Here is a 70,921-nt window from a genome sequence, read left to right on the forward strand (position 1 = left end):
GTGTCCGGCTGCGGTTTGCTACATACCTGAGCTAAATATGTAGCGGTCGGCAGGAGTTGATGAGGAACACCCTACAGTTTAATCGTTTGTTCCTTGTATGATTTCCACCTGATAAATAATGGGCAATTTGTAGGAGGATAGCAATCATGTGATCGTCAGCAGGTAGCAGACACAGTGTTCACGTCATGGTTCCAGCGACGCAGTGCAGGCTGCTGTGTCTGGCAATGGGAAATCTTTAACAAAGCTTTGAATCCACATTATAAGCCGCACCACTGCCAAAATTTAATCACTTGGTCCTTGTGTCCTTTCTGACCTTCCCTGAAAATTTCATCCAAATCCGATGGTCTGTTTTTCCGTAATGTTTCACACAGACAGATTCACGTACTGGCCCTCACATAACTCCGCCATTTCCTTGGCAGAGTAATTATTTCTGTCCTGAAGCTAAGAATGAAATGAGTTTAGCACTGAACCTGTGAGCACAGTGCTGCTCTCTAGTCTGTCCTGAAGAAGCGTGTGATCAACTGTGTGAAAAGCACCAAAATCTAATAAGATCTGAACTAAACTTGGCTTGAATCAGTTTTCTTAAGACTACTAACCAGAACCTAAATGGAAGCTATCCCAGTGTTGTGGTTGGAACAAAACCCAGATTGTATATCATTAATGTTGCAATTTAAGATTTAAAAGCGATTTATTTTGATTCTTTTACTTACAAAAAGAATGTCTGGTTTTGGTCCGTGGTTGCTAATAGTGGGCTGCTCCTTTTCTGTTAGACTTTATGACTGCAGTCTTCAAATGTTCAGCAACAAAACATGATGGCAGAGAGATGATTGAACAGCTTTGTGACCCAAAAACTGCATTCCTGTGTTACTAAACTGCATTTTTTATTATGCTCTCATGATTCTCCTGGTCTGGTAACAAAGTGGGTTTCATGTCCAATTAGACTTTAGGTTTAAGTTTATGTTCACTCACTGTTTGGCTCAGTAACATATTATAGTTTGGATTTAAATACAGCCTTCTCACATCATGTCTGAAACCTCCATTTTCTAAATGAGTCCGGCCTCCTGAAACTGGTTGGCTGAAAGTCACAGACCTATGATAAATGACAAAGACACGTTGATTAGAAATTTGTGATACGTCACAAACAAACTTCATCTAAAAGAAAATGAATTTCCCTCAAAATGTGCCTTTTTGGGATGCATGGCTGGACAAAGAGACTATCTGCTGTAAATCTATTGACATAAAGCTAAAAACAGTGGTCGAGTGTTCTCCATCAATATATCGTGGATGTGAAGAAGGTGTGTTTGTGCAGGCTGCTTCGTTGAGATGGTTTTGTGGATAATTTTCCATAGCTGATTGGTTCATGTTTTCTTCTCACATCCAGATGGAGAAATTATCAGTCAGATCAAAATGACCAACCTCGCCTTGGCTGAGATTAAAGAGCTTCTGAAACAACAGGTAGGCCTCCTTCAATTAAGAAAAAAAACTTGTTGAATTCTTTCTTTCTGACAGAAGAAAATTCTTGCTTTCGAATGACATTTACTGTAATTTCCTAATGACCAAACATAGCTTTTGACAAACAGTAAATCAGGACGGGAATGTAAAAAAAATTAAACCTTCATCTATGAATCTATTCCAGATTAAAGAGATGGTCTTCCTGAAGAACACAGTGATGGAGTGTGAAGCTTGTGGTGAGTTGATTTGCCACCTTCTCAAGAATTTACACACGTTTATGTTTAAAAATAGAGTTTCTATAGTTTAATTTAAAGCCTATAGCTTTGTCCAAATGTGTTTAATGCAGCCAATTTTCAAACTTTTTCACATGGGTTTAATTGAACCTGAATTCTCTGAACCCTGGACCTGAAAAAAAAAAAAAAATCTGAAGACCTGCAAGAAAAACATTTGTTAATATAATTAGGACAGAATATATAACACTGATGTATTTTGATAGGATTATCATATCAGCAGATAAAGTTAACATACTGCAGAATCCATCAGAACTAATTGTATGAGATGACAGATCATGAGAACAAACCAAAATCAGTAACATGTAAAGAGAAGTTTCAGTGCTTTGAGTCAGAAGACGGCTGATCTCTCTCCTCAGGGATGGGAGGGATGCAGCCTCGTCCCTCCTGTGTGCCAAATCCCTGCCACCCCGGGGTGAAGTGTATGGAAACACCTGCAGGCATCAAGTGTGGAGCCTGTCCTGATGGTATGGAGGGTAATGGGACCCACTGCACCGATGTGGACGAGGTATGCAGAGGTTTAATGTACAAGACAAATACAGGATATGATGCTGTATTGTATGATATTGTATTGATAAACAGACACTCTGAAAGTAAAGAAAAATGCTGCAGAAATGATGTGAATGAGAAAATATGATATGATGCATTAAGATTCTACACACAGGGGCAATAACAAATTATAAAAAATAAATAAAAGAGCAGGTAGCATTTTGGTGACTATCTAGTTCATACAGGTAATATGTTATATTGCAATATGAATAAATCTGAAAAACATGTCTGTGATACAACATATGTAACTGCATTGTAAAACATGCTGCCATACATTACATAATTTGCATAGGAATTTCAAGAATGTCCGACGGCTGCAAACCCGATTATACAAACACTATACGCCGATGGAAAGCTTAGATTCTCATGAATCCGCCGGTATAAACCACTTTCAGATGCGATTACCACAGCGGGTGAGAAAAACACATTTGTCCGACAAAAACAAATATTCATCCATCCGTTCTCTATACACGGCTTCAACGCACACAGCGCGACTCACATTTCCGGGTTCATTATTACACACAGAAAAAAAGATTCCACAAAAAACGGCCATAATCCAACCTTTTACATCCAGACCACACAAGCCAGTAAACTATTTTGTCCAAAACATGTCCTGAAGTCGGTATAAAATCCACGAATCGGTCGTTTTCAAGGAAATGCACCTCGCGATGTGCGTCCAATATTCCCTGTATTTTTTGTCATTTTTTTTATTTAAAAATAGAATATTAGCGATTTTTTTGTACTGAAAACGGCTGGAATTGACTGAAGCTTAAAGGGTTAAAGATGAATATCCGAATATTCGTTCCGCCCCGTAACGTCCGACGGGGGGTGGGGTGGGGGTGGCGGAGATGGCCACACTTATTAGAGCTCTTCTGTAGATTGAGTGGGTAACAGCACTGTAAAACCTTGTAAAACCGGTGTTTTGGCGCAAGCTATCGTGCGATTTCAGAACGAGATTTTCTTTCTAGCGTTCTGAGATTTGGATACAGACCACAACAAAGAGCGATCGCCAGGTAATGTGGAGGTTTTCGTTCACTTCTCATCTCTAGTATATTGTGGGACACTCGTTGAGACTATCCGAGCCGGTCAGTGTGGGGAAAAAAGCACGTTAGGGCGGACTTTGACGCGGGGGGGGCCAGTTGCCCCATACTTGTCGCGAGCTGAGCTGCTAGCTGAGCTGCGAAGCTGCCTGCCTGGCTAAATACTGGAGCTATGTCGAAAATTCATTTCTCAATCACTCACATGTATGAAATTACATATGAAAACAGACCTCAGGTTGAAAAAAAAACGAAGTTCCCCTTTAAGTCAGCTGATAGACTCCACCCCCACCCCCCCGCCACCCTAATGAGGATTAAATGTTGTTTAGATGATGGATGGACCTCAGTAAACATGTGAAAATACTCTAACATGCATGGAGGACCAGTCTCCAACAACAAACACATCAAATACCAGAGAGGAACATTATGTCAGTTTGTTTGTTTGTTGTTTTTGGTAGACTTTCGACATGAATGCGATGGAACAATGAGTGTTGGACACAGCAGACAAACAGGCTTTCCCACGGTGGACAAGTGTCGCAGTGAAGCCGTAAACTTTTATTTGTTGGTGTAAACCAAACTCAAAGAAACTGATAAATATCTGGCATTACTGTAGTGTCAGATACATTCATTCCTCTAAACAACAATGAATATGTGCAGACTTAAGTGTGACAGAGTTTCATACTTAAGATGGAGTTTAACTAGAATCGCTCTTTGCATGTGGATGAGAACCTCACATGTAGAAGAAAATGTCTGTTTTGTAAAATACTCATTGTTGACAAGGTGTACGTGTCACATTAAGATATTCCAGTCCTGCTGGAGGGCCTCACTTAAATGGAATGCAGCCATAGTTGATGCTATCAGTCACTGTAATCTCCCTGCTATGACCTACAGTGAATGGGCACCATTAAAACCCTATTCTGACATCTGTCTGACCTCATGCCAAAACAAGCAGTAACTCTAGCCAGCTTGTACCAGAGCACAGTTCTAATGATAACAGACAGCAGAGCCAGATCCACATCCTTCGATAACATCCTCATGTGTGTCTGTCCTCTGTTGTCCTCAGTGCACTGTGATGCCCTGCCACATGGGTGTTCGCTGCATCAACACCTCCCCAGGTTTCCGCTGCGGATCCTGTCCTGCTGGGTACCACGGACCTCAGGTTCAGGGCGCCGGCCTCACGTACGCCAGAGCCAACAAACAGGTCAGTCAGTAAGCAGCATTTAACTCCTTTCAAACCGTTACTCTGTGATCTTTAACCCTCGTGTTGTCCTGCGGGTCAAAATTGACCCATTTTAAAATCTGAAAATGTGGAGAAAAAAATTTCACAGTGAAACTTCTGATGTCGGGCTGCACAGTGACGTAGTGGTTAGCACTTTCTCCTTGCAGCAGGAAGATCTTCGGTTCAAGTCTCGGCCTGGACCTGGGATCTTTCTGCATGGAGTTTGCATGCTCTCCCTGTGCATGCGTGGGTTTTCTCCGGGTACTCCGGCTTCCTCCCACAGTCCAAAAATATGCTGAGGTTAATTGACTACTCTAAATTGCCCGTAGGTGTGAATGTGAGTATGACTGTCTGTCTGTATATGTAGCCCTGCGACAGACTGGTGACCTGTCCAGGGTGTCCCCTGCCTTCGCCCGAGTCAGCTGGGATAGGCTCCAGCACCCCCCGCCACCCTAGTGAGGATAAAGCGGTGTATAGAGAATGGATGGATGGAACTTCTGATGTCCACATTTTCAACATTTTTGGGGAATTTTTTTTAACTTTTTTTGGTGGGAAAAAAAGAAATGCTAAAAATGCTTCTGAAGAACATTCACAAAAAATAACCAAAATCTATTGATTTTTTTAATGTTCTTGAAGAAAATATTAGAAATATTAGTGATATGTATGTAATCACTTTAGATATTTTGGGGATTTTTTTGGAAGATTTTTACAAATTTTTTGAAAATACTTACAAGAATTTTCTTGCCAAATTTGGGGGATTTTTTAAAAAATAGAACTTTTAAGGAATTATTGGAATTTTCTTTCTGAAGGTTTTGCAAATTTTCAAAAATTTGGGGATTTTTTTTGCAGATTTTTGGAATTTTTTTTCAGACAAGGAAACAACATTTTTGGGTGCCTGTAAATGAGGACAACAGCAGGGTAAGCAGTGATAATCGCAGTAGTGGTGGAAATAGATTGTCTTTTAGTACATACTTACCTAGATAACAAAATCCAAAGGATCATATCAGTGTGAGAAGACTTGTGTATATACACATAAAAAAAGTTAATCTAAAGAAAACTGCAAAAATATCAATTAATCATTTACAATATCTTCTCACTTTGAAGAGGTTGTTGATATTTTTGATGATGAATAAATTCCCCTTCTCAACAGTTCCTTCCTGCATCCAGTGTCTTTCCACAGACAGTTTGTCAAACAGACTGCTTCAGCACCACATTAATCCTCTGTACAGACCCGACTTCACTCCGCTGCACCTCATTCCTTTCTGTCTCTGATTTCACTCTTAAAGTGGAAAACCACTCAAGTTCGAGCTTGTGCTTTCTGTCTTCCTGTTTGCCCTTTCAAGGTGTGCAAAGACATCAACGAGTGTGACGGTTCCAACAATGGAGGCTGTGTGGAGAACTCTGTGTGTATGAACACCCCTGTGAGTATAATCACTACAAATCTACAATAAATCACTGACTGTCGTGCTTAACCGGAATATAATGCTCACAAGAATATTACCTGTACAATATTCTTTGGAAGGATTTCATGCCATGTTTTGTAATGTCTGTCAGGATAAACACTTTTCTTTGATAAATTTTCCAGTAAAATGCCTGAGTAACTTTTCAAAAGCAAAAGTTATTTTCTGAAACCGAGTGAATGGAACTGAGCAGTAAACCATGTTTTTTTCATTTAAATAGTCAAATCTACCCCAAATTCTTCATAAAATCCTTCAAGATAGAACATCCAGCAGATGCAATAGACAACTTTAGACATTTATGTGAAGTTTGCCAGAGTCACAGTCCCTTTTAAACACACTTTTCATGATCTGACAGCAACTGAGCATGTCTATTTTGGACCTAGAAACGTTTCTGTGTCACTTTCAGCATTACATAAGTCTGGATTGCATGCTATCACATTCATGGATAAGCATCCAGAAGCAACGGTACTTTGAGTTGTGTGAAGAGATTAAGGGAAGGCTTTTTCCAAATTTCAACACCAATATTTGACCAATAACACCGCAGAGAAAGTTTCTCCTTTGAGTTTATTAAATATCTGCTGCATTAAACTACAGCAGAATCCACACGAGTGTCTGTAAAGCAAGAGAGCTGCCTCGTTCTTTGTGAAACTAACCCCTGCGGCTTCTGTTGAGAAGGCTTTCGATACATATTTCTGTGTAAAGGACATAACTGAACAATACTTTCTCTTCTTCTTGACACTAAAACTTAGCATCAGCCTTTATTTACCTTGTGACCACAGTGGTGTCTGAGAACAACCATGTTTTAGTTGGATTGCATGTAGCAGTGTCCAAGATGGGTGGAAATAAAACCCCTGGCTACGCTCTGTTTCAGACCTAAGGATTTCCAACTATTCCCAAATGATTTTACTTGAATGGATAGTTTTACCAGTGAAGTATCATTATATAACACCAGCCTGTGGGGTTTTCACCACATCTTAAATCATCAATTCACTCAACAACCAAAAACTTTCTACAACTGTCTATTTTCTTTTGCTACAGCCTGAACATTCTAGCTTGGAAAATCCAAACTGAATCTCCATGTAATCTCCTATCTCCATGTTAGGAGATACAGGAGAGTCAGTTTGGTATTGTGTGAATTGAATCGCGTTTCCCTCCCGGTACAATTTGGTACGACCAATCATAGCACGGGAGGCGGGAGTTAATGCTGCGTCATCTTCAGCGCTTGGATTACCCATAAAGATGATGCCGGAGGAGGAGGGGGGCTAAAGCGAATCTTTTTGTGGTCTCTTGGCATTTTGGATGGCGTTAGTTGTTGCCTCTTTTCACTTGACGTTTCCGACGATGAGGAGGCAGTGGATGGCTCGTTACTTTCGCCTTCTTGCCATTGTTTGTACAGAGGAAAATCCCGTTCCAAACGTGTAAGTAAATTTAAGCAACTTTTACACATACGCACCGACTTGGTTTGGCTCCGATTTAAAGTTATTCCTAACACCGCTAATCGTTCGGAAGGAGTCTTTTGTTGCGTAGCCTTTTGAAAAATAAGTGTTGTACTTGAGAGTACCCCATGTATTCGCAGATTTTTGTGACAAAAACGGCAGTAATCATTCACCGTGACGCTTTCTCAGCTGCATGCCATTGTTGTTTGGACTACATGGACTTCAAGGTCGATTTGTTTGTGCGTCACATCCGTGTTATGCTGATTGGTTCTTTCTCGTTCAAGCTGCATTCGTTAGCCCCTCCTTTTTGAAATCGTCTCCTATCATCACAATGCCAGACTGCCTTTATTTGTATTTATATTAATACATAAATAAAGTCAGTCTGGATTTTCCAGGCAATGAACATTCCTCAATAGAGACCAATGAAGTCAACATTTCTATTCAAATCAATAGAAGCCATACACCATCCAGGACAGTGGATCCTTGTTGACTGTCTGGAGAGCTGCTTTTGGAGCTTGATTATGATACTAATGTAGGACCCCAGCTTCACCCTGACACCCCTGTGATGTTTTTATTGCCTCTGTATGATCAGGGCTCCTTCAGATGTGGTCCCTGTAAGCCAGGATATGTTGGGGATCAGCGACGTGGTTGTAAACCTGAGAGAGCCTGTGGGAACGGCCAGCCCAACCCCTGCCACGCGAGTGCAGAGTGCATCGTCCATCGAGAGGGAGCCATTGAGTGTCGGGTGAATGATGAAACTTTAGATTAGAAAACCGAAAAGGTGTCACAATTATATTTCAGTGCAAAAACGGCCATGAAAAAGTCTCTCATCTTGTGTCTCTTGTGTCAGATGTTGTGAAATCACAGGTCTGTTTGACACTGTATGCAGAACACAGCAAGGCCGCTGAAAACAGGGAGTGCAGCTCTTAATACTGTCCGTCTTCACAGTGTGGAGTTGGATGGGCCGGTAACGGCTACCTCTGTGGTGCCGACACTGACATCGATGGTTTCCCCGATGACAAACTGGAATGTCCGGAGAGGAACTGTAACAAGGTGAGTCTCCTTCATGTGTGTAAGAAGTGTGAAATTAAAGAACAGAATCATCAGCGTAAATGATCACAGTTTATTCAGCCACAAACAAATAAAGGTTTTGCATAAATGTGACCGTATGTAGTACCATGCAGAAGGTTTAGGCATTAAATGTAAAGTGAAGGTGCCGAAAGTATAAATATAAAGACATTTGATAATTATCATCACATAAAGTGCAATTTTTAAACATTTCTCGAAATGTCTTGGAGAACTTGCCACAGTTGTTTTGTAGATTTATTGTCTCAATATGTTCCGACTTTTCATGTGACTGATTCAGTGATGGTGATATCAGGACTTTGTGTAGTGAGCATCATCTGTTTTAGGACTCCTTGTTCTTTTTGAGGCGCAAGGCTCTTATCTTCTCCTTGATTCTGGCTCCGTAGTCTCTGTTATGCTGTAGAATGAACTTGGGACCAATCAGAATCTTCACTGATGGTATCCCTTAATCAATAAAAATACAAACTGCCAATGTGCCCCAAGCCTGAAATTCTAGATCACCGTATATCAAACACATTGCAGTTAATTATTACAAACTTCATTATCTTGATAGTGCCTGTCTGCTTATTTTCCTTTCTTGTTGTCTGCTTTTCTTTTCAGGATAACTGCCTCACTGTGCCCAACTCTGGTCAGGAAGATGCCGACAGTGATGGAATTGGAGACGCCTGTGATGAAGATGCAGATGGGGATGGGATCCTGAACACACAGGTTGGTGTTTAAAAGACATTAATGAAAAAAAAAAACTAAACGTGTGTACATATGTTTTTCATGTCTTTGCTGGCAGAGACTAAAACCTCTCCTTCACAGGATAACTGTGTGCTGGTGCCCAACGTGGACCAACGCAACGTTGATGAGGACGACTTCGGCGATGCTTGCGACAACTGCCGTGCAGTGAAAAACAACGACCAAAAGGACACAGATGAGGACAAATTTGGTGACGAATGTGATGAAGATATCGATGGGGATGGTGAGTACTTAAGTTATTATTAGCTTTATTAAAATAGACTCAAAATTCAGTGGTTTGAAAGCAGATTATCCCTCTGTTATCCTGGAGATGAAATTAGGACCATGTATTCGCTACTTAAAGTTACATTCAATATTCACTGATATTCCTTTTAATTTCAGGAATCCTGAATCACCTGGATAACTGCAAAAGGGTTCCGAATGCTGACCAGAAAGATCGAGATGGAGACAATGTGGGAGACGCCTGTGACAGCTGTCCATATGTTCCTAACCCTGACCAGGTGAGAACTCTGTTGGTTACTGTATATAGTAAACAAAGGCCTAATGCTACCCCATGTGTCTGCTTCCTTTTCAAACAGTGTTTGCTGCGGTGCTGCTCTCTGGGGTTGAACTTAGGGCTGTAGTTGGGTTGACACTAATGAATTTAGTTTAGCTTAAAGCTTGGATGGGCAAGCTTTTGCTGTTATTGGCATTATTGGGCCATTGTAACATAGACTTCTGTATGCTCTCTTAGTGCCATTTTCAGGCTTTATAAAGTGTAGCTTATCACAAGAGATATCAACCAATCAGGGCTTTTTACCCACATCAGGTGACAGCCTTTTAGGCTTCTTTAAGACAGTCTCATCTAACACCCTGTTCACTTCTTCGTAAAAATTGCAACAGCACTCTCACTCCATACATGCCATTAATAACACTTCTGTATCACTGTCAACATGGCACAAGATCGAACAGCAAGTCGTCACATTAACAGATAGGCACACGAGTGTTGTAGCTCACTTCAACTTGTTTGAAGGGATTTTTATTAAGCTTGAAAACAGACTCTAACTCTGTACAGCAAATAGCTCAGATAAATGATATTCTCCAAGAATAATTATAATCCAGGATTTTTTTTTAAAAATCCTAAGAGTAAGAGTATTTTCTCCAAGTTTATTAGATACCTGCAGCATTAGACAGCGACGGAATCCATAAAAATGTCTCCAGAGCAAGAGTGTTTTCATAATTAGCATTGTATATATGAAGCTGAGAGGTTTTTAGTGAGTTCATTCCACATTTTCTTGTTAGCTGCAGTGATCATTGTCATCGTTGGGTTTGTTGCCTTGATGCTTCCTATTGTGTTGTGTCAAAATTAACACTAGCCTTTAAGAATTTAATGTTGACAACATCTAACCATGTGTTCCAAAGATGGATGCGGACAATGACTTGATTGGAGACCCCTGTGACACCAACAAGGACAGGTATTGTGGCGTCTCATCAATCACATCACATACATGTATACGTCAAAGTCAGATTTATTCATAAAACGGCTTTAAAAACAACAACAATTGAACCGAAGTAGAACACAACTATTAATGCAAACCACAGAAAGCGCTAAAACGCAATGAGAAGGAAGACAGATCCATAAATAATGCCACTAAAAGCCACCAAAAAAGAATATAAAGTACTACGGTAAGAGATGGAGCCTGGGTGTCAAGCCCTACCTGAATACGAAGGCATGATTCTTGTGCCTACATCTTGGCTCTAACCAGGCTATGAAGATGTAAGATTCTGCTAAGTAAAAAGGCCCAACCCATTTAAAGCCTTAAAAACAAACGATAAAATCCTAAAACCAATCCTAACACAGACCAGAAGGGAGTGAGGCAAAGTCAGTACTGGTGGTGGATTATCTTTACTTTTCCTGTTAGAAGACAAGCAGATGCTTTTTGAACCATCTGCAGAAGATTTTTGTACACTCAAAGTCAATATCCGCACATGCCATAAAATCTAGCTGTCTCTTGTCCAGTGATGGTGATGGTCACCAGGACTCTCGGGATAACTGCCCAGCCGTCATCAACAGCTCTCAGCTGGACACTGACAAAGACGGAAAAGGAGATGAGTGTGATGATGATGATGACAACGACGGTATTCCAGACCTGCTGCCACCTGGTCCTGACAACTGCCGTCTGATCCCCAACCCTCTGCAGGAGGACTCTGATGGTGGGTATAATCCCTCGCATCATTTCATTGGGTGTTAATTAGGTAATTAAGGAACTATCTGTCCTCCCAGGTGATGGTGTAGGAAATGTTTGCGAGACGGATTTTGACAATGACACCATCGTCGACACCATTGATGTTTGTCCAGAAAACGCTGAGGTCACCCTCACTGACTTCAGAGAGTACCAGACCGTCGTTTTAGACCCAGAGGGAGACGCACAGATCGACCCCAACTGGGTGGTGCTGAATCAGGTCAACTGGTTGATTTTGCTGTTGTGTTTTTACACCTGAAAATACTTTGCAACAAATTAAGTTTCTTGAGTTTCCCACTGTTCTGCTTGTGCAGGGAAGGGAAATTGTGCAGACTATGAACAGTGATCCTGGCTTGGCTGTTGGTAAGAACATCTGTTTAATTTTTTAAAAAAGGAGTTTTTTTTTTTTTTACATTTTGGGAAACCTGATTAGCTTAGTTTCTTGCCAGGTGCCACGACACTGATACCACATTTATGTCTGTGTGATACTTATTTCGCCTCCACCAGCAGCATTAAAGCTTAGCTTAGCACAAAGAGGAGGGAAACAGCTAGCCTGGACTTGTCTAAATGTTGAAGGATCCACTTATCAACACATGCAAAGCCAACTAATTGCTATGTTTGCTAGCTCTTTCCTTTCGTCTTCAGTCTTCATGCTAAGCTAAGCTAACTAGCTGTGGGCTGTAGCTTCATATTTACTGCACAAACATTGGAGTGGTATTGGTGTTCTCATCTAACACTTGAAAGAAAATCAGTGCAGTCTTCTCTTAGCCTTAAATTCCTGACAGCATCCTGGGTTATCCTCAAGAAAGTCGTAGGATATGTAAATTACATAAATAGATAATGTAGGATAAATTACTATGTAAGCGTTTTATGTTGGAAACTACTGATGTATCGGACTTTTCAGTTAGAACAGCGACCACAAATGATCAATATTTGTGTTAAATTAGCAGCAAGCTACACTTGACCTGAGTTTTGATTATGGCAAACATCGATTTCACAGTGATAATGGGTTTAACTTCACTTTCTTTACATTGTTGCTCAGTCTAGTCTGCACGCCAGACAAAAACAGAAAATATCTAAAATTTGTCTGGTCCTCAGAGGTTACACAAGTTCTGCACCAGACTCTGATATCTGTGTGGAACTGTCTGTGCCACAGGTTACACTGCTTTCAGCGGTGTGGATTTTGAAGGGACGTTTCATGTTAATACGGTAACGGACGACGACTATGCTGGTTTTATCTTCGGCTACCAGGACAGCTCCAGTTTCTACGTGGTGATGTGGAAGCAGGTGGAGCAGATCTACTGGCAGGCAAACCCGTTCAGAGCTGTGGCAGAACCAGGCATCCAACTGAAGGTTGTACAAGAGAAGGAAATACCACATTTTAGATGTACAATTTACAGAAAATACATGTACAGCAGAGCAGTTTAGCTATGAGGAACAGCAGTTCCATATCTGGATAAAGGACCATTTATAAAAGGGTTATAATCCATTATTACTGGCTTTATTATTAGTTGATAAATCATTTTAACACTTTATAGAGCAGTTATCCAGATGTCTGGCATTTTTCCTGAAGGTAAGTGGTCCAACAGTGTATTGGAGTCTGTTTAACCCTCGTGTTGTTCTGCGCGTCAAATTGACCCGTTTTAAAGTTTGAAAATGTGGAAAAAAATATATTTTCCAGTGAAACTTCTGATGTCCATATTTTTTAACATATTTGAGAAATCTTTTAACAGTTTTTGGTGTAAATAAAGTAATGTTAAAAAAAAAGCTTCTTAAGAACATTCATAAAAAAATCAACCAAAATCAACGAAATTCGCTGGATTTTGGCTGATTTTGTTGTGAATGTTCTTTAAGAAAATATTAGAACTTTTAATCATTTTAGATATTTTTAGGATTTTTTGGAAAATTTTGAATCATTTTTTGAAAATATGTACAAGAATTTTCTTGTCACATTTGGGGGATTTTTTTCAAAAAATAAATCTTTGAAGGGAAACTTTTAAGAAATTACTGGAATTTTCTTCCTGAAGGTTTTGCAAATTGTCAGAAATTTGGGGAATTTTTTAGCTGAATTTTTAATTTTTTTCAGACAAGGAAAAATATTTTTTGGTGCCCGTAAATGAGGACAACAGGAGGGTTAAAGAGTCAATGAGAAAAGCAGCGTTTTATAGAGGAAATTTCTTTCACAACCCAGAAAATGTTCCTATTAATCACTTTTATCTGATCTACAAAGCATAATATGCTGTTCGGTTACAGTTTATAAATTCAAGAAAGATACTGACATATTTCTCAGACAAAGAGCTATTCTGGAGCAAGACATGATCGAGTCAATTTTTTGGAATAAACCTCAGTGACCAGCTTTTACTGATGGATTTTGGTAATCTAAGTTTATAGTTGAAAGTGTTCTGCTCTTCCAAAAGCAGAACAGAAACATCTGAGATACGAGAACTGTTGTGACTTGCTGACCGATTGCAACATGATATTACTGAGTCCAGAAAATTCAGTCTTGTTGTCGTTTGGTGTCTTTGAAAAGGCAGTAAAGTCAGACACAGGTCCAGGTGAGAATCTAAGGAACGCCCTGTGGCACACCGGCGACACCAGCGACCAGGTGAAACTCCTGTGGAAAGACGCTCGCAATGTTGGCTGGAAAGATAAAACTTCTTACCGCTGGTTCCTCCAGCACCGGCCTGCTGACGGCTACATCAGGTACCCTCTGAATTACAGGGTCAACTTATTTTGAAAAATGTGTTGTCTAATAGTTTGCTGTGAGTTGGATGCATAAACTGTAAAGAAAATAGGGATGTAGTGACCATGAGTCATCCACTGGTTTGTGGGTTACTGTTTTGAAGTCTCAAGTTTGGCATTGTTCTGTTTTTATGTTGGTGTTTTCAGGCCAGACATAAGTGAACCGTGGATTTGACTGAGAACGTGAGGACACGACACGTTAACTGTCAATCACTAAATATCCCGCTTCACGGCTTTATCATTGATCTTACCCTAAATGGGACCATAGCATTAAGAGTAAACACCATTCTGTATTGAAAGAGACTTGAAACTAGCGATTGTGGCCATAATGTGTTTCATATACAGTCTGTGGTTAGAGGAGAAGGTCATTAACAGTTTTACATAGATCACTCACAACATTACGACGACGAACAGCTGAATTGAATTCTATTGATCATCATAATCCACCCACCTAGAAGTGTGGTAGACCAAAGACATCTAGTGTCAGGCAACAAAGGACACCCACAGAAGTCCTGTGTCTGTGACTTTATAGGTGAGTGATGTGCTTGGTGACACTAAAGGGATCTACACATTATTAGGCAGGTGGTTTTAATGTTGAAGCTGACAAAACGGGATCATCTTTTGTCATGTTTCTTTCACTCACTCTTGATTCTTTGAGAAATAAGTCTGATGAACTTTGCTGACTGCAGCGAACGTGCTGTTAATTTATAATTTGTTTGTAGTCATGCCTTCAAGATCAAAAATCTGAAGCAGCGGCAGCAGCTCTGAGGTTCTGTACTTCTGCACAGTGAGCTAAATGCTAATATCAACACACTAAAATGCCCACAGGACACTGCTAACATGCTGATGCTAAGCAGGATAGTCATTTTCACCGTTTTGGTTTAGAGCACTGTCATTTAATAATTAACACTAAACACAAAGTACAGCTGAAGCTAAGCTTTGGTCATACACCAGTTTAAACTAATGATGGCGCTGCATGAAAAGTTTGTGGGTCACCAAACTCTGAACAGTTTATCCTCTGACATCCATGAATGTGACTAGCCAATAGGTGTTCCTGAATGCCAATAAAAGTCCAAAATGTGAACCTTTTGGTGGAATCAGGTTAGGGGTTTAGCCCCAAAATAACGGTACCAGAAACTTATGACAACCAGTGCTGAGGTTGAAGCGCACAAACGTTGCATGCATGAACAGACCTATTCAAATACAAGCATAACGACAATATAAAAGAACACCCATGATGCTATTTATGGTACAACTGGCCACTCGTAGAATACGTCGGACATCGTAACTTCCATGTGCTGAGTAAACATACTTTATGTAGGAGAAGCACATATCTGTAACAATAATGATTGTTATTTCTAATTGTTTATATCAATTTATTTAGAATTTTGAAATCATAACACTACCTCACTGGGTGGTAGGGTGGATAGAATCGAACCTCTGGTGACCATGAATATCTGTAGAAACAGTCATGAAGATCTATGAAATAGTTGTTGGGGTATTTCAGTCTGGACTAAAGATGTGGACTGACAGATACAACTAAAGCAACAAACTAAACTGAAGATGTAACTGTTACAATTTAGTCCAGTTTGCAAAGAAGGAGAAACACTGAATCTACTATTCCGATGTTTCTGGCATTTGTTCGCAGAGTTCGTTTCTATGAGGGTACCCAGATGGTGGCAGACACAGGCGTCATCATAGATGCCACGATGAGAGGAGGTAGACTTGGAGTCTTCTGCTTCTCCCAGGAGAACATCATTTGGGCCAACCTGCGTTATCGCTGTAACGGTCAGTGAAGATGTTTAAAGGGTTGATGGGATGGATGATGGCTGGAACCTACTCTGAACACTTGTTAGTGCAGTCACGTTATTTCAGTTAACTGGGCATTTACTGGTATATATACTGTATATATGTTTTTTTTTTCTGCATTTTTCAGGAGCTTAACAATTGTCAGTGGATATAACCTTCAGTTACTACAAAGCTAAATGGTTGTAAATAGTCTAATATGTTTGATTTTAGAATATAAAGGTTAAAGAAGGAGCGCTAACACATTTGCACATTTTACATCAATGCATTTGATGGACATGGAAAGAGCATTTTGAGCAGGTGTGAACTAACCGTGACGTCACCCGTTGGTTTCAACGCCGAGGAAATGAAGCCCGGATTTTGCTACTTCCTGGTCGCCGTTTTGGATTTTTTGGAGCCAGTGACGTAAAAAGCGTCATCAAACAGGCTGGACCGGAGAGCAACTAGGGGCAGGATTGGCTGAAGACTCTCTTATCCCGCCCACATTTTACCACAGAGGCTTCTGTTGCTGTCTATCAAGTATAGCCACGCCCCCTGGCTCCGCCAACTTTAACGATTTATTTAAAATTCAGTATTGATTTATTTTAAGATCGGCCACCTGATCTCTCATCTTGACCATGAAAACTAACGGGGAAAAAATCCTGAGCTGTAGAACATCAGTCTATCAAATTTTATTTTTTCCAAAAATGAATTGGAGTCTATGGAGAAAAAGCTTTTTGGAGCCAACCCTAGCGGACGGCGTGATATTGCAAGTTTTTGACACTTCCGGGTGGGCTTCAAATTTGGAGCCAGATGCTACGTCCATCTTTATATACAGTCTATGGTTTTGACAGACTTTATTCATTTCGGTGACTAGACTAATTTTTAAAAGCCTCCTACTGTAAATGCAAAGTAGAGATATAAATGCAGCTATAAAAGACAAAAGAGACTTTGCTCACTAATAAGTGGACTGACCTTCTGCTGTATCTGCTTTTAGACACTCTTCCTGAGGACTTTGACACCTACAGAGCCCAGCAGGTCCAGCTGGTTGCCTGATGACAACAAACAAGCCCAAACGAAACACTTTTCCAACGCACAACTGGGTCTCAGAGAGAAAATCATCATGACGTAGATGTTTAAAGGTCCACCAGACAAGTTTGAAATTTCTCAAGTGAAAACTGATCAACTGTGCTCTGAGTTTCTGACAGAGGAAACGGCTGTAAAACTCTTCAGAGAGGAGTGATAATATCATACAAAATGTTTGATTGGTTTAGCTTTTGCCAAACAGACATTTCTGTCCTATGCCATGTTCCTACAAAATATTGTCCATTGTATATTTACATTTCAATTTTTACTTTTGAAAGTAGAACTCTTGCAAAGATTTAATTGTCATTGATAAATAAATGTGGATTTTAGTAAACTTTGGGTGTGAATTAATTTGCTGTAGCTGCAAAGGTGATCGCGAATATTTAATATTACCAATTTATTTGCATGAAAGCACTAGTGAAAAAGCTAATTTTGCAGGTAGCTTTAAGTTTCATTAATGTCAAATTTAATCGAAAATACAATTATCTAATCCTATAAATTCATATTGTTAATGCAAATTATTTTGAAAAAACAATACCTGGAATATAATGTTTTTGAGTTTTTTAAGAGAACCTTTGAGGTTGTAGGTGACTGAACACTAAAAGAACACTAAAAACTTTATTAAAACCATTGCTAGAGCTCAATCAGATAACGCCGGAAGCATACAGCCACCTTATTCCCACCGCTAACGTTACCCCCCGGATATATGGAACACCAAAAATACATAAAAAAGACACACCACTACGCCCCATAGTTGACAGCATCAGATCAGTCACCTACAACCTCTCAAAAGCATTAGTTGAAATCATTAAACCCCTCCTTGGTACGTCAAAACATCATAACGGAACCAATACAACGCATTATGAGAAAATATAACATCAACACAGCCACATACAAAACTCCGGCAGCTTTTTAGTCCATCCCAAAGACAGAATAGACCCGGACAATAAATGCAACATGATCTATGAAATACCGTGCAAATCATGTAACAAAACGTACATTGGTGAAACAGGCAGGTCATTCAAAACAAGAAGAAAGGAACACCAAACAGAATGTCAAAAGGAAACAACTGGACGCTTCACAAGAGCACAAAAAGAGCAAGCCGAACAAGAAAATAAAAAATCAGCCATCACAGTTCACTGCAGAAGACAAAACCACGTTATGAACTGGGACGGGGGGAGGATTATAGCCTCAGAGACTAATAAACAGAGACGATGGATCAAGGAAGCCATTGAGATCAGGAAGCGGGCAGGCTGCACCATGAACTGGGACGAGGGGGCCTTCTCGCACACCTGGGACACCATCCTCTGGAGACCACCGGACGGCGGGAGGCATCTGTCAAGCCGACCACGTGATAAAAAGGACACGTCACCAAACGTCAGATGATGCTCTGAGGAAGACAGCAGAAGCTGTCGAAACATGTCAGCAAGGTAACCATCTTTTCTGAATGTCGGTTTAAATAAGTAACAGTTTCGTATAGTATATAACGACAAAATGAACCTAATCCAACAGTCATTATGAGGAGTCTGGACTGAGGTTTCTCACTTGATAATGATCAAAACATGAAATTTAGGTTGGTTTAAAGGAATATTCCACCTTAAATCTTTGAATGTTAACCTAAAAGGTTGGTTTCAGGAAGTATTCCACCTACTACAAGGTCCTCACACATCCACCTTAAAGGAACATTCCACCAAAAATCTCTGGACATGCACCTAAAATGTTGGTTTAACTGAGTATTCCATCCAAAATCCTCAAAGAGACCTGAGGGGCTGGTTAAAAGGAATATTCCACCTAAAAGCTCAACTAGGGCAGTATGTGTAGCAGCGACAGCAGAAAGAGGTCCTCTCTGGGTGGAAGAACCGTGTCCAAGTGGCAGCTCCCTTTCTGCTCTTACCTTACTCACTAAACTCAAGTGCCACAGAGGACTCGAGTAGTTGACGTTTCCTGCTGCAACCTTCTCTTTTTCAGCTTTCTTCCACGTCTGATCACTCCAGACCCGGTTTTTGTTGACGTTTTTGACCCTTTTTCCGAGCTTTGACCAATCCGAGAACATGAAGTACATCATCGGCATCGGCAGCGGAACCGATGGAGGGAAAACCACCCTCACCAACCGCCTGATCAAGAACCTGCCCAACTGCTGCGTGGTTCATCAGGATGACTTCTTCAAGCCCCAAGATCAGATTGAAGTTGGTGAAGATGGCTTTAAGCAGTACGATGTCATCACTGCTCTGGACATGGACGCCATGATAAGTACGATCTACACATGGCTGGAGAACCCGGTGAAGTTTGAGAAGTCTCATGACGTTAATAATACCCTGGACACAGAGATCGTCCCAAAGTCTGACCACAAAGAGGAGGAGGAGACTCACATCCTCATTGTGGAGGGCTTCCTGCTTTACACCTACAGGCCTTTGATGGACGTGCTAAACCAACGTTACTTTATTTCCATCCCATCCCATATGAAGAATGCAAAAAGAGGAGGTGCTCTAGGAAGTAGACGGTGCCAGACCCCCCCGGCCTGTTCGATGGCCACGTCTGGACCATGGACCTGCAATACAATAACATCTGCTCACTGTGAAAGATAATTGAGAGCAGCTTTTTGTGATTTCTGTGCAGAACACTATGATGTTTGCTGAGCTGTGCACTATTAAATGATTTAAGAATATGGAATATTGTTACTGTTCAGCATTGTTCTCAGATTTATTGTTAAATGTATAGTATTGTTTATTGTATTTTATTGGATTTGATTTAAGAATACGGAGTATTGTTACTGTTTATTATTGTTCTCAGGTTTACTATTAAATGTATAGAGTGCTACTTACTGTATTTTATTGTATTTCAAAATTTACATTATTGCACAGAACATTTAAGATTATTTTACCACAGATCAAGGGTACAGATTGTTGTTGTTCACTGTGTATTGGGTAGTATTCATTTTGATTTAGACTGATTAGCATACAGAACCCTATGATGTTTCTGGTTTACAGCTGAGAACTAGTTGCTAAAAGTACAGAATATTATTTCTTATTTTAGGTGTGATAATTGTCAGTAAACATTCTAAGAAGTGGAAATTGACAGGGTTGTATATAGTGCTGTTCTTGCACAATATTTGTCACTTAACTCCCCTTAGGGTACTGTCGTTGAGCTTACTGGTTTTACATAACAGGCAGATGCTGCAGCTGATGATGCTGTAGTTCACATAAACAAGGAAACAAGTCCATCATGATTTGAATGTCAACAGTCCAAAATGATAGGTCATAGACAGCTTTCCTGTTGGGTTTCAGAGTTTTGGACCTAAGGGCTGTTTCTATCGGCATGTCTGCATCGTGGCTTCGTATGGAGAAGCAGAGAAACTCAAAAATCTGTGTGACTTTACAAAAGTGAGAAAGGGCACAAGATCTGAGACCAACTAAAAATCTGTTAAAACACAGTCGTAGCCATAATCAGGAGTATAAAAAGAGCCACAGCGCCACTAATCAGAACCACAATGGTCAGCCTCCTAAAGAGACGCTGTGGACGAGGCACTGCGGTCATGATCTTAGCAGCATCTCCAAAAAAGATGGTTACAGCAATTATCAGTGGAAATTAAGACAGTGTGAGGGACAGTTAATAATGTCAGTCTGTATGGATGGCATTCAAGAAATAAAACCTTGCTACAATTCTACAATTTCATTTAGCAGATGCTTTTATCCAAAGCAACATACACTACCGTTCAGAAGTTTGGGATCACATAGAAATGTCCTTATTTTTGAAAGAAAATCAGTTTTTTTTCCCAATGAAGATGACATTGAATGATTTAGAAATCCAGTCTAGACATTGTTAATGTGGTAAATGACAATTCTAACTGGAAACAGCAGGTTTTTAATGGAATATCTCCATAGGGGTACAGAGGAACATTTCCAGCAACCATCACTCCTGTGTTCTAATGCTACATTGTGTTAGCTAACGGTGTTGAAAGGCTAACTGCTGATAGCTGTTAGCGCATGAATAAAAGTGTGAATTTTCATGGAAAACATGAAATTGCCTGGGTGACTCCAAACTTTTAAACAATAGCGTACGTCTGAGAGTACATACAACACAACACTTGTCTGCTCTATGGCACAAGACTGCAAGATTAAACTTTGTTAAAGGATAAAAAGTAGCCTAATGAATGTCCGGACCACATTCTTTGGTCAGATTGGACCAAGATTCATTTGTCTGGCTCAGCTGGGCTCTCTTGTGGTCGGCGCAAACCTGGTGGTAACAGCCACAGTGAACGCATAATCCTAACAGGGAAACATGAAGTTGGGAGTGGGATGATTTGAGGCTACATGACATGAATCAAGTTTCTACTGTGGAGGACTGTTTGATTAAAATAGTAGACCTAAATTGTTGGTTTTTGATTTTACAAGAGAGCAAATACTGCTACTATTTAGCTTAGAAGTAATGCAATTACTGTGAGATGACTGATGCTGCACAGGGCTGCACTGACTTGTGCTGAATACTGTCAGCTACACAAAAGGCCAAACATTTGATTTTAAGTAACAGACGTGACTTTTTTTTTTTCAAACTCAACAGCTTTTAGTGGAAATCAACATTCTTAACATTTCACAAGCATGCACATATCCAAAATAATCTTTTAAATTTGCATTTGGAAATACAGAATACAAAATAGAAACGATAGCAAAGACAATATACAACAGGATTGAAACATCATGCATGTCCACAGCAACACGCTGCGATGTTGTAAAATGACACTGGACAGTTGTTGTTTTTTTAATCAGCTTATTCTGCAAATCAAGACTGTGCAGAGAAAAATCTGTCTTCCACATTCAATTTAATTGACATTTTTCTTTCATCTTATAAACAAATGGTCACATAAGGAGAATCACATGGCAACAAATAAATAACTACAGATCTTTTACTACGACTTACAGGACAACAGTGATATAATGCTATTTTCACTATAAGCTTTAAGTGGAACTTAAACTGTTTTTTCCAGAGCCTTTTACATGTTTCAATGGAGTGTAGAGTCATTTAGAAAACCCTGTGTTATTAAAGGGACATTAATCAGACCAAAAACACTCTGGGAACAAGCAGTACAGATGAAGTAGCAACTCCTTCCTGCTATTCTGGGACTGAGGAAACACCTTTAAACACAGGACTCCTGGGTGAGCTTCACTCGTCTGCCTTCTCGGCTCGAGACAATTTAATTCATCGCCGTTGAGCACAACTCAGCCGTGCTTTAAAGTAATGCAAGTAAGCGGCGTCTCAGACCGACTCTAGCAGATGAGTGAGATTGTTTACAAGACGTAGAAAACATATTGTCAGATGATCTGTGGATCTTGTGGTTGAAAAATGGACCTCCAGCTTATGTGGAAAAGTTTGCTTCCCACATCTTGGTGCTTCGTCTCAGACTCGGCACATGTTGGGATGTAATTCTGATGAACAAAATTTACTTTTTCACTCTCACAACTGCCTTTTGTCCAACCTCCTTGCTTCAATTAAAGGTGTATTAGCTGCCTAACTTAAAGTCAAGTCTTTAACCAGGGTTACAGTAGCCTGTAGCAAACCTGGGACAATGGAGAAGGCATCTAACACCCTTGCCATGCCATTCATTCATTTCTAACTTTAGGAAAGCACACCACTGATGTAGACCGGCGAGCTTCAATGCAAGTCAAATACAAACTGTTAGTGGCAGTAAAAGTTAAGATACAAACTGCTTCACTTGAGTAGTTTTCAGGTTGCGACTAACTGGTAAGGCCGATCAGTGTTGCCGACTGAACTCGCTGAACCTCGATGCGATTTTCATGTAGGGGAGGGAAATGACACAAACAAAGAAATACATTCGGAGCGCCGTTCCTTTCCAACACAAGAGCGCAAGCTGCACTGGAGTAAGCCCTTTCTAGTTTTGCATCCCCTAAAATCTTCACAGATAAAAACGAGACAAGCCAAAATATAGTTTACAAAGGAAAATAGAGAATTCATCTTTTCTTTGACATGAAAATATCTCCTGGAGTATGCATCTGGTGTGAAACAGTCAGCATTCGCATCGGGCAGAACAGTCCTTGCTCAAAAAGCCAGGAAGTCACAAATAAAGTGCCAAGCAACTACGGTGGACTAAACATTTCACAAAAAGAGGAAAAAAACAACAAGAAAACAACACTTTACCCAGTCCAGAACTTGACATGATAGGCAGCGACAACAAAAAACAATCACATCTGATGTCTTAAAACACACTTCACTTCAGCATAGCGAGATCAGAGTCCTGTACAGAACACGGGGATCTGCCAACGTGTCTATCATGTCATGCAGCTGACTGCGTAACACGCAAGTTTCAAAAGATTCGAGTCCACATATGCAAACGATCAGTGCACGTGCCAATCTGCAACCTTTTGCGAGACAGAACCTGCTTCCATTTTCTCAAGACAAAGCAAAAAAAGTTGTGCTGACGGAAAGGATTTGGGGGCCGGATCGACTGTTTCTATGCAGAGAGATGCTACAGTAGGAAGAGAAAGAGGAACAAGCAACAGTCTGAATCCTCGGAGGGAGACTGAAGAGCAGAGAGGAGAAGAAGACTGGTCCGACTGTAATGGGACCAGACTCCAAACATCGGATCATTTGGCAACAGGCTAAAACTAGGACACAGAAAATACATTCTTTTATCATTCGTGAAGTGGCATTGTACAGTAATGGAGGTAACGGAGTCACTTAACAGGAGTTCACTGTCGCACAGGAGAAACCCATACATGCATCCCTTTAGACTTTGTGATAGCATTATGTTACACAAATCAAACCTGCGGAGCTATAGAAGGCCTTCGTTTAGAGGTTCGGACTGTCAGTTTAGGCATGCATTTAGTCTCAGCTATAGCATATGTACAAGGTCAGTGTGAACGACTAGTATTCAGCAGGATGAAAGGAGGGAGGCGACGGGAAAGCTCAAATCACTGGCATTATTGGCAACACAACAGTGAAGTTTGAACACTTATCTGTTTTTTTTTCTTTAGGTATAAAAACCTTTGGACACATGTAATCTGTAGAGAATGACTTCTACACATTTGTTCCGGAGACTTAAAGGAAAAATCCAATGTTAGCGACAGAAAATAAAAATCAGTTTGCATTCCAGGGGCATTTTTTAGTGCTTTATTTTTCTCCCTTTTATGAGAAATGTTTCATGGATTTTAAACATCAAATCTGGTTTGACATCAGTTCCTTTACATTTAGAGAGGAAATGTTTCCTTCCAGAGCAGCAATTTCTGCACCTGTATTCAACAGGCGCCAATGTATTTTCGAAAGGAGTTCTGAATTCTTTCAAGTGACGCTGGATTTATGCTTCTCTGCCAAAGAAATTCATTTATATTTCAGGGTACAGTTTCACTCGTTGATTGTCATAGCACCACTGCAACGCTCAATTACGTCCTGCACTTGTATAATAATGTGATAAATGTCATGTAGTTATGTTTTCTAAAGCAGAGCTACAATGCTGAGATGTAGCTTCATCTCAAAGCTCTAATTTATAACTGAGCTGGGCATTGGTTGCATCATTTACTTTGTGACACATGGAGCTGTTAAATCCTGGAAGTTCAGAGTCTACGTTCTCAATCATGTTTCAGATGTTTTGGGGTTCGTATTATTGGGCAGTAACAGCAGACAGTTTGTCAAAAAATGTCAACTTTTGATTAAAATCTCAATTTAAAAGAAAATAAAAGCAGCCTGGGCTGAGTGACCACATTTCCTCCTGCTGCTCTTCAACAGACGAAGAATAAATCCAGCTTAACTTGAGGGCCGCATTAAACAACAAAACATCAGAGGTGGATTTTTCCTTTAAGGGCCATTTTTTTGTCTCATTTGCATAGGAATCACAAATCTGTTGAAGGCAAACAAAACCGTGGATGGAAGTTTTTACAGCAGACAAGAAACACTTGAACTGAAACAACTGCAGAGGTAAACCAAACGTGATTCCTTTGTCGGGGGGGGGGGGTTTGGGCACTCTTCCCATCAGCGCTTCAGGCGAGTAAAAACATCTGTACACAAACATTACAACACACCAAACATGATCCCACAGACCTACACATGACTCTCAGGGAAACTCTGACAAAAGGCCGAGGCGGACTCGATTGGCACCAGGTGTGAAGTTACCGTTACTGACGGTCCTTCTACACATTTTTGGCAAAAAGGGACCGTGTCATGGATGCCGTTAGGGATGATGCTGCGTAAACACTTCAGAGTTGAAGAGGTGGTGTAAACGAATGCGTAGACTCGACTACATCCCTGATTGTTATTGTGAATATTTTCAGACTGAATGGAACAGATCTCGGTGCTGCAGAAGGATTGCATACAATACTTAGTATATAAATATTCTTTCTTAGACAGAAACTTTATGTGCCCTTGATGCACTCAATCCAGTTTACTACATGGACGTGAACTCTACAATAGAAAATTTTATATATTCGTAGACTCTGACATCGGAAGATTGCATCTTATGAAAACAACCACTTGGAGGTACTGATACTGTTAAATATACTTCCTTTCCTCAATACTTTGAATGGTACTTTTGTCATCGGTGACCCAAGTGTCAAAGGTCAGTTTTTGTTAGAGCTTCCCTGCATAGGAGCAAAAAGCCTCCCCATAATTGCACTCCATCTCAAATACTTTCAACCCTCCGTAGATATATATTTTTTGTTTAATTTTCTTTTTTTTTTGCCCCACTTTAAAAAACATCAACAATTTGGCTATAAAGTGTACCGCTACAAAATACAGTACATTGATTTGTCAAACCTTACACAACATAACCACAAATATCACTGACCAAAAGTTCCCTTCGAATCCAAGAAAATGGTACAATAAGTTACGAAAATACGTTGTCACGTTAGACACTTAAGTAGAACAGTAGAGTACTCCTGTAAGGCAAAATCAGGTGATTTCACAGTGACGACTTAAAAAGATTTAAGATTTTAGTGTTCTCTGGTTTAAAAACAGACGCCTTCCTCCACTGAGAAGAAGTTCGCTCTGAATATATATATTTATATATATATATATAGATATATGTATTGGCTTTTCACTGGCAGAAAATGAATTTGGACGCATTTCTTTTGCGTTCTAGTTAAATAGAAATACCTGACGAGTTTCCTCAGAGAAAGTTAATTCAAGTGGCATGAAACCAACCCATTTGTGGAGCACGCAACATTTTCTGGAGCCGTGCTAAAAACTGTGATGTTTTGATTTGACTGTTGGGCTGCAGCATAGCAACGTTGACCACATCCTACATCAGAGAATGGCACATTGAACAGCAAAGAGCAACTATGGGGAGGTTTTGCACTCCTTCATTAACCAAGTAGCTTAACAAACACATATATAAATATGTTAGTAATTAATAAATAGACACAGATTACATCAGTGCAATTGTACACTATGCCTACAGAGAGCATTTTGGCATCAAATTTAAATTATGAAATGGAATATAAAATCTTTAACCAAATAAATAAATAGAACATATAAATACATGAAGCATAAAAACATTCAGTACATGACGAAAATAACATTTGGTTGTCAAAAATAAAGCTTTGAGTGTGAAACAGAAAGCCATAATGGCATGATGGGAAAACCGATTCACTTCATTGCAGGGTACGAGCAAACCAGCTGTGTTTTTTCATCTTCTTCTGTTGTTTTTTTTTTTTCTTCCACACAGCCAGTTGTAACGGGTACGGTTTAGCCCAATGTCCTAGTAGCGTCCTGCTACAAGCAAATATCAACAAAACAATATTAAAATGGATATGAAAAGAAAGAAAAAAAACTCTCAAATGTGCGTTTTTGGAATATAGGTGGCATGTAATGGTACACTGTAAACACAGTAGGCTAGCGAAAGCGCTGAGCAACCAATCTCATTCAAAACGACAGCGAGGCCATTCCCCGGCAAGCCACTGGATGTCTTTTTCCCCGTTGTCTTTTGGTGGCGCATCGTTTCAAAGGGCTTCACGGAGTCGAGGGCGAGGTCGGACAGCTGGACGGCCATGCAACGAGGGAGAGGGTTCATCCTGCCCTTTGCTTCTCTCCGTTCACAAGTTAGTGTGTTTTTTTCCTCTTTGTTCCAGGCCACAGTCAGCATTTGGCGTTACAGCCTGTCCATCCTGAACGTGTCCTCGGTGGCGGGGTCGGCCAGCACCATGTCGGGGTCGTTGAGCATGTGCAGTCCGTCCAGGGTGAGCGGGTCGATCTTCAGCTCATCCAGAGGGAACTGAGAGTCTGCGTCGAAGCTGACGTCGCCAACGCCTGCCAGAGAGTTGGTCAGCTCTTTGGAGAGGCTTGGCGGAGACTCACCTGTGACTGAGAAACGTGACATCTGAGAAACGGATTCTAACAAAACTCAACGAAGTATTTGAGCATTTTTTAAACCAGCAAAGGTAATTAAGGACGTCCCCATTTGATCTCAATGGTAAGGAAGGCTGTCACTGGAAATCCTGTTTCCCCTCAAACACCTGAGCGCTGGCCGGAGGTCATTAAGCATCACGGAAGTCTTTGACAACAAGGCCCCTTGCTAGCTATACCCTGTTGTTGCTGTTATCCATAGTCGAGTCAGTTATACTGAAATAATTGTGATCCTTCACAAGACAGCAATGCAAACAACAGAATGAAAAAAATAACAATAAAGTGGCTATCTAACTACTTTGGCCACTTCGTCCTTCCACATTCTTGAACGTATCCTACAGTTTACAGTTTTTCCCTGCTACTGCAGGTAAAAGGGATATGATGCTACTGACTGACGCCCTGTCGCTTTAAACAAAATGTCATATTTTTTTAAGGTTGAAACAAGCGATACAAATTGTAAACAATGTTCCTCATCAGTAACAGCCCCTAATATCAATCATTAAAGAATTAAGTGGATGCTATGTCGTGTAATAATTAGGGCTGGCCTGAATAGCAGTTTCTGGGTTCCGGATATTCGGTTCTGATTAATGACGAATATCTGAATATTTGGTTCGGTTTGTAACGTCCGACGTCGGGCGAATTGATGAGACGAATACTGATTGCACGACATTGTCTGACAGAGTGGAATCCAAATGTTTGGATCTCAAAATAAATATTCCGATACCACCGTCATGACCGAGTTTTCAGATATTGGGATGCCACCCTAGTAATAATAGAGTGGTTTCTACCAACAAACATAAAACTTTTAACAAAACAGCAGCTCAACTGTAGAAATGATATCCAACACGAGTCTTTGTCACGGTGGTCTGTTGGTACCCAAACCCCCACAATGCTTGCCCACACACAGCCCCCCTTAGCGACTCCCCCTCAGGTTGCTACAGTATCAAACACAGCAAACAAGCTGCTGCCGTCTGTTTGAACCTTAAGAGGCTCCACTTGGTGGCACAATCAGGTACTACAGTTAACGTTCTGTACATTTTCTGACATGCATGTGCTTCGTCTTCTGCCTCATTGGTTAACATATTGCTAATCTGATAAATTATTGAAGACAATTAACCATTGATCGATAAAACCCGTAGTTCTAGCGCAATGTAGAAACATTTGGCATCATTTAAATACACACATCAGCAAAACGTACAACAGTTTTGTTTTGGTTTTAGACATTTCAGTGCTGAAATATTACATAATATACATTTAAATGAGTGATGTGTGACCATGCCAGAGGCAGCAAAAGCGTAATTAAGTGACAGCGTGTCTGCTGGTGCAGCTACCTGTTAGGATGATGTTGGGGATGTTGCCATGGCTACTGTAGCCAAGTTGCTGAGAGTCCTGTAGGCTGCTCCCGGTGAGGCCCATCATGGCTGCCTGTGTGTAGTTGAGTGTGGAACACTGGTTGTAAAGGCTGTTGGAGCTGATGGGGCTTTCGATCATGTTGAACTGCTCCAGCTAAAAAGCACAGAATTGTTACCCAGACTGAGGTGAGGGATGACACGAGGAAAGCACTAATCTCTTAGCTGTTTATCTGTGCGTTCTGTCACCTGGTGAGAGAGAGCGTTGGTCTGCCTCGACGCCAGCTGCTGATCATAAAAGGAGTCTCCGAATATACTGCCCACCACAGGAATGTGCTGGAGGAAGAGAAGTAAGCCACAAAATTCAGAGGTGCAGGCTTGACAATGGCTCCAATTTAAACACACATACAAAATTAGCGGAGTGGGACGTTATCCTGGTCCACAAGCAGACATTTCAGCGATGGAATAACAGAAGACACGAGCAAAACACCACGTCACACAACTGCCAGACAGAGCAGTGAAAAAAGCAAATGGTTCTCATGACTAGGGCTGTCGCGGTTAAGAAAAGAAATGGGAGGCTAAAATAGCAGTAGGAAAAATTATAAAGTGACATTCTTTAATTAATAATTACAGTTTAACCGACACTTCATTATATGAACATGACAAAGAAAGACAGAGATGGAATGGGAGTGTGAATGTGAAGTGTTGGTTTGTCTCATCCCTGTGGACGGATACACAACAGTGCATTGATGAATGGACCGCGGCAGCCCTGTTCACAAGGACACAAACACAAAGGAACTTATTGAAAGGGAAACTAAGGTATTTTCAACTTGGGTGTAATTCTGATATTTCTGTTTCAATTACCAGTCATGGTAACACGAAACTCACCACCTCTGATATGCTAAACACACTGCAAAAACTCAAAATCTTACCAAGTCTGTTTGTCTTCTCAAAATGTCTCATCCCATTTCATTTAAGATGAATTCACTTAACAAGTGAATTTCAGCAAGTTGGAGGGACTTGTTTTTAAGACAACACATCTTAAATATCTTGTTAAGTCAAACAATCTTGAAATTATCTTGTTTTGGGTTGAATTTTAGAAGAAAACTCAAAATGAGTTTAACCCTCGTGTTGTCCTGCGGATCAAATTGACCCGTTTCAAAGTTTGAAAATGTGGGGTAAATAATATATATTTTCACAGTGAAACTTCTGATGTCCATATTTTCAACATTTTGGGGAAATTTTTGAACATTTTTTAGTGGAAAAAAAGAAATGTTAAAAATGTTTCTTAAGAAAATTCACGGAAAAATGAATGTTCGTAAAAAAAAAAAACAGAAGTTTTACTGATATACAAGTAATCACTTTAGATATTTTAAGGATTTTTTGGAAGATTTTTTACTCATTTTTTTTGAAAATATTTACAAGAATTTTCTTGCCAAATTTGAGGGATTTTTTTTAAATAATTTTTTTAAAGAATTATTGGAAGTTCTTCCTGAAGTTTTTGCAAATTTTCAGAAATTTGGGGAAATTTTTTGCTGATTTTTGGGTTTTTTTTAGTGCTTGTAAATGCAGACAACAGGAGAGTTAATACATCTCAAATTAGGAGGTTACATGAAATCAAAACTCTGTTTTTGAGTGAAAAACTACTATTTTTTTTTTTAGCATGTCTGGCTTATTTCAAGTCACCTAAGCTTGACAATCCTGGTATAATGTTGCTTAAAATAAGTTTTTCCAGCTAATTTTAAGATCTCAATATTCTAAATATCATATCTTATTTCAAGAAATCTTATCAAGCCATTTTTAACTTGTTCTACTGGCAGAGTTTTCACTTATTTCAATGTAAAAGTTCCTTGGAATAAGTTTTTTTTTCTTGTTTCGAGAGAGGCATTTTGTCCAGTGCACAGACTTCAGCGAGAACAAAATCCAACTTTCAGTCAGTCAAAGCATCTGAGATTGTTTTCAATGATTTAAAACTTATTTGGGAAAGTTGTCGGCACTCGTGGCTGAGTCAGAGTTCCCTCAACGCCGATAATGGGGGTGGTGAATAAAATGTTAGCATGATTGATCGGTGGTCACAACGGATACAAAGAATGAGAAAACAGCCCAGGTTGACAAATGCTGGAATTTCCCTTCATAATATTCTTGCGATGAGAAAAGCACCACTGAACACATAGTCAGCACTGTGTGGATGGCTTTATGTAGTGGAGTCCCAGTCTCACTATTCTAAATGTAGCCTTGCAGCCACTGGTGCACCAGAAGTGGATTCATCTGTGCATTTAAACCCTCAATTTAATTTATTTAGTTCTTCTGTATATCTAAATATCTTCTTTATTGCTTTTTGGCTAAATGTCATGTATCTGACCTTTGTTAGCACCCATAAAAACGTTTCTATAATTTGGTCCCTGGTTCGTTTATCTTGCATGTACATAAAGACACACAAGCATCTCATAAAGTACAGCTCTGATGTTATTTCACTGATCTACAGTTCTTTCTTTCTTTCTTTTATTTATTTGACCCATGGGACATTGCACAAATAAACATTAACCACGAAGGGAGAGATGCATTATGCCAGGTTATAGCACAAATGCTAATTTCCACCTGCAGTTGGTGGTAATACACCAAGATCTGCAGAAATGGGTCAGTAAAAGGAAAAGCATTCAATACAGTTGGCTTTGGAGCATCCTAACTTTTGTTTATTTTGTACAATATCTTATACAGATTGTATTTTCATGTTCAACATTCACTTTCTTTTAACACTGCCACTGATGGCTGTGCATTTCAGTTTATCACGATCTAACCGCTCTTCTTGATGTGGCTTTTTGCCATAATGTGGCCTTGCACCTTGGAAAACGCCAACCCCGTCTAAGTGTATGATTAAAACACATGCAGCGCTCTCTGCCTTCCTGCCAAATGTTTTACTGAAGACAGGCGAAGCCTCTGACAGCTTTTCCCCAGCATGTTGTGTTAGCGTGTATCTGAACAGCAGATGTAAACTGGGCAGATTTTAGTGCTCTGAGCTTTAACTAGCTTCTATGGAGTTTTTAACTCATAAAACGACAACAAATGATGGTCATGAGGTCTTACACTGACCTAAAATACAAAACTATCCACCAAAAAAAAGCTGAAAATAGAAAAAAAAAAATCAATTAGCGATGTGTACAATAATTACAGAGCTAAATCCTGTGGAACAGAATTTATCATTATTATTATTTCTATTTAATCGCAGCTAAGAACATTATTATGAGTCTATTTCTTCTCTTACAGGAAGGAATAGGCCAATAATTTTAGACTCATTAGAAAACTGCAGCTCCTCTATGAGAAACATGTTTCAGTGATCTGTGGTGCACACTCAGGACCAATTCATACGTTCCGTATCTGTGCGTGCAGAACAGTGAGGCTTTTAAAAGTAGAGAGCAACACACACGGTTCTATTCACACTAAAACAGATACATGCTGGTTTGCTGTGCTGACGGTCGCATTGTCCCCAACACTGAACACAGGACAGCTCATGAGGACATAGTAGCTGGATACAGATTGCACTGTAGATGCACGTCGCACAGGATTTCGGGAGAAATTAGGACTCTCTAGGGCCCTGTCGATGGAAGGAATGAAAACTTCACATCAAATCCGTTTGTCCGTTTTTGAGTAATGTTCCTAACAGACAGACAAACCAACAGCGACCGTCACATAACTAATCAATTCATCTTAGTCGATTATCACGACTGTTCATCCCATCTCTACCAGTTGTGCTGTTTTCTCTACTTTTTTGCACTGTGTATGTAGACTTTTTAATACTATTTTTTTCTCGTAAATGCCAGCAATTATCGCACCTTTATTTTGAATATCAACATTTTTTGTACCTATATTGTTAACATTTTTTTGTGGAAAAACAGCAATTTTGGAACCTTATTTCTTTTGTACACGGGCTTCCTTATTTTCTTGAATGTTCCCCAAGGAGATGAATAAAATTTGTTTTTGTTTGTATATGCATGTTTTCTCTTTTTCCCTACATTTTTTCAAGTTTAAAAAGATCCCCTTTATCACACCCTCAAAGTCCTGCAGTGACTAGCAAAATTACAGCTTTTTAATAATAAATTATAAAAGTGTGGACAACGGAGAACCACCTCACACTGCCTCTCCTTTTATCAAGCATTTGTTTTTCGCACTACTTGCTTTCGTGTCACATCTGCAATCGGCGTACGCGTTCCCTCGCAGATGTCCGAGGAGTGGATTTGAATAGATAATGAAATTTACAGCACGCTTATCCTTGTGGACACAACGAGCCTGAACTGTCCTTGGAAAGACTTGAAGCTGAGAGATGAACATTTTACTACCAACAGCTGGTCCGGGCCTCCATCAACAAACCATCACCATGCTGTCATGCACACAGTGAACAGTGACAGTGGTGATGAAGAGATGAGTTATGCAGGTGCTGACACCATGAGGGGTTAACTGCCGAGACAGAGAATGAGAAGCAGCCTAACTATCTACAGTTAGCTTTCCCCCAGGAGCAAAGCCCTTCCCCAAACAGCAGCTAGCTCGGTGGGTGGGCCCTTACTTGAGGCGAGCCTCCGGGGGAGAAGCCTTGATTGGAGACTGGGGAGGTTGGAGACTGAGTGGCTGGTGAGCCAGTCTGATTGCGGTACTGTTGGAGGGAAGAGGGTTAGCTAGCACTAAGCTTCATGCCTGTCACACACAAATCTCGTGAGACGTGAGAAGGCATCAACCTAGAATCTGCTCATTTTGTGTAGTGTGTATAATATAATGTGAGAAATGCCACCAACCACATCCAGCTACGGGTGACCTCTGTGACTGGTCGGCTCCTCTACGTTTCTGAAATATGCCATTACTTGAATAGTAAATGTTCAAATGGCTGCTGTGTTGCAGAAAATGGTTCATTATAATTGGCACAAGAAAACGCTAAGTTACAAATGGTGAGAAGAATTTATCAGTTCAATGGACCTACAAAGTACAGCTCACAACAAAGTGACAACATCCCACCGCTAATCAAAAGTGTTGCAAAGAAAATAACCAGAATAAAGACGTTATCTGCTTGTGAAGAGTAAAGATGTGTTTCTGCTTATTAGTTATTCCTCAAAATGTCTGACGGCATAAAAAAGATGTGTAGATATTTACTGGGATGCATTCTTGGCGGCTGAAGAACTTTCAGTGGCAAAATGAGCAGAAGCTTCAGAATAAGCAGAATGGCACCAGTCATTTCATCAGACTTTTATCAGTGCTTCAGCTTTCTCACTAGACTCGCTTGTTTTCTTACCGAGCTGACACTGATGCTGGCGGTGGTCTGGCTGTCTGGAGAGGGGCTGCTGGCCGTAGCGGTGGGTGTGCCAGCGGAGGCCAGAGTTGGCAAGGTGATGAGCTGGATGCCCTGCGGCAGAGCCTGCTGCTTCTGGAGGTCACTGAGCAGCTGAGCCTGGGCCTGAGCGGTCAGCTGGTTGAACAGGGGATACTGGGAAAGCTGCTGCTCCAGGGTCAGCGTTTCTGTCGGCACAGCCTGCGGAAAGATGCACGCAAACTAGTCCTGTCAAGTGAGAGATCTGCTGAAATTTGAACTCTTACTTGCAACAGGCTCATTTAACATGTGGTTTGACTTTAACGATACTGCGAAGACATATTTGAATAAAAACAGAAATGTGTTGAATGCTCCAGTGGGCTGTATCCGGTCATCAGTTTCTATGTAGGTAATGCCCACTGAGAGCACTCCTGTTGCCCAGCTTCAGTCCCACCTTGAGTTTATCAAGCAGATCCCTACCTGTGTAATGTTAACGGGTGAGGTGAGGGTGGGTGAGAGCTGCTGTGGGGACTGCTGAAGATGGAGGTCAGAGGTTAAAGTCAGCGGCACCACGGGTGGCTGCCGGCGCTGTGCTGTGACAGTCATAGTGGGCTGAGAGGAGGCGGGGATCCCTGGAAAGGTTAAAAAAAAAAAACAGATGTAGACATGACTAGTTCTTTATCTTGCACTAAATTTAAACATACCAACTGGTGTAAATCCCAAACACAAGACAAGAAGCAAAAATCAGCTTGCACTAAGAAACATAAAGTTGACAAACATGTGAACAAGAGGTATTTAGAGGCTGCTTGATCAGACTACTTTTCTGCAATATAAAACATCAACTGACTCTAAAAATCACAAACTGTTTCACTATTCATGTGCATGTATCTGGGCTGTAATGCTTCCAAAGCGTCCCTGTTTGGGGTGCACAGTTTGCAGCACGAGTGATGGGAGTCCCCCGTAGCAGGAGGAATGGGACGTGTCAGCAAATACACACTGATTCAGGATGCTATTCACACACGTAGACTCACACTGAATGTTACTTTGCACAGTTTGCTTTCTGTGTGTGTGTGTGTGTGTGTGTGTGTGTGTGTGTGTGTGTGTGTGTGTGTGTGTGTGTTGTTATAATAAACAAAAAACTTGCAATATCACGCCGTCCGCTAGGGTTGGCTCCAAAAAGCTTTTGCTCCATAGACCCCAATTCATTTTTGGAAAAAATAAAATTTGATAGACTGATTTTCAGGATTTCAGGATTTTTTCCCCGTTAGTTTTCATGGTCAAAATGAGAGATCAGGTGGCCGATCTTAAAATAAATCAATACTGAATTTTAAATAAATCGTTAAAGTTGGCGGAGCCAGGGGGCGTGGCTATACTTGATAGACAGCAACAGAAGCCTCTGCAGTAAAATGTGGGCGGGATAAGAGAGTCTTCAGCCAATCCTGCCCCTAGTTGCTCTCCGGTCCAGCCTGTTTGATGACGCTTTTTACGTCACTGGCTCCAAAAAATCCAAAACAGCAACCAGGAAGTAGCAAAATCCGGGCTTCATTTTCTCGGCGTTGAAACCAACGGGTGACGTCATGGTTAGTTTACTGTCCAAAACAGCTTCACATCGAGCGGTAATAGGTTTGCATACGGTAAGATGGACGGTTCATTGAGCTGTTCTGACCACACTGAACAAAAACATATTAATGTGAAAGTGCAACACAGAAAAAAACAACTAAAAGCCTAAGCATGAGGGCTGCTCATCAAAATGACTTCACAATCAACATTGCACTTCCCCAAGTCCCCAGCAACACATCCACCACGTGTGAAGCAGACTGAATCACATCATGCAAATCCAACTCCTGAACCCAAACCATCACAACTAAGTGTCTAACTCCACCCTGAACCCTGAAGTAATTCTAACCTCAAAGACGGAGTCTGTGATTTTAGAGTAAGATTATTTCTCATTTAGCCAGTTAACATATTCAGATAGTTAGTGTGCACCAGATCACTTTCCCTCTCGGCCGCATTTTCCTCCCTCTTCTGTGCACAAGCGAGAACATGCACAGGACACACCAGAACAGTCCCTGTGTTTCTCATTTACAGAACCAATACTGTATATAAACACGGGATTTTTCATCAGTTCACAGACAGAATGGATAACCAACGGACCGTGAAGAGATTTTTACTGAATCTGGCAGAAAGTGCATTGGATTAGAATTGCATATTTCACCTTTAATCCTAAAACCAAGTCTTAACCCTCAAACAGCCCTGTGAGAGGGACTGTGAACAAGTGAATACTGGCCAAAAGGCCCTCGCTTTACCAGAATGTCCTCATGTCCATGGTCTAAAGCTGTAACACAAAGACAGCTTTCAACACACACACACACACACACACATAAAGACCCTTCAATACGTGTTGAGATGTGACGTCACACCATTTCCAGCTGCAGGATTTCTAGATGAAGTACTCCAATATGAGGAGCAGGAAGTGACTGATGTTGATCATCAGCTCTGGATGATGAAGCCATTTGAAGCTATGAGGAGACAGACTCCACACTCCTGCTAACACTGCATGTGTTTACACTTGAGGAGGTGATAGGACAGCATCAAACTCTATCCTGCTGTTTGTTGGTATTTTGAGAATACTGTTGACATGTTTTTTTTATATAACTCCGAGCTCTGACATATTCCACATTTTCTTTTTGAGGACTAACTCCTCTGCAGTCAGAACCATAAGCCCATGATGTTTATTTTTGAGCTACAAGACATCCAGCATTTCTTTCTCTGCTTTGTTAAATGTACCTCTTCATCCTCCACGCCTAATGAACATGAAATGGCGCTCGTTACCGTGGCTGGCAGCACTGATGCCCAGGTGGGTGAGGTTGGTGGTCAGGCTGCCCGTGCTGTTGGCAGAGCTGAGAGATGGGAAGGCCACGGTGTCTTCGGGGTCCAGAGGGGTGGACAGCGGAGGAGGGAACTGGATGTTAGTCAGGTCGGGTAGCGAACCACCGGTGTTATGTGCAGCAGGGAGCACGGATGGGTTCAGCTCCTGGTCTGGTGATGGAAATATACTAAAAACAAAACAAACGCTCTGTCAGACACCAGAAACACTTCTCTGATACATCACCATTTGTTTTTACTGTGACACAGCATGTGCACAAGACTTCTAACAATCAATACATAGCAATATTTTTTACTTAAGGCATGAATCCTTTGGAAGTTTTCTAAACCAGTCATTTTATTGTCACTCTTATCTTTAGGATGATAACTCTGCCACGATCATGGGACACTGCAAAGCTATGATTAGACTTTTAGGGATGGCAGAACTTTATCCGAAGGTGACTGGGAACACTTGCTATACGGTTTGGCAAACTGTGAGAAACACGTGGACTTTAAAAGACACAATCACTTCAGCATAAAATTTAAAAAGTTGACTATTAAAAATGGAAGCAGTTTATGGTTAATAAATGGTCACTAATGATAAACATTACTGACAAAGCCAACCATTTAATAGCATGAAAATACATTAAATGTCTGTTACTTGCAAACTAAATTGTTCCTTTCACTACATGATATAATTCAGACATAAATAAAATAAACTATTATTTATTTAGGTTTTGGTATTAGCTTCTGAAACAGATTCCTACAATAATAATTTGTCCTCATTTTAGCCATGCTGAAAAGCAAGAAGACCTTCTAAAGCATAACGACAGCTTTGAACATTATAATTTCACCTTTAAAATACAAAACTTCAAAACAAAACACTGTTTCTGTGATTATGGAAGGGTCTCCATGCTGTCACGTGACTGGTCAATATCAGTCTAATGTTACAGGGCTCCATATGTGAAGGAGTCTGGATATCCAAAGAAGATGGGTATCAGAACAACACAACCAACTACAGCCACTCACTTGATTCCTGGGACATCACACGTGTTGGGCTTTGACGAATCATCCTGAGGAGAAAACGTAATCGTGAGCCACAAATCTCTTGTGGTAAATGTAGACTTTGAAGCCCTTCCCTGTCCCCTCAGTACCTTCTTGTCATCCCACAACTGTTTCTGTGCATCCTTGTCTGCATTTGGCTCTGAATTCTCTGTCCCAGGCACTGTTAGCAGCAGTACTAATTAGTGAAACAGCAAGACACAGTTGCTTGCTATGACAAAATACACAACAATTCAAATCAGTGCAAGAAATGAGTCATCAATATCTGAGCCAGTCATGCAGAATATAGTGCTGTGCACTAGATTCCTAAGAGTCTAAAAATAGCAAAGTGACCACCAGACAGACTGAACGGATGCCAGCCAATCTTGGCTTCACTATTTCAGAACCTCTCACAAAAAAAGACATAATCAATGCATAATCAGTTAATTATTGATTTTCCTCTCTGGATTGTCCTCAGTCAGCTTCATTCAGAGATGTTCCTTCTCTACAGCCAGCTGAGGAGTGTACCTGGATGCCGAAACACTTCATTGCTGGAGATCAGAATCCATCTACTCCATGAATATTTCACTAAGAGTCTAGACCTACTTCTGTGACATCGACCCCTTTATGTCATTTGAGGTTTGCCGCCTGCATTAGCACTTTGCACATAAATAAATAAAAGCGGCTCTGTGTCTTTGTAACTAGATATTCCCTTACCTCGTTTAGGCTGCAGCTCTTGTGATCCCCCTGCAAACACCTCCTGGGGCTTCGGATTCATGGCGCTCTGGTGTAAGGCAGAGTCTGAATTTGTCCTGTATGTGTCAGAAAGATGAGATGTCAGCAAGATCACTGCCAGATCCTCAACATTGGCAGAGCGCCAGCTCCACAGCATCATACTGATCAAGAACCGTACTCCGTTACACACCTTTACTTCGTCATACGGCCCGATATGCAGCCTTCTTTGTGGTTGGTTTAGCTTTTTTTAAATACCTGAACCACCAAAGCTCATGAAATCTACTTTCTGGAAGTGAGCTACCTCTGCTTGTGTGTCCTAGTTATCGCTTTGACAAATGGACAAAGGGAGGTGGCTTACCTTCTCCAGCTAGTGTCTGGCGGTGGGGAGAGGTAAACTGAGCTGTAAGGACAGCTGTCAATGTGAATTTAGTTAAGGGCAATGAAGCAGTGGGGATTAAAAAATAGATCTGAGATAATACGCCTTTTCATGCCTCCTGGCTTAGAGACCTGATACATAATAAATAACCACACACAAGTGTTATGAGGCACAATTACTTTGATGTCTTGTTATCTGATGGCGGTGTATATTTGTAAGAAGAATCCTGTCAGCTGGACAGCATCAATACACACTGTATTACGTAGCATCATTTAATAGAAGGCTGTCAGTGCATGTGGTGAAATAAACAATTCTCTCACTCTTTGTTCAAAGTGTGTTGAACTGTAAGATGATGTCTCACTGTCACCACATCTACTGATTTTCACTGTGTGTTGGATAAAACATTTCTTCAATCAGACATCTTTGTTGATCAGCCCAAAGGAATCGGCTCTTTAACTTAAAGCGGTGACTTCTTAACTTAAATCCCCGATAATGACAACATGACGATATGAAAGCACAGAGAAAGGCTGAACCCATGTTGAGTGAAGATAAAATGTAGGGAACTCATTCATCATTGACTACAACTGTTCTCCGTTTCAACTTGGTTGATTCGGTACGTTCAGACTATCAAACAATCTGTCTTATTTGACTAACACCTTGCAATTACACTCCTTAGTGAATCGTGTTTGCTCATCCATGTTAACCAGGTCTCAATTATGTGACTGAAGAGCCAAAAGATCCTCCCATGCTCATTATCTTTGTCATTCCAACTATGACATAAAAGAAGATTCATTTTCACTACCAACATTGTAAAAGGAGTATTGTATCAAACAAACACTTGCAAACTTCCCTGTCTGTGGAAATGATTAAGTTTGAACAACTTGCAGGCCTAAAGTATTACTAAAACAGGCTATGATACAGGGCCCACTGTGACAAAACCCCTCTGGACGCGGACAAGCAGCAAGATTATGACTTAAATTCTGACTAAATCAATAACAAAGCGATAGGTGCATTTCAAACGAAAAGGATATTTGGCGTCCATGTTTGTCGACTGACAGCGGCCGGCGGTGAGGAGACGTGATGCGGTTCCGGTCACGGTAAACCCGCTCCACCAGCCCGTGGTGCCTGGTAGTCCGACTGGTATCCAGCACCGAGTTCTAGAGTGAACACACCACGTGAATGAGGCCAGAAAAACCGCTGACGCACACCAAGAAAACTACGTCTTAGGATAAATGTCTTAGGATTAATGGTGCAAATGTGTCCATTTCAAAATGAGTCAAGCCATGGGCCCCCCATACTGATGCTTGAGTTGGCAAATGTATTTAAGGATGGAAAGCCATGACAAGCAATGGTACACTTTAAAATTTAGGAACCAAATTACACTGCAGGGTACAACTGTTACTTATCTTGAAGCACAAATCTTTCCTTTTTGCTCTTGATCAATAATAATTCCTGATGGATTACACAGCGTTGACCAGCAGGTAATGTCTAAACACTTTTACTATCATCACCTAAAATAAGCCTGCAGCCTTTCTTAAACACCTTTATTAGGAATTCTCTGTTTTGAACCAACATTTCACCAATACTACAGACAAACCGCAACCTTTGCATGTCCAATATTAACGCCAACAGCTGAGAAAGGTACACTGGTCTAGAACAAACCATTGATTTACCAGCCGAGAGAGGCTAAGGGCTCACCTGAAAAGGCAGGTCAATGTTGCCATTTCCAATCTGATTGACATTGGGCAGTGAGCCTCCATAGTACTGTCCACGATTCTGCCCTAGTTGCAAATACTGGGTCTTCTGTAACTGCAACTGTGCAAAGTAAAATTGCATGAAAGCATGAGTGAATGATTGATCCGATTCACAAAAAAAAAAGAGATGTTAAAAATGAAGGACGCATGCCAGTCCACAGTGGTGATATGAAAGATTAATGGATCGATTAATTGACAGATGAAACACGATGAAACAGGCAGATGTGGTTGTTTGATGAATAATCGAAAGGCAGACAACATCTTTCATAGCAAATAAAAAATCACATCAGCTGATGTGAAAGACACCTGACTGACAGCTGGTGTAATTACAGTCAGACTTTGTACACACCTGGTTATTACAGTAACCACATGTCTTAATACAGAACTCAGTCACAAAAGTGTAAAAAAAAAAAAACAAAACATGGCGATGGAAGGCCTCTTACACCAACAGTGATCTGCGGTAAGAATGATGATGATCAGGACTAATGCGATGGATTGATGTCTGGATGGCAACACAAAGAAATCAGGCAGAGACCATAAAACTGAGTAGTTAATTTAATTTTTCCCCTGCAATAAATAACAGTACAGCTCAGGTTTACACTGATGCAGCGCGGTAAGTGGCCATCATTTCCAGCAACTGGACCAACAATTAGCCCAAACGTTTCCCGGCAACAACGTAGTGCTTATTTTGTGGTCAACAGAGCCATAACAGCTGATTCACTGATTGGAAAAATCAAATAGGCCCTCCGGTTTCGTTTTTCTCTGTTTCACATTTATGCTACGTGATCTTGTTTCCCCTCCAAAAAAGTTCCCTCACGTCTGGAGAATCTGATTTGTAGGCCACATAGCACCACAGTGGTTCATTTATAAAAGTGTCGTGGCACGTTTTACCTTTACCAGAAAATTGCAGCTCCTGCAGTTTGGACACTGTACTTAGTCATGCTGTGATTTCACTAACATTTCCATTAATTGTACAGTCCTGGCACTGTAATGTGTATTTTCCAGTATTTAGTGATACTTAAAAGTGGCATTTCCTCATTACTTCATCCACTGATTATTGGTTAGGCTATAAAATGTCAGAAAACGTAAGTAATACCCATCATAACATCTAAGACCCAACACTGATGTCTAAAATTGCTTGTTTTGTTCAACCAAGAAAAAGGGATTCAGTTTACAATAACATAAAATAGAGAATAGCAGCACCAAAGTGGTTGGCATTTCTGCATGATATCATGACTTGAGTGATTTATCATCAAGATCACTGATTATTTATTACAATTTATTGAGCAATCACTTCAGTTCTACACTAAATACATCTCGTGGTTAGAGCTGTAATGATTGGTTGATTTATTTCCATAGGCGTCAACTAATACATTGATTGCCAACTAAGTACATCACACATGACATACAGCTGGTGTGATTACAGTCAGATTTTCAACGTAACAGATCAGGTTACCTGGTTATTTATTTATGATTCAAAAAGGAAAATGATCCATGATAAAATGGCTCATGACTAGTAGTCAATCATTAAATTAAGTGCCATCTATTCTGACAATCAGTTAAAGGTTTTATGTGATTTGTTTATAAAGAAAAAAGTCAAAACGCTGTTTTTTCAGCTTCTTAAATTAGAATATTTTCTCATTTTTTTTACTCCTCCATTACTGTAAACTACATTTTTTTTAGTCATGGACAAAAGGAGACATCATCTGGGCTTTGGGAAACACCGATCAACATTTTTGCACCATTTTCTGACATGTTATCAACCAAACAGCTAAAGATTACTCGAGGAAATATTCAACAAATTAATGTGAAATTGAAATAATTGCAGCTACTTAAAGCTATATTTGTTGTGAGAAAGTTGTCAGTCTCTTGACATTCGTGTACTAAATTAATCTGGTGGAGATGGAGCCTGCAGAATACAGACATGTGGATGATCATTTGGAGCAGACTTTGTTTTCCGTTAGTCTCCAGGTAAGGTACTGGATAAAAATAGCTCAATAAGGTAACGCTGAGTAAACAGAGGATGGTGACAAGCACAGCTGGTTAACATCTGACTGACTAGATGAGGCTGCCTTATTCCTCTCATAGACGTCCAGCCAATATTGTTCCGATCGAGCTTCCACCAGCTAACTTTGCCAACATGTTTTTATGCAGTGATTTACATGTCAGCCCATTTGTCTAGAAGCTAAAGAAATGTCAGCAGTGTCTGCTCGCAGCAGCCTCAGACAGAGAACAGGTGCACATTATTCACAGCAGGCTAACTGAGCTGCTTAATGCTGCACACGAGCAGCCCGTCCTATTTCAGTAACGCACACATGCTCAACCAGGCGGAGGGAAACGTAATTTGGCGATGCTGCGCTGATGCAGCCGAGGACGTTAATATGAACTTTAGCTACTTAGCATCCCAGCGTCCAGATTTATCTCCGCAGTGTTCTAACGCTGTCAAACAGCGATGCCACAACATGTAAACAGCCGAGATGTGGAGCTCTTACCCGCGCAGCTCTGGTGATGTTCAGGTCTTTCATCACTTCTTCGAACGCCGCGGTCTCCTCCGCCTGTTTCTGATTATGCAAAGCGATTTTTTCGCTAAATTTGCGAGGATTGTTAGAGGACGCCATCTTTCCCTCTTCTTCTCAATGGAATGTTACGGTACGCACCGCGCCGGGGCCTTCTCTTGACGTCATCACGCACGGTCAGCGTGTCTATTGATGTTGTTGCCTTTTGCTTCAACTGCTGCCAGAGTGTGAGGCAGGGTGAGAGGCAGATAAAATAAGAACCACCACAAGGGAAACCGTGTGCCCTAGATGCCTGATATAAATAGTCACACAAATAAATAAATAAGCACGGATATTCACATCACATAGAGTAGAATACAATCATCAAAGAGAATGAAATGACAGTACAAAGATGAAACGATGGAGTGTATAAAGCATTAATGAATGTATAATAGGTGCGTATGGTTCAGTGCATGAATTGCACAGAATGATGGATCTGTTGTACTGTGTTACATATGTTGATAAACTGTGTGAAGAAACTGTGTAATTATAATGTTGAAAATGTTAGAAATAGAAACAGTGGATTCATACTGAGACATGTACCAGTTTCCACTATCAGTGCAAGTTGTACAGACTGATGGGAGGAGGTTGTACTGCAGCTTTCAGTGATGCACCTTTAATGTATTTGTAAAAAAACAAAAACAAACAAAAAGCACTAGGAGCTAATATATAAACTGTAGTGTTAAAAATATTTTTCTAACAGTCAACAATTAACTATTATTTTACAGGTTTTCCGTTTTGTTAAATTACAGACAACAAATATTAAAATCCCAGAAAACAGTATTAATTTAAACATTAACCATTAAGAAACAGACCCTGGCATGGAGAGAAATAAAGGATTGTCTTATCTTAAAACTGTAAATAACATCCATATCATATTTTTTAAATGGTTATTCATTTACACTATTTGATCTGAAAATTCTGCTATTTTTACTGTATTTAAATCAAACATATCCTTTTCCATACATCTTCCATTCTTCTAAAGACAAATTATGTATTTTAAAGACTTCTTTTGCAGATATCTAGTAAAATCACAGAAAAAAATGTATTAATTTAAAACAACACACAAAAAATGGTCAAAACTGCACTGCATTGTATTTGATCAGCTTAAATATGTGATTATTTTACAGATATTTACATTATTTTCAATTTTTCTGTACAGCAAGTTTTTGCTTTCCTTCAGTGTGCAAACCAGATTCACTCAGAGGATAGCCCAAACTTAACTACAATTATTAATACTATTACTATAGTTTCAAAGCCCCCTTGGGATCGATAGCAAATTCACATCAGTTCTAATAATTAGGACGCTATAGATAAATAAATACTCGTTAGAGGTCAGGGAGAAGCTGAACTGGTTGATCTGTAATTGTGTCTCTGCTGCTGGTTTAATATGAGATGCAAACAAACCCACTACAATAATTAAAAGTGGAAAACTGTAAGCTGATGTTCAGACTGAATTACTGTATCAGCCTGGTTTATTATTTTACAGCTAAAATCCCACTGCCACTATCAGTCCTTAGAAGTTGCCTACGTTTGCAACACAATTTCCACAAAAAGTAGAACTCAAACAGTTTACCGCTAAATATACAGAACGATGCCTTACATTTAAGTTGTTAAAGAAATAACCTGCACATTAAATAATAATAAACATCTGTAGGTGCAATCAAACTGCACAGTTTTCCCTGTAGATGTGTGAGGAAATGTGTGGCTTTATTAATAGTTCCACCTTTTATAATGCAAGGCCATGCTGCAGTGGATTTGCTGTGGAAATGCATCATCCTGCTAATATAAAAACATGAAAAAAGCACCTGAAGGGTATTTTTAAAACATGAGACACTTTTATTAAAGGAAGCACATAAAGCTATACAAATGTGTACATTCCCCTTTGACTACAGCAGGTCCCTTTGTATTGCACTTCAACAATATAATGTGCTTTTACTGACACAGGTAGACCAACCAAGACAAAGACGTACTAAGGCAGACAGGAGACAGTTTTAAGAAGGACGCTCCTCACCATCATGTTGATGGTCATGCTTGAAAGGAAAACCAACAAGAGGTTTGCTTCTTATCAGTGAACACATTAAGAACACTGAAGAAATCAGCATCAGAAATCTGAAAAGTGCAGCAATGCAGTGGAAATAAAAACACAAGCTGAAGTCAGCCACGACAAAACGGATACTTTGAATATGTTTTATGTGTAAATTAACCATTTGTAAGAATCTGAGAAAGAGCTAAGAAATTAAATCTTCTCTTTTTAAATGACAATTATCTGTTGCAAGGTTAAATGTTACTGTAGCTTACAGACAAGTCATGTACTTTACGCAAGTTGTAGTGCTTCTTTAACACAAACAGCAGCACACACTGACACTCTAAAGGACACACACATTAATCATGTAGCTGCCGTAAGAGGTCCACACTGGCTTGTTGGGTCGTTTTAGAAAACAACGCGTGTCACTCGTTTTCAGCTCAGGAAGCGCGAGGGCAGTAGTACTTCAAACAAAAAACATTAACATCAGAATGTGGAATAACTGGTTCAAAGTCGAAACACATCCAATACTCGATTTTGTGCAATCATCACTGTGTGTTGATATGTGGTTGGTTGATTAGTAAATCTCAGGAGACACACACATAAAACATTAAGATTCTCAGTTATGTGAATAATCAAATTACAAGATAAAAAAGACAACATAAAAAAATCACAACTGTACAATCAAAATGTCCAAAGTTATAAAGGTTGAGTGTGTTAATATCTTTGCACAGCAAAATGAGTGATTAAATTATAGGATACAAATCAAAGGAGATTGTTTGTGCTGCATTTAACTGAAGCCCTTGATTGGTAAAACTTTAGCTAATGCTACTCTGGAATGATCTCTTACAACAAACATGTTTCCAGTTAATTTGCCCGTGATCTTATATATTCCAGCTGGGCTAGTGTAGAATACTCTATACAGATTTGAGCTTCAGAAATAATTATTAGACCAACTGCTTTCTTTACAAAGTCCACTTCAACAACAGTACTTTTGTTTGAATTTTTTTATAGTTTTTAAACAATTATAGCAGCCTCTTAAAGACACGTATAAATGTAGTAATTCAATTAATACAATAAATTATGTTTAAAAAGATGACTGAAAATATTTCGAGTCAAATATTTCCTGCATACGTTGTATATGCAAAGTCAACAGATAATCCGAACTAAATTATCATTCAGCAATACTGACAAGAAGAGAAGTGCATGATCGTTTTTAGAAAAGACGGGAAATATACAGAAAGACATTCATTACTAACCGGTGTGGAATCCATTACAACCTTAAGAAGAAAACACAGTTTAGCTCCATAAAGAATTGCAACGGAAGAGTCAGAAAACAGTGGTCTAATAATTATTTTCAATAATATATTTCAACAGAATATTACTCTGAGTATTGTGTGCTTCAAGACCTTCTTACTTGAAAATATCAACATCTTGGTCAATGGTCATAGCTTTCATTCAAAAGCTCAAACTGTTCCAAAATAGAGACCCTTACGAGGTTTCACATGAAGTATTAATGAGAATCTGGCAGTTGAATAAACACACATTATTCAAAACAAGGCGAGAAAATAAAACACAGCTCTGAGTAATGCAGTTCAGTAGCTTTTCAGGGCATTCGTTCATATGAGCACACACAAACGCGCGCACACACACACACACTTAGACAATGTTCACACCTTGTGTTGACTCAACGGTCGGCAGAAAGAGCACATGGAATAAAACCTTCACAGTCGCAGGTCAGATGCTTAGCGCTGAGTGGTGTTTTGTGGAAGTAGAATCGGTGTCGAAGCAATGCCTGCAAAGGATTCTGGGAAGTGCAAATCCCTCTCCCACTCATCTGTCTCTGTGTTGTACACCTGAACGATGCTTGTAACGTTGTTCAGATGCCAGTTGTAGCCTCCGACAATGTAGATCTTCCCGTCCAGGAGGCAGCAGCCCGCCTCAGACTGTCCTGCTCTCATGGGGCTCACGGTGGTCCACTGGTCGTTCTCTGGAATGTAATACTCCACTGCCAGCACATCAAAACAACGGTCCACGTGGTCCATGCGTCCACCAAGGGCATACACGCGATCCTTGGTGCTAATCATGGCATGTAGCACTCTGGGTTCATTCATGGGAGCTCTGAAGTCCCACTGGTCTGACGCTGGGTCATAGCAGTGAAGAGTTTTCTTGTCGTCTAAAGAGACGCCGTAACCGCCTGAGATGTACAGCTTCTCTCCACAGGGAGTGCCTGCATGACCCCAAATCCTCCGTTTTAATGGTTCCACATAGGACCACTCATTCTTCTTCGGGCAGTAACACTCTACAGATGACAGGCTGCCAGATCGATTGCGCCCTCCTGTGGCGTAAAGCTGTCCGTGCAGCATGTTGAGCTGAAACTGGATGCGAGCCTCCTGCATGGGTTGGATACGCAACCACTGGCTCAGATGAGGGTCATAGCGAAAACAGCTGTCCACCGCCCCCTCGCCGCTGCGGTACTGCAAGTGCTGTCCACCGACAACATACACAAAGTTATCGAGGACGGCAACACAAGCATGGCTGCAGCCCGCCTCCATCTCTGTCAGCTCTTTGAATTGGCGGGAAGCAATGTCAGGGAGATAGTACACCTTGGTGCTCACTGTGCGGTCATTGTCAGTGTACGGGGTCCCACCAAAGGTGATGAGCGACATGACGTCGGAGCGAATGAGTGTCCGCGAGGACTGCATTTCATGCTGTCGGAAGGGAAGGATCTGGTAATTGAAGGCCTCAAGGAGATACTGTCGGCACAGCACGTCCTCCACCATGATGTCCACCGTCTGAACACTGTCCACTAACTCTGAGGAGCGCATGAGCGGGAAGCGCACGTGGCAGAGGACACTGCTGGCTTGAGCCCGGCGAGACTCGTCATACTGGAGCCACCTGATGGCGGCGTGGAAGAGGTCGATCTCACTGCAGTTCTTTAGTTTGTTGCTTTGAAGGAAGAAGATGAGGCGCTCCATGGGAATGTGCAAGAAGTCCTCCTCCTCTGCAATCTGGAGGAAGTGACGAAAGGTGAAGGCGTCCACAGACTCCTTGAGGGAAGACAAGCTGAAGGTGGTGGCCATCTGTCCGATGTGCAGGCATGTCTCGACGCTCATCGCCGACTTAAGGAACTCCTCACAGAGCTCCACAACAGGGACCATCTGCAGAAACACTGCAGCCCCGAGGACATCCTGAATACAGTCCAGGTCTAAAGTCACTTCTGCGCTGTAGGCAAAGTCGATAATATGTTTCAACCCTCGGGCAGACAGTCCCTTCAGCTCAATTGCATCTTGGTTAGACTCCCTCATGCCTCCGGTAAACATTGCTCTGTAACACAAAAACAGATCAGTAAACTACATAATATTTTACAATTCCACCTATTCTAAATGCAAGGCACTGATTAAACTGCATGAAGTTTTTACGATGTTCCATGCCTAAGTCAGAGCAATTGTCCAGCGTCAAAAATCTTTCTTCTGTCTGGATGATTGTTTGTTTGAGGTCTGGTGTACGTGGCAGATGAACTGAAAAATATTTTATCAAGAGACAAGTGTGCAAAACAATGGAACTATATTTAGCTGCACTGTCACATCACCCTCTTGTCAAATATCTGACTTGCATTTTGTAATTCAGTATTTTAAAATGTGCTCACTAAATGGACAAATTTGTGTTCAAAATCTGTAAATTACAAAGTAACACATTTTTAGAGTATTCTGCAAATGTATTATTTATGAATCTTGGTCCAGATAAGAGCATCAGCTAAGTGCTTCCAATTTCAAATGAAATGAGCAGTGTGAAGTCTCATGCTCCAGACTAACCTGAAGTAATCACTACAGGCGGCCAGCACTGCTTTATGGACTTGGAAGCGCTCCTCATTGATGGCCAGCACGACGTCAAGTAGTTGGCCTTGAGCCCGCAAAACCGACAAGCCCTGGAGGAGGGTGGCACTGTGACTTGGAGCCGAGAAAGTACAGCGAAGGGTGCTATTCTTGTTTGCCATACTGGAAAGAGAGAGAGGCCTTGTCACAATCAGTGACTAAAGAGATAGCTCCCTTTTTTCAAATAAGATTTACACATTTTCTACAGACGTTTTCTTGTCTATTTAAAGGTACATATATGCTATTATGTATGAGCTATTATATGTTGATCAAATTTGCTGTGCAGCCCAATGATATGTGGATATGGAGTGTCTGCTGACAGCAACATTAATGGAAGCTTAATCTAATCTGAGACAGTCAGCCAGGGGGAATGCATTCTGTAAGGTATAGGGCTTTTGCTTTCATAAGAATGTGTCTGTACACTGAACACGGTGAGGAGAAAAGCTATTGCTCTGCTTAGACACTTTACTGCTGCACACAGACAAAACAAAGTGCTCTGGGTAAAAAAATTCATCTCAAGACACAGAAATATCAAACATTAAATGATCAAAATGGAAACTGAGACCCATTAAAGTAGTTCTGACATCACATCAAGTAGAAACATGTCCATTTTATCAGTCTGTTAAAGTGACAGCATTCTGTCAGTCGGACATATCACTTCTACTTTAATGTTCCTCGTGACTTCATTCAGACAAACCCACCGCAGTGTAAGAGAGACGGTACTCTGGCATGGATCATACATAGTAAGACAGTAGCAAACAAAAGTCTAAATTAAAACTAATGGCAAACTTATCAGACTGCCCATGTAATGAATAGACTACTTTATTTCTAATTTCCTAAACAATAAAAATTCTGTCAATATATGATAATAATGGAACTGGTACATTACTAACAGCAAAATAAACTTAATCAAACTCGTTAGAGACTCCTTCATCACAGTAAAGCTTCATTTTTATCGACATTATAGTTCGTAGAAGATGTGAAACTGTAGGGCAAAATGAATGAGAAAAATGCTTTCTGATTTTGGCAGACAAACTGTCTTTTGCATGATCTGTGATGTTTATGGACAAATATTGAAGCTGAAATATGGAAAATCCTTCCCTAAATGATGTCACACAACTTGAAGTATCAGTTTAGGTGACAGCATGCAGTTCAGACTCCAGTCGTAAAACTGATACAGAACCATTACTAGTAAGTTTACTGCTGCGTATTTTACAGGAAAGTGTCCAGAGTGCTTCTTCAGACATGTTGTCGACATGTTCAGATGCAGTCAGATCAATAGAAAGGAGTGCATGCCTGAAAGGGGCTTTTGTTAGCACTTCCACTAATGTCATCCAATAAGGTCATGAAATATTAAAAGCAAAATGGGCTAGAGACTAAAGTAATAAACCATCTAGTTTTGTATACCCATTTTCAAAATTTTTATACTTGAGTGCTGACCTTGTGCATCAAAGTCATGTACATTCCAACCATAAAAATTAAAAGTAACCTAAATAGTTTTGTCTTTCCGAATCTAAATTTGTTTTGAAGCTTGCTTTAGCAAATCTAACAAAGTCTCAGAAATTATCCTGTCATTTCATTTGGGAATGAGAATGCTGCAGGTTAAGTACTGTAGGTATGTCCATGAGGCTCAAATATGTATTATTATATGTGCTATTATTTTACTGGATGTGGATATTAGGAACTGCAATCAGGCATATATTTTTTTAAAAAAATACTCTTTCCTCAGTTATGCTACCTGCTCCTCTCTCATTTTAAAATGAACATCTAGAATAAAAACTTTATTTGTACTCATGTCCTCCCTAAAATATATTGTTACGGAAGTGGCTTGGTCTAAGGGGAGGCATGTTTAGCAGCACAGACACTACTGACTTCTCATTAACATTAGAGGAATGTTGTCATAATGCTACAGGCAGCAGCATACCTCTGTGATCCTCTTGCTCCACTGTGAATGTGACAATACTCTAAACAATATATAAGCTATATTATGGCTTATATTTCACTGAACTCTTTCTGCTACTATGGAGGATGGAGAGAGGGGATGGCAGTTTAAGAAGAGGGAATGAATACCCTCTTGCATCATCTACTGTATACATGTTGCAGAAGCCCTGGATAAAGGATTTAGGAGCATTAACCTACAGCATTTGCTGCTGTGTGGGTCACATGCTATAAAGAAAATAATTCCTGATGAATGAAAATGAGTTGAACCATAAAATGATTTAAGACCCTAATTGTTTCAAAAGAAGCCAATAATTGATCAGTGTCACTCAATGGCATTACACAGAGTTCAAAATGAAAATCAAACTTATTTCTCTCAAAATAAATGAACAAAGGTCAGGCCGTATTACATGCAACTGAGCAAATACAGTTGTTTGTACATATTGTTATTTAATTGTCAAATATTTTGTAACTGTGAATGCATAACTGTGAACTGATAACTGACAAAAGTTACGTTAATAAAGAAAACAAACTATGAGGTTATTTTCAGAACTGTATTTGTTCTTTATCATGCATTGTCTATAGCAGTTAACTCAAACTATCCGTGTAAGTGGCACTAACAAATATTAACGAAAAAAAGTATAAAGTATAGAAGTGTTGACTTTACTCATTAACATATCTTGAAAATACTTTAATAAAAGCGTGTCACCTGCTACAAGATAGCACACTGTGTCAGGAACGTCTGCAACTCTAGTTACACTGGCTAAGCTACATTCTTAACTTTACTTCCATTGCTGGCGGCTTACACAAAGCGCAGATATTTCTTCTACCTGGAGGCCTTAACGACGCCTCGGTGTTTCCTGGATTTAATCCGCCGCGGCGGGACTTCGACCGGGTCGCCGTCCCCGGAGCCGTGGAGACTCCCAACAGGGAAAACAACGAATAACCAGCGCGACACCGTGGACACAGCACATCCTCACACCGCCTCACTCACCTGCTCTGCGAATATTTCGGAGCAAAATCTCCACCATCCGACTCCGCCATCTTCTAGCACCGAGCAACACGCATCGGGCATCTTCAGGACCGTTAGCAGGAGCTCCGCGGCTCGGTGGGCCTGTTCATGGTGTGGTGAAAGTCTGAGAACAGCCTGTTGTTCCGCTGCGGATGGTAAACGGCTGTGTCGGAGGTGAGGCGGTGAACACGGTAATGACCTCTCCTACCGGCAGCTCGCCGCCCGTCCCTCCTCTGTACCGGCAGAGTCTGACCGCCGGGAGGCGCCATTAGTCACGTTTCTACCAGAGACTGTTTGAACTGCAAGCAACTGCTGTTGATGTATTGAGCAGGGGCGGAGTCAGGGGTAAGAGGGGTACTGGTAACCCCATAACAAGAAAAAACCCCAGAAAAAAACAAAAAACGAATAAATAAATAAAACAGCAAAAGTGCCATATGATTCTTCCAAACAATGGCAGCCATGATAAAATGTCCTCTGAGTTTCTCCCACAAATACAGAAACATCTCCAAATTTTTAAAAAGTCTTAAGCAGCTTTCACACAGGATGCAGGAATGCCACACTGTGAAACCCATTCATTTCTATTTCTTGTGCTGCACAGCACCGGCATGCTGCTGCAGAACAGAATGCAGGTGCAGGAGACCACACCTTGTTTAAATTTGTTGAACTTTGACTCCTGCAGGCTATTATGGGGGAATGCACCGCCAATAGAAATGAGGCATCTCACCTGGCACAGAGGGAAAACTTTAGGAAAAGCCACTTCTGTGTCAGAATTCCCCTAATTATATGATGAAAACTTTGTGGTTGTATTGAGCCTTGGGGAGAAATGTTTTTGGACAGGCAAAGCTCGTGCTAATGTTTGCTTACTTAGCATGGGACAAATCCATCTTCGCTGTTGAGGTTTTTGCATCAAAGTCAAAGCTTCCCATTTGAGGGCATGGTGACGTCTCCTCACTGGAGGTTTTGAAAAGTCCTCCTGTTATGCTGCTAGTCTACAACTCCCCATGAACTGTGGGCTGAACCCCACACCGAGCACATACCATGGTCCTGTGTATCAAGTAATCAAGATAAAGTGAGTCGATCTGGGAAAGAGTGCCCTATTTCATTTGAGCAAAATATGATACCGTTGCCATATTTGAATTTGGATATGTCTAAATTGTCCAGTTGTTATTTTTTTCATGTGAGACTTAAAGAGATAAAACAATAATTTAAATTATTTAAATTAATTTAAATTATTTCAGAATGAACCCATAGCTACTCAAAAATGTCACATATTGCCAGTACAGCCACAGCTCGCTTGCTCTCTCTGGAGGGAGGGAAGTCTATTCTCCTTACATATGGTGCTCAATTTACATCTTCACCACTTCAGCTCTACCATCATACAGCATGGTGACCTACTCTTTATCCTTAATAGAAACAAATCTGCAAACAACATCATTGTACTCAAGATAAACTTGTTGGAATTTCTAAATGTGTCACTTGAAGCTGGCCATGTAAAGTCAACACTGTCTGATATCTTTTAATGCAAACTAAACATTCATCAAAAAAGAGAAAACCCTCCACTTGACAGTGGCATCATAAATTCAGGAAGTGCTAGGCGACCCCCTCCCAAACACTGGTCAGAGCAAAGGAACTAAGAAAGGTAAGTTTGAACAAAGGAACAAGCAATTAAACCATTTTTGACCTGTAGCCTAAATAACAGCCTAAACTAATCAATGTGTGTTTTGCTTTAATCTCCCATATGATGGATGTAAACTGTAGTATCATATTGACAATAATTAGCCCGGGACAGTGTCTGGTACAATGTTACACTCGCAAAAGCAAAACACTTGTAAGGAAAACAACACTGTGTAACATGTAGCATGAAATGGTGAGAAAAAATGATAGTTCTCACCCTCTTTGTCACACAGGAAGGTAGTTACAGCTACAGTTGTGGTGATAAGTTTACATACCCTGGCAGAATTTGTCAAATGTGCTCCATTCTTTAATGAAAACATGAATGATCAGAGCAAATACAATTGCATGACAATAAATAGCTTTGTTTGGACACCAGCCCTAAATGAAAGAAAAATGTTTCATTAACAAACATATTTGCTAAAAAATAAAGGACAATATTTCACAAATTTGGCCAGGGTATGTAAACTTATGAGCACAACTGTATGCTGCCTGAATAGAATGGCATGATCGGTATAAATCCTCCTTATTTTTACTTGTTTTTAAAAATGAGCAATTGACAAATATTTTAGGAACATTATTGTATCATATGTGATGTATTGCATTGATATGCAATAAAGGATACATATTATTTATATGTGGCTATGAAAAAAAAAGCATTGTATTTAAAAAGTTTCACACGCTACCTCTCACATGGACTTTTATTTCGAACAGAGAGAAGGAAGGGGGACGGGTGTTTCTGTTGATGTTCATGTAAGCATTTTGAAAAGAAAGAAAGAAAAATGCATTGAAACAAGAAGAACTGCTTTTATATTTTACTTTCTTACAACAGAAAATTGCTAGATAGCTTTGTGTCTGGTGAAAAGGCAAACAGGGAAAACAGTTGCAGGCTTCTATTACTGGGTTAAGTTCAAACTGATGGCTGCTACCCATGACCTAACCCGACAGTCACCATGGATGTAGACCTTTCACGACAATATAACAGTTGCGAAGCAGTATAATATAACAAGTGTAACTACTAGTACAGCCTGCAGTTATTTAAGCAATCCAGTAGTCTTTCACAGCCGTGTAATGAATAAGTCAAAAACACATTTAGCGTATTGTCAAAGAAACTTCACAATACTCATCAATGATACCAGATAATTTCAACAGCGCATCAGGCACACATTGACCATCTGTTTTTAGTAAATATTCTGGGACATTCAACTCAATTTTGTTTCTAACTTGTGTTCTCTACTTCTCTACTTCGGGGCCTGTATTTTCAGCGTAGTCATTCTAAAGTACATAACAGGAAATAGACCACTTGTCAAAGGAATTTCTGTTATATACTGTTAGGTAATCTATTTTCACTTTTGTGGATGTACAGAAACAAAAAAATAAGACACACACACACACACACACACACACACACACACACACACACACACACACACACACTCGCATGAAACACAGACGCACATACACATATGCATACACTACCATTCAAAAATTTGGGGTCACTTAGAAATATCCTTATTTTTGAAAGAAACACCGTATTTTTTTTTGAATGAATATAACATTAAATGAATCAGAAATAAAGTGTAGACATTGCTTATGTGGTAAATGACTATTCTGGCTGGAAACGGCTGATTTTAAACGGAATATCTACATAGGGGTACAGAGGAACATTTCCAGCAACCATCACTCCTGTGTTCTAATGCTACATTGTGTTAGCTAATGGTGTTTAAAGGCTAATTAATGATGAGAAAACTTTTGTGTGTGTTAGCACTTAAATAAAAGTGAGATTTCATGGAAAACATGAAACTGTCTGGGTGACTCCAAAATTTTGAACGGTAGAGTATATGTACACACACAAATTGATCACCAAACAAAATAATAGGTTAGCACTAAACCTACACTCTTGAGTTTGAGCCTGACTGCTGATGATGAACACTGTCAGATGTATGTGATGTAACAAAGTGACATTCTTACACATTTCATTCTCTTCAGAAAGGCCACAAGTAAACAAAAAGCAAACCAGGGAAAAAGACTTTTATTCTGCTGAGAAATTGGAATGCAATGTGGTGGAAATTGCTGTAAGTGTCATCACTTCTTCCAAATCAGCAGGTCATTTTCTAGACTGAGCAAGGTAGATCGAAACTCCACAACAGTCTCTTTTGCAATGACTAATCTAGTTTTCTACCTTGCATGAACTACCTTTTTAGGTCAATGGGGTTTTTTTTGAGACCACTTCCTGTCAAACTTCTTTTTTTTTCTCAGCCATCACGTGAACCCTTCTTTGTTTTTCCTGTCTGATGTGTCATTTTACAGCAAGCAATAAAAAGTAGATTTTTCATTTGTACTTTGCTGTTGTTGCAGACAAAAAGAACATGAGTGTATGTTTGGTCTCTGCTGAGTTGAAGAGTTGTAGATTTTGGTTTGGTTTGATATAAATGTGATGACATCAGATAGTTCAGACTTGAAGTCCAAAGTTTTTTTTTTTTTTTTTTAGCTCAAATGGTGACATAAATGTAAAAATAAGAATTAGAAAAAAATCACATTCAAATAAATGGAATTTGACTTTATACAGAGATCGCACAATTTAATGAAATTCTAATTTACTTAACCTGACATATTGTTCCAGGTATGTGATGGAGTTTGCAGCTGACAGCTTGGATGAAGAGAAGTTAAAACTTTAAAAGACAAACTTACTGCCCACCTGCTGCTATCGAAGTTTACAAGTAAAACATAGTCACCATCTTCGGAGACTGTTCATTGTTATCATTGCTTCGCCAAGGAATGCACCCAAATTATGTGACGATCAGTGTATGTTTATCTGTCTATCTATCTGTTAGCAACAATACTTAAAAACTGACTCTTGGATTTGGATGAAACTTTCAGGGAAGGTCAGAAATGACACAAGGACCACCCGATTAGATTTTGGCAGTGATGGGGCTTATAGTCTGGATCCACGGATTTGTTAAAGATTTCTGTATCATTGTGAGATAGCGGCACAGCATCACTGTGACTATGACTACAATGAACCCTACATCAGCTGCCTGCTGATGATAACATGATTGTGATCCTACTACAACAACAATCGACGGTTGTTGACTTGTTGGGATTTATCCGTCAGATTTGAAGGAACAACTGATTTAATTGTGGGGGTGTTTCTGAGTCTCATCAATTCCCGCTGCCCGGTACATATTTAGGTCAGGATTTGGTATCCGTACATAATGTACACATGCATAACACAAGCTTGAACTCAGCGCAAGGTCATTTTTTAAATTCAGATTTCATCTGTCGGAAATACGACTGAGCAGCCTTGACGGAGTGCTGCGCTCTCTGAGTGCTTATGTTGTTTATTTATGTCACCTTACTTTAATAAAAATGTTAACTATATCTAGTTAGATTGATTAGATTTCTATGGGTAGCCTGAATGTTTTTATCACTTATTTTTAGGGACTCAGAACTCAGAGTTTCATCAACATAGCCCACAGTCACAAATTTTCACTGGGCTTATGGTGGTGGATTTGTATTATTCAGAGTAACTCAGTTATTATTATTACATTTAATATTAGTATGAATAGTAGCAGCAGTAGTAGTAGCACATTTTATAGTAGGACGTCAATGAGTCCAATTAGGAAATAACCCAATCAGCTGGTCATATTTAACCCAGCAAAAGTGGTGTATTTATTTACTGGGTTGGGTCAAGTGAGCAACACAAGATTCTGGGTTCATTGGCCAAAACCAGAACTGACTCAAACCAGCACAGCACCTCTTGTATCCCATAGTGACCTACGTTAAAGATGTTTCTTTTAATGCGATAATAGCCCACAGTATGAATAAATGAATGATAGTACAATCAAATGAAAACTCAGTATCACTAAAGTTATTACAATGAATTGTGAAGCAAATGGGGGTGATGTAAATGTCACGGCAGTCTGTCAAAGCAGATGGTGAGCTAGTGTTTACCAAAAAGTCCACAGAAAGAAGTTTGCCTATGACAAGAAGTTTTGTTTGAAAAAACCTAAAAAGTATGAATGAATAATACAAGTGTCTACCAGGATTCGTGATACACAATTTAAAAAAAGGTTTATTGACAAAACATGCTGAACAATCCTCCTGCCACATACCGACATTGTAATTAAAACATGAGTAAAAAGTGAAAAATACATTAATGTCAAACAGTTAAAAACTAGACAACTTTAATGACAAAATGTTTTTGCAGATAAATCATTGCTTGTGGAAAATTTGTCCAGTTTTCTGTGTGAGACAACAAATAAGCCTATCTTTGTGCAATTGTGTGCAATGAGGTATTTAAAGATAAATCCATCTATAAGTCTGTCTTCGTATCAAACACTAAACCAGTTCTGTATATCAGCATGGTGAGTTCATTTTCCACCTGTTCAAGGTCTGTCTTCAGTGCCTGATTTGCAGAACTAGGACTCAAACACTCATCATCGGAGCCTCCTGAGTCACTCCTCTCATTCTCCACGTCCTCGTCAGTCCCATCACCCCACTCTCCTCCGAGCACCGTGGTCTCTTCTGCCTCCTCAGAGAGAGACTTTCCCTCTGAATGCACTTGGTACAGCGTCAGGTCATGGACCTCCTCTTTGTTCTCCAACATCTCCTGTTGTGGGTCCGAGAACAAATTCAGGGTTCAAAAGTTAACAGATAAACAAAGAACAAACATGAATATCATATAGGTTGTTTGCACAGGTTATTTTTAATCACCAAAACTGTTGAGAGAGTCTTTGATTAGGCATAGAATTGATGGGTTGTCTGACTGCAGTGATTTACTGTTTACTGTATTATTAAACACAGAGTTCTGCTTTATGGTCAGATTTAAAACTTTGTGGTTCTCACATCGTCTTTTGACGTAATCATTAGGGAATTCCCTCTAATTCATATGCTTCCCGGCTGCGAAACACACACATATATGTATATATATGCATATATATGCTACACATCTAAACCCACTGCTTCCCTTTCTATGTGTTTTACTTCTATTTTTTAATTTCCACTCATCTAGCAGACATACTCACATGAGTTACATAAGCTCAACTGAAAAAACATTGTTCACTTTTGGGATTTAAAAACAAAAGTAGTCTCTTCAAAAAATATTTGGATCTTATCACTTTTCGCACATTTTGTAGTGTTGTAGATTTGATTTTAAATTGGTAAATTTGACATGTTTCCCCAACAAACTGAGCTCAAAAACCTGTAATGATGAATTGAAAGCATATTTTTTAAATTAAATGTTGCAAAAGTTTAAAAAATAAACAACTTACATCATGTTACAAAAGCCCTTAAGGAAATGCTTTGCAGAAGCCCCTTTGGCAGCCATTGCAGTTTCACGTCTTCTTAAGTAAGTCTCTGCAGGCTTTGAACGCATGAATTTCTGCAGTTTAACTCACTCGTCCCTTCAGATCCTGTCAAGCTTCACCAGATCAGATCGGAAGTGTCTATGAACTTTTGCCTTCAGGTCTCTCTGTAGATATTCTCTGAGGTTTCAGTCTGAGCTTTGGCTCAAACAAGGACAGTAAGAGAGTCATCCTGTAGAAACTAAAGTGTTACCTTGGGTACTTTTTCATATCATTGCTCTGCAGAATAGTGAATCATCATCCCAGCCTCAGGTCTCTGCCTTCTGTAGCAGGATTTCATAAACCTCTCTGTATTTAACTGGAGTCTTCCTTTACCTGACACTGCAAGCGCATTCACATAGTATGATACTGCCACCACCATGCTTCACTGCAGCAATGGAAGTGGCAGGTGATGAGCAGTGTTTGATGTTCAACTGACACAATGCTTGAAGTTTCTGCTCAAATTTTTTTCAGTTTTTGGCTGATAAATTGAGAGATTCTTTCTCCTCATTTCTCATGACCTCAAGATTCCTTTAGAGACAGTTGGGAAAGCTCTAAGCATGCTGCTGTGGCAATCATTCGGAGTGACCTGAGTCTTGCTTCTGTGCCATAAAGGCCTGACTGATGGAGTGCTGTTGAGGCAGATGTCCTTCCAGCAGGTTTTACCATCACTTCAGGGGAAGTGTAAAACTATTAGATGCTGTTTGGTTGGATAGCCAAATCAGTAACGAGGACTGCTGGTTTCAAATTTCTGAAAGTTCACCATGCTCCTGGGAACACTCATCACAGGTTAATTCTCTCTCAACTTCTGCCATAAAAGTTCTGTGGACTCCATGGCTTGATTTATGTGCTTTCATGCAATGTGTCTTGTGAAATCTAACATACGCTGGTGTTTTCTTTTCCAAACTACATCCAATCTATTCGGATCCACCACTGGATGTTGAAGTTCTACTTCTCTGTGTATCTTATTGGGAAGAGTTATTACCAAAAAGGTCAAAACCCCAAACCTGCCATCAGGCACTTATGAAGTCACTGGGAACTTCTGTATCGCATAAATGGCAAGACCAACTGTGTGGGGTTTCAGAGAGAGTTTTAAAAATGTACCAAATCTTTAACAGCCTCTGATCCCAGATAAAGTGCAGCATCTTACCTCACACTTCGGACAGGGCGTGAAATCTGGAATAACAGGCGTTGGCACAGGAGGAAAGATCCTATTTTTGATTCTAGATATCAGAACAGAGCAGTAGATGTTAATAACAAAGCCACATGTGAAGAAGTGCTTCATTTTCTGAGCTCCTTCACATTTGAAAAAATCAAGTGAAATTCAGAAAATGTTAGAACATACTGTAAATGTATTAATACACTTATTCTAAAACATAGAATATTAAAATTAGGGGTCACCCACTTGTTCAGGACAATGGTGCACACCATTGTGAAGGAAAAGAATATAAACAGCAAGCCTAAACTCAACCACACTGAAAGAGAAAAAAAAGAAAAGACCAGATGAGAAAAGAAGATAAGTTGAGAAAGTACAAAAAAGAGAAAACTGCTCCATTGATGTGTTATCATTACAACAAAACCACAAAGCCATTTCGGTATGAGAGTTGATCCTGTAGGCCTTATACCATTCAAGTGTTTCTCTGGCCTCGTGGTGATTGTTATCGTGGCTTTTGGTCCTTCTCCCTTCCGTGTAACTCCAGCGAGGCTAACGTTGTATTTAGCTCCTGGTGTCAAGTTTTCCAGACGGTATTTTACCGTTGAGGCTGATATGTTGGAGCACACTGATCAAATGAGACGGGTAAAAACTTTCAGAAAGTTTCACAGAACAGGAAAATGTGTTATTGGGAAATTACTCAGCTTAAAATATCAAACAGATACAGATGAGTAAAAAAGTGACTTTCACACCTTCTGGCTCATCCTGTGAACTGATTTTCACTCTGCACAACCTGTAGTGTGTGAGAAAGCCTCGCTGCTCCTTATACGGAATCGTCTTCCACGACAAGTTAACAGAGCTGTGTGCTTCATTAAAAACCAATAAACCCTGAGGTTCTTTGGCTGGTGCTGAAATGGAAAAGAAAAATGTATCCTTTACAATGTGTGGAGGCAAACTGTGCAGTGCTGTAGCTTAGGCTAAACTTTCATGTACTGATTTCCACTGGATGAGTACGTGAGATCCACATCAGTAACTATTTCTTGTTTAGCCTCATGTTAACCAGCTGTACAAGACTCCTCATTTTGTTTGTTCACTGATAAGAGCAGATTTGAAAAGAAAAACTTGCTACTCTGTAAAGATCTGAATAGAAACATGAATGCTTCAAGCTAGATTCTGATGTCAGCATGCAAACAGACTCACAACGACAACAACACTATAGATACTTTGCACTTATTTAATGCTTTATATAGTGGTGCCCAACGCTTTTTGCAATGTTTCTTATTTATCCCACACTGCGATTATTGGACAACCTGCTCTACCATGTGAGCTGTATTTGCCTCATAAATGCGGCTCTTAGTGAAGGAGGGGCTGATAGGAATGCCTTTAGTTTTGGAGGCAGATCATAAACCTAAGTACTGTATTCAATGGGTCTGACCTAATGACAGTGCTACACTGAAAATTAATTTTCAGGAAATGCATTTGACAGAGGGCATGCAGGTCTGTGCATAATTTTCACTCCATTCAATAGTTTTTGTGGTATTTCACCTAAAAATACAAATATGTATATTATGATGCTTCTCAGGGTATGAAGAAAGTCATTAGGATTCATGCCCTTGGAAAAACTTACCGTCGTTTACATCTATAACTATGAAACAGCCTCAAGTTCCACAGGTAGTACAGACCTCGCATAGCTATTAACCCTCTGAAGCCCCAAACAAGCCAGCAGGCTCTAAAAGCATGTTATCTTTCTTAGAAAATCTCCAAATGTCACAGGCGATCAGAGCCAGAAATGGTATAAACTGTAAGAATTGTCAGATTTTCAACTTTTTTCTTTGGACCAATCATGTGTGATGTGGAAATCCATCAGGAAAATTATCCAAATCTGAGCTTAAAATCGTGTTATTTCATGCAGTTTTTTCCTCTACAATTCTATTTAGAGAAATCCCATTCTGTTAAGTACAAAAAAAATCTCCTGTGTAACTGTGAAGCCGTTACTGACTCAACTGCACACAAAACAAAAGATTCAGTGTTTGGCTAGACTGTGGGCCGCGTAAAATCAGAGCAGATAGGCGACATGTACTGAACCAAATAAAGATGTATGTAGTAAAATATATATAACATGTAGAGACACCATTTCATATTTTTAATGTTTGTAATTCTTGTGGGCGCTTGGAAACTTGCTAAACTTCTATGCATTGTTATGCTATTTCTATAGATATGCAGGACTTCATATTGCAGAGAAAAATGAACCTACAGTGAGCAAAAATGAGTCACAGAAACTGATTGAGGTTCAGATAGTTAAGAAGAGTTCCTTACTGGCACTAATTTTGTCTTTGGAATCATAACAGACAAAGACAGACTGAGACCGATCAGCTTATCTGTAAATTAAGTGTACTTGTCAAACTATTACTATAACAGTTCTTTAAGCCGTTCAGTTGATATGGACGTGAAGGGGCCGTGTGGCTGCTGTCATAATTTTAATTCCTGTTCATCAGGAGCAATGGGGGATTTGGGGGATTTAAAGCCGTGATTAAAGATGTCCTCCAGTCCTTTCTGATCAGTTCTGGGGGAAATTAAAAATATATAATCGTACAATGTTGATCACTGTGGAGGATTTGCTGCCGTCTTTCAAACAGGTGAACTAAGTCTGCAGTGACCCTGTGCATTGTAGTGTACTGATGTTTACTGTGAAGACACTTACCGCCCTCTCTCTGATAAAAGAGACACATTTTAACAGTCTGTGGGTTCCCACCTTTACATCTGTGTTCAAAGTAAAGGTAGCGGATGTAGTCCTTTATGTCTGCAACAGAGACAGAAAGTCTGCTTTGGTCTGCAGTTGTGACCTCCTTTACTTCCTTTATAATGGTTGCATAAAAATCAGGTACAAGTAAAAAATATTTTTGCTCTTTGCGTGTCAAAAAATCATCAAGAGAATTTGGTGAAAACAAAGTGCAAGAATCCAGTCTGTGTAAAAAAAAAAAACACAAGAGCACTTTATATACAACTTACTCTGTTTTAATTGTTTCTTTTTGTTCTTCTTTGTTCCTCTTCCTGATAAAGTTGTCACATTTGTTGGCCTTAAATCTGGGTTTTGGAGTTCGTACCACTGAAGGCAAGTGGACTTGTCTAATTTTTCATTCAGTGACGTTTTGTCACAAACTGCCAGAGAGAAAAGAAATCAAAGTTTTTGTGGTCTACTTAAGGATAAATATGCAGGATGCGACACTCATCCACCAGCCTACTTTTTAAATCTGCCACAGGTTCGGTTGGTATTTGTACGACTGCTGGAGGAGAAGAACCTGCTGCGTTTCTGGCGATAACAGAGATGTTGACAGCCGAGTATGGCACATAAATTGTGTGTTTATTCATGTGATGTTTTTTCCTCTTTTCCTCACAAGGACACCCCTGAGAAGACAGCGTGTCACTCAGGATGTACGTCACTCCGCTGACTGCTGCTGCATGTGGCATTTTCTGAGGAGCAGAGACGAGCTTTTAGTTTAGACTGACACCACAAACTGAACCAACATTTAATCATGGAGCAAGTACATAAACACTGAATATGAAGAAATCCAGTCGGAAAACAAAACGGTAGAACCTGACGGCAATGGGACAAACAGTCTGTTTCAATTCCATTTGCAGTTTTGAGCACTTAAGAGTGCATTTGTGAGGGCAGGAAGTAGGCCAGTGTCTCTCAGTCTGCAATATGCCAACCCACACCTAAACGTACTTGTACCAACATTTGAAAGGCCACATAAAGCCTTAAAGTCAGCTCAGAATCCCCCTTTTACAGCAAAAAAATTAATTAAAAAAACCCCAAAACCATCACCTAGTCTTCATGACATTGATAAGAGTGATATCACATATTGGATGTTGCCCATAAATTGTGACTATCATATTTATAAATAATTTGAAAAAAATGTTCCCTAAAAATGCAATCAGACTTTTGAAATAATCTTTTATTTGGAGCAGAGGCATAATTCTAGATACCTTCAAAATATAACTGCTTTAAAAATTGTGCTACTGCTCCAGTGCCAGTCGTTGTCATCTGACTGTAACTGTAGTGAATGCTGGATCCTGCTTGTTTAGTTGACGCAGGAAGTAAAGTGGCTTCTTGCAAATGCATTCTAGGTGTGAATGATGGCACAGTCAAAGGGATTGACTTCTTATTTAGTTGAAAAAACGTTCCCATTTATGGCTGCACACGATGAAGATTGCTATGACAACTCTCTGAGTACTGAGTACACTCTGAACAGCGTTTTTTTTTAGGGCAAATCTGTGTTTCTTTCCAATATTTCTTCTGCAGCACAGCACATTATTGCAGAATATGGGTCAGTGTGTACCAGAGAAAAGGAATATTTTTCATGTGTGTTGCTTTAATCTATATGTGCCGTCTTTCTGGTATTGCTTTACTGACTTACCGGCCAAGTAAGCACCACCTTTCGAGCTCCTTTTTCAAGCGTTGTTGTCGGGGTGACATTAGGTTCATGTTCAAGTTCTACAGTGAAAACATAAATAATAAATGAGCAGAAAAACATCTGAGTAAGTGTTAATCTTCCACATTTCAGTGAAGCTGCATCTGTTCAGTTTGCTTTCAGAGGAATTTGTATATGTTTTATGAATTCAGATGTCATAAATATAAACTAATGCTTTACTTTTAAAAACATTTTTATTTGCATATATGGTTCCTGTGTGAGAGAAGAAGGAGAATTTACAGTTGCAGGTACAGACTCGTTATAGTGTCACCTTGGAGTTCATGCATGTACAGTATATAGTGTAGTTTTAAAATGATCAAACATTCTCTTTAGCGTCTATGTGAATAAAAAAAAAAGAAATTTTACTTATTTATTTCAAAGACGCTAATTATTTTAGGTCAAAAGTGTTGCCAAACACACCATGAAAGCTATAATCCATTTGTTTAATTAGATTAGTTTACCTGCAGGAGCGATCACAACTGGAGACCAGTTGCTCCACAGTGGGTTTTTGGCCTTACTAGACTGTTGTCTGATCTGAATCTCATAAGCTGAATAGTTCAGATTCTCAACAACAATCTGGTCTGTTCAGACAAAAAAAAATAAAAAATCTGTTATTTGGTAGATTATTTTTTCTCATACACTTTGCATTTTGAACAACTTGCCATATTAAATGATAAAGGTGGATGCTCATCAGTCTCTTTCAAACTCAGCTTTGACTGTTACAGAAACAACTCATGCTAACGGTTATGCTGTGTTGACATCCAACTGTTTAATACATTTACACTACCATTCAAAAGTTTCACCCGATCTGTTCGAAATGTCCTTATTTTTGAAAATAAAGCAGTTTTTTTCAGTGAAGACAACAATAAATTAAATAGAAATCCAGTCTAGACATTGTTAATGTGGTAAATGACTATTCTAGCTGGAATCGACTAATTTTTAATGGAATATCTCCATAGGGGTACAGAGGAACATTTCCAGCAACCATCACTCCTGTGTTCTAATGCTACATTGTGTTAGCTAATGGTGTTGAAAGGCTAATTGATTATTAGAAAACCTTTGTGCAGTTATGTCAGCACATAAATAAATGTGGGTTTTCATGGAAAACATGACATTGTCTAGGTGACCCTAAACTTTTGAATGGTAGTGTATTTAAGCAACTAAATGGCAAAATAAACAAAAACATTAAAGATTTGTGTTAAAGAAAATGGGAATTTCTGACACAGAACTTCAAGCATGTCTAAAATATAATATTAACTCAGTTAACCAGTAACTGATACACCTGATATATTAAAGCTATTTGTTTGCATCCGTTTTTATTTGAGAGCAGAGGGTTAATCACGGGCAAAGCATGAAAGCAGCATTAGTGTTTTAGGAAGTCAGAGAGTTAGCCAGACATGCTAACTCTCGCACCCTACATTAGCACTGAAAACACATTTTAATTGAATTCCACAGTACAGTTCCTCTTGTATTTTCATTGTGAAAAGGAAAACAAACACACTAAAAAACGCTCGGTACAGGGTGATTCCTACAACCTCATCATTACGCACAGAAAACAGAAAGCGACAAATCCAAAGCCTGACAAGTCAGTTGTAGTTAAGATTTCTCAGTTATGACTGGACAGCCTGTACTTGGGTGAAGAGATAAGCGAACAGTTCATCAGGATAAAGCAATATACTATAAAAGACAGACAAAGCCTCCAGGGTTGACAACTGATGTTGATGTAGAGGTGGCTTAAACCTGTATTCTTTCTAACAGCCAGCAGGGGCTGATGACTCTGGTTGATAAAAGAAATCAGATTATATAGAAGTTAATGAGAAAATGAGTCTACTTCTTAACTGATTGGTTACGTCAGTAAACATTTTGTCTTCGAGTTTATGGTCTGAATTACTAATTTCAAGTCTCTTTTAACACAGCATGATGTTTATACTGTAAATTATGGTCCTGTTTAGAGTGAAATGAATGTTAAAGTTGAGTATCCATGAGGACGTTACTGCATTGTAACTGATAGTCCACTGCTATATTGCTGTGTGTAGTGTCCTCAAGTTGTCAGTCAGATCCACCTCTTGAACAGATTAAATAAACCAATAAGGTGATGGCCAAATTTCAAACTTAAGACTTCCAAACGTTAGTCCCCATATCACCAGGTGACAACATCATGGCTATGTCCATCTTTTGTTTACAGCCTGAGGACCTAAAACCATTTTCCTCGTATAGATCACGATGATAAAAGAGTTGGCTGTAAAACTGTTGATAAGACATTGAACTGCAAAAACGACCAAATTCACTCTGTTCTGAAATTTTACGTTTTTTACAGAAAGAAATTTTATTTTATTTCCGTGATTTCATTCTAAGCGAAAATCTGTAGGCCAAGCGAAGCACTTATGCACATGTGAAATGAAAATAATTCCGTCCTGCATTAAAAAGTGTGAGTGTGGTCCGTCAGTGGTTCTCAGATCCACAAACACAGAACTACTTTAGCTCACAGTAAACATAAAATAAAGGTAAATAACTGTTTCATTCAAAAAACACTTTGGTTAGAAGGACATAAGACACTGATGTACTCACAATTCAAAGCCTCATTGGTGGTGTTTGCTATTCTCTCTAACTGCAATGCAGATATAAGGATAAATGATCAGCAGCAGTAAATACATAAATTAAACTTGGATACAAAAGATGCAGTTACATTAAGCCTTACTTGTTTCCATGATTCTGTGGGGCGTGCATATGGCCGAAACCAGACCTCTGCCCGGGCTGGATACTTCTCTGCAGCCTGCCAGCTTAAGCTGAGGTTTTTTTTTAACCAGCTTACTGAAATATTTTGCGGCGTTTCATATTTAACTGCTGGGAAAAAGCAAAACCTTCAGTGCAGTTATCTTACTTGCCTAATCAGAAATTGTGCTGCTAAATTTGCCGTTGGTTTGTCATTCCAGTACCTGTGTCCTCCAGTGTAACAGACCTCCGGAGTGATGTGCAGCTGGAGTCTCCTACATGAGCTTCCACCCAAATAACAACAGGACGAGTTCGTATCAGCTGCTCCTCAACTATCTTAGTCGAGTTCCCCTTGATGTTATCGAATTTATTTCCACTACGGAGAAAAGTGAAAATGTATGAATGCAGTGAAAGCATCAGAAAGAAAACATCTCACAGTTCTTCAGTACCAGCCTGATGTGTATTTAACATCTAGTTTCATCCATTTGTTCTTGCTGGCAAATTGGATAATCATCACCAGCAACAGGCAGAGACTCCTTAACTCAGCTTAGCATAAAGGTGTGGGGAAACCATTAGCTGAATGATACTGTGTGAAATACTAAGGCCAAAGTTGAAGGAAATATTTGAAAATCTCGTTATCTAAATACAATTTATTTGCAGACACATCTATGAAACCTTTTGCACACAGACTGTATATTAAATATGTGCATAGTTTTGGGCTCTGTATTCCTTCTGACAGCCAGCAGGGGGTGACGTCTCCAGTTGCAAAAAAGAAGTCTGATTGTGTAGAAGTCTATGAGAAAATTAACTTACTTTTTATTTGATCTGTTATCTCAGTAAACATTCTTAATGAATTTGTGGTCTCAATCGCAAGTCTCATGATTTTTTAAATGCAGCATGGTATTCATTCTGGAAATTATGGTCCCATATAGTTTAAAATGAACAATAAAGTAGGGTATGTTTTAGGGCAGTGCTACTTTGATTGGCAATTCTCTACCAAATCACCACGTATAATGTCCTCAGGTTCTTAACGTGACCACTGACTTGTTATGTTTGCTATCAGAAGGCCAAGACTCTAGGATTTAAAACAGTAATCCAAAACCCAGTGGATGATGTTACTAAGGCTCTGTCCATCTTTCATGCACATACTTCTATTCAATCTCATATATTTAGCATCTTTGTCTTGTCTTTCTTGAAATAAAATGGAGGAATAGGGACAGTGAAAATAGTTTGGACAACAAACATAACTAAGCCAGTGGCAGAATGCTGCAAGGTAAGTTGGCTATTTTGGAGATATCCTCTTCATTTAAACATTTAGAAGACTATAAAGCAGGACAACATGTCAGCTCCCCTGAAGTGAAACCAAAATAGCAAGGTAATATGGACTGTTTAATTGAGCCTGTGTAGTAATGACTTAGAAAAACATAGTAAATGGTTTATATATAGCTAGATAACATGAATGCTAGACAGTGGTGAGCAAACAGTGAGCATCAGTAGCATCTTTATATACAGTCTATATGGGACTGATGAGTTGACTGCACGGTGCTTATTGGTTGATAGAGGGGATCACATTTATAAAGTACAAAAAACAATTCATGAACATGTTAACTGAAGCAATTAAATGCTGGAACTGAGCAATACCCACTCAATGTAAAGGTCAAACGTCACATCGCTCTCATTGGTGTTCAGGCTCCATTCACAAATGTAGACAGTCTGGTCAGCATGTTGTCTGAAGCACTGAGGACTAGAGGGACGCTCACACGCTGACCCTTTGGAGAAACAAAAAAATAATCTAATTCAATGTTTTTAAACACAGATTTGCTCAAGTTTTCATCAAGTTGGCTCTTGCATTGACTTAAACGGAAACATTGCCTGTCTGAATACTAGCTTGCGGTGTCTGCTTCTTTCATGAACGCTGCTTTAAAAAAAAGCCTTGCACCTATGTGGTATCTATTGCGCTGTTCCAGAAATACATAGACATTTTCATCAGCCAAAATAGCCTCAGCATTAAATCCAAAGCACACGACAAGCTAAAATCCACTTTCTGAACATGTTTTAGCTCTTGAGCTCACTCAGACAAGGCTGGAGATCGGTCCAAACTCCAAATTTGCATTTGATTTGTAGAAAAATGTACATATGCCAGCATGTTAGGTGCATATTTCACTATAAATACAGACGCTTCAGCAAGTCTGCACAGAACAGAGTAGAGCGGATGCCACCTGTTAGTGGAAACCACAAAATGCTGATAAGCTAACCAACACTTTGTGGCTGACATTTTACTTTTACAGAATTGTCATTTTGTTATGTTTGATTTGTTTTCTGCTCCGTGTTGTGAATTAGTGAGACAGAAGCAAACATAAAATGAAAAGCTCGCACATGAAGAAAAATGTAAAAATAATTTAGAACATATATAATATATAATATATTTACCTTTGCCAATAGCTGCAAGGAACATAAACAAAACGCATCCATGTAGTGTGCTCCAGCACCTAAAAGTTTCCATGAGGTGAAGAGGAAAGCCGGGAAAGACAATCGGTCTCTCGATTGTGAGAGTCAACCTGCCTTCGTGTAACTCTGTTGTCTTTCTCAGAAATGTTGCAGTTTCTAAGCTTTCATTTCATATGAGTTGCAGCAAAACCACAAGAGTGACGGGTGGGGGGAGGTTGTCTCCGTCACATTGTCATTCAGACACAACAGCACGTCTCTGTATGACTCTTTGAAGTCATTTGTTGATCTTTTTTTCTTACGTTCATTTCCCTACAACTGTTTTTAGTTCTCTTCGAGCTCACCATCAAAGAAAAACTGAAGGAAATTCTGGAAACTACATGAACACAGGAACGGACACCTACGTCTGGCGTTCATGCGTCATTTCTGAGAGAGCTGCCTGCAGATGTTTTGGAGAGACGTCAGTCAATGGGCTTGCAAGAGTGGGAAATGTAAAGGTGCACCACATGTTCTCTAAGTTTTTCTGAATGTTGCTTGTTTGTTAACAAGATTTGCAACCTCTTAACTCAAATGCATTGGACAGCTTTTGTCTTTAGCTTATTTGATGATTAACTTATTAAAAGGGCAAGTCTGTTGGTTTTCCATGTGCTTTGTAATTCAACAGTATTACTCTCAGACTGCACTACGAGCTCAGAAACCCATTGGTTCCTCTTGAAGAAAAGCAGATCGCAACTATAATTCTAAATAATGTCAAGATGCTCAGTAATTTCCCTAAAATAGAAAATATTTTAACAAGAGTAAACTGCGTTTTTTGGAAGCTATTTTAAGCAGTGGATTATACGCATATTTTTTGCT

The 70,921-nt window shown here is 39.8% G+C and overlaps 5 protein-coding genes across 10 annotated transcripts in view; 1 reads left to right on the plus strand and 4 right to left on the minus strand.

Moving 5' to 3' along the window:
- comp (cartilage oligomeric matrix protein) overlaps positions 1–17,442 on the plus strand; it is a 21,544-nt gene extending 4,102 nt beyond the window's left edge. The window contains exons 2-19 of one of the 2 annotated variants that reach the window (XM_051947712.1): positions 1,382–1,455; positions 1,637–1,688; positions 2,102–2,250; positions 4,392–4,529; positions 5,891–5,968; positions 8,036–8,188; positions 8,392–8,496; positions 9,130–9,237; positions 9,337–9,496; positions 9,655–9,773; positions 10,675–10,727; positions 11,273–11,466; positions 11,537–11,715; positions 11,810–11,858; positions 12,652–12,848; positions 14,026–14,198; positions 15,886–16,025; positions 17,020–17,442. In XM_051947712.1, coding sequence (XP_051803672.1) covers positions 1,382–1,455; positions 1,637–1,688; positions 2,102–2,250; positions 4,392–4,529; positions 5,891–5,968; positions 8,036–8,188; positions 8,392–8,496; positions 9,130–9,237; positions 9,337–9,496; positions 9,655–9,773; positions 10,675–10,727; positions 11,273–11,466; positions 11,537–11,715; positions 11,810–11,858; positions 12,652–12,848; positions 14,026–14,198; positions 15,886–16,025; positions 17,020–17,078 — 2,180 coding nt within the window. In that variant the 3' untranslated portion in view covers positions 17,079–17,442. Of the gene's footprint in view, positions 1–1,381; positions 1,456–1,636; positions 1,689–2,101; positions 2,251–4,391; positions 4,530–5,890; positions 5,969–8,035; positions 8,189–8,391; positions 8,497–9,129; positions 9,238–9,336; positions 9,497–9,654; positions 9,774–10,674; positions 10,728–11,272; positions 11,467–11,536; positions 11,716–11,809; positions 11,859–12,651; positions 12,849–14,025; positions 14,199–15,885; positions 16,026–17,019 lie in introns of those variants that run through there. The other variant, XM_051947713.1, reaches the window with a different exon arrangement.
- A 4,463-nt stretch (positions 17,443–21,905) lies between these two features.
- Positions 21,906–43,540, minus strand: crtc1b (CREB regulated transcription coactivator 1b). Of its 4 annotated transcripts, none has more exons than XM_051947184.1 (14): positions 43,355–43,540; positions 40,807–40,923; positions 40,138–40,265; positions 39,091–39,150; positions 38,715–38,809; positions 38,111–38,181; positions 37,986–38,029; positions 36,924–37,147; positions 34,572–34,723; positions 34,077–34,313; positions 33,360–33,446; positions 29,051–29,137; positions 28,784–28,958; positions 21,906–27,410 (listed from the first exon to the last, which is right to left on the minus strand). In XM_051947184.1, the coding sequence occupies exons 1-14, from the start codon at positions 43,478–43,480 to the stop codon at positions 27,199–27,201; spliced, it is 1,815 nt and encodes a 604-aa protein (XP_051803144.1). In that variant the 5' UTR covers positions 43,481–43,540; the 3' UTR covers positions 21,906–27,198. The 4 variants fall into 4 exon arrangements, with proteins under 4 accessions (XP_051803144.1, XP_051803143.1, XP_051803146.1 ...); XM_051947183.1 differs by having other exon boundaries at positions 38,111–38,196; XM_051947186.1 differs by lacking the exon at positions 40,807–40,923 and having other exon boundaries at positions 38,111–38,196.
- Positions 43,541–45,233: 1,693 nt separating this feature from the next.
- Positions 45,234–52,550, minus strand: klhl26 (kelch-like family member 26). Of its 2 annotated transcripts, XM_022192522.2 has the most exons (3): positions 52,251–52,550; positions 49,259–49,441; positions 45,234–48,770 (listed from the first exon to the last, which is right to left on the minus strand). In XM_022192522.2, exons 1-3 carry the CDS (start codon positions 52,298–52,300, stop codon positions 47,189–47,191), a joined length of 1,815 nt encoding a protein of 604 aa, XP_022048214.1. In that variant the 5' UTR covers positions 52,301–52,550; the 3' UTR covers positions 45,234–47,188. The 2 variants fall into 2 exon arrangements, with proteins under 2 accessions (XP_022048214.1, XP_022048215.1); XM_022192523.2 differs by lacking the exon at positions 49,259–49,441.
- Positions 52,551–58,000: 5,450 nt separating this feature from the next.
- On the minus strand, positions 58,001–63,606 carry il12rb1 (interleukin 12 receptor subunit beta 1; the record flags this gene model as incomplete). The annotated part of the gene is made up of 7 exons (XM_051947651.1): positions 58,001–58,551; positions 60,435–60,507; positions 60,690–60,759; positions 60,910–61,065; positions 61,190–61,345; positions 63,139–63,237; positions 63,447–63,606. Coding segments are annotated over 7 exons (1,011 nt in total), but the record flags the coding sequence as incomplete, so codon positions are not given.
- LOC110950096 (uncharacterized) lies at positions 63,515–70,201 on the minus strand. Its single transcript, XM_051947742.1, has 8 exons — positions 70,052–70,201; positions 69,267–69,390; positions 67,846–67,997; positions 67,608–67,753; positions 67,478–67,517; positions 65,371–65,490; positions 64,856–64,932; positions 63,515–63,908 (listed from the first exon to the last, which is right to left on the minus strand). The coding sequence occupies exons 1-8, from the start codon at positions 70,122–70,124 to the stop codon at positions 63,636–63,638; spliced, it is 1,005 nt and encodes a 334-aa protein (XP_051803702.1). The 5' UTR covers positions 70,125–70,201; the 3' UTR covers positions 63,515–63,635.
- Between the last annotated feature and the right edge of the window lie 720 nt (positions 70,202–70,921).

This window comes from Acanthochromis polyacanthus, chromosome 4, assembly GCF_021347895.1.
Source record: "Acanthochromis polyacanthus isolate Apoly-LR-REF ecotype Palm Island chromosome 4, KAUST_Apoly_ChrSc, whole genome shotgun sequence".
Lineage (NCBI taxonomy): Eukaryota > Metazoa > Chordata > Actinopteri > Pomacentridae > Acanthochromis > Acanthochromis polyacanthus.

Excerpts from the sequence above, each read along its gene's own strand:
- crtc1b (XM_051947183.1), bottom strand. The coding sequence starts at position 43,480 with ATGGCGTCCTCTAACAATCCTCGCAAATTTAGCGAAAAAATCGCTTTG. Across the intron at positions 38,030-38,110 it reads AGTTGTGGGATGACAAGAAG|GATGATTCGTCAAAGCCCAA; the intron begins GTACTGAGGGGA and ends TTTTCTCCTCAG. Across the intron at positions 29,138-33,359 it reads CCCCCGGAGGCTCGCCTCAA|CACATTCCTGTGGTGGGCAG; the intron begins GTAAGGGCCCAC and ends CTCTTCCTCCAG.
- klhl26 (XM_022192522.2), bottom strand. The coding sequence starts at position 52,300 with ATGGCGGAGTCGGATGGTGGAGATTTTGCTCCGAAATATTCGCAGAGC. Across the intron at positions 49,442-52,250 it reads CCGAAATATTCGCAGAGCAG|TATGGCAAACAAGAATAGCA; the intron begins GTGAGTGAGGCG and ends CTCTCTTTCCAG. Across the intron at positions 48,771-49,258 it reads GCCTGTAGTGATTACTTCAG|AGCAATGTTTACCGGAGGCA; the intron begins GTTAGTCTGGAG and ends TTTGTGTTACAG.
- LOC110950096 (XM_051947742.1), bottom strand. The coding sequence starts at position 70,124 with ATGGAAACTTTTAGGTGCTGGAGCACACTACATGGATGCGTTTTGTTT. Across the intron at positions 67,754-67,845 it reads TGTTACACTGGAGGACACAG|CAGTTAAATATGAAACGCCG; the intron begins GTACTGGAATGA and ends GCTTTTTCCCAG. Across the intron at positions 64,933-65,370 it reads AGTTGTGATCGCTCCTGCAG|AACTTGAACATGAACCTAAT; the intron begins GTAAACTAATCT and ends TTTTCACTGTAG.